Source organism: Emydura macquarii, unplaced genomic scaffold (assembly GCF_026122565.2).
Source record: "Emydura macquarii macquarii isolate MOO-44397 ecotype Brisbane River unplaced genomic scaffold, CSIRO-AGI_Emac_v2 contig_2205, whole genome shotgun sequence".
In the NCBI taxonomy this organism is placed as follows: Eukaryota; Metazoa; Chordata; order Testudines; family Chelidae; genus Emydura; species Emydura macquarii.
The window spans coordinates 21,522,630-21,581,653 of NW_027132342.1; the positions used below are offsets into that span (position 1 = coordinate 21,522,630).

Sequence of the window (59,024 nt, forward strand, 5' to 3'; positions counted from 1 at the left end):
CAGGATCTTTTTCAGAGGATAAGGCAACAAGCCACATTAATTGTGAATACAGAAATTTGGAATATAGTATTAATAAAAAAGTATCAACACTGTAACAACATCAATATTGCTCTTTACTTAGTGAAATTGTATCAATAATGTAAATATTAGGAAAACAGTATCAACATTGTAGCAATACTACACTTACAGAGATTCTTGTTAATAAAATATGCTTCATTGACACGTTTCAATTGGTACTTTCATTCACGTACACACTGACAGGCATACACAGACAGGGAGACAGACAAACATACATAGGGGTCTCACAGATGTTATAGTTACCAGCCTCTTGGTGCTCGTGGTAGTCACTGGCCAGGTGACTGTAGCACGAGGGTGAGGAGCAAGGTTCTGCCGATGAGCATCGGTATTCCTGGATGGTGTGGTGATGTAGACCTGAACCTCCAGCCTTCATTTTTCTGTTCCATTTTATAGGGAAAAGACCCCATGTAAGTCTATGGGTTTTTTCTCTGTCACGCTGCATCTGCATTTGGTGTGATCCTTAATCACACACGTTGCAAGCGTGATCAGATTTTGTTCTTTGAAGTGGGCTGACTCCAAAGTTATCAGGGTGGGCTCCTCTTCGGCCAGTTAAGTGGTAAAAGTTATTATCTTCGCTCCTTTCTTTCTCCCTCAAACATTTTAGGTGAGGCTGGTGTTTTCTTCCTCTGTTTTGACATCCCTTACTCAGACCAATTGTTTAATCACTCTCCCTGTCTACACCCACCTCAATTGCTCAGCCATTCACACTTCAATCACTCAGTGCCAACTCCTAGCTGAAGAATTCATATATTATTTTTAAAGCAAACATTATTTCATTTTTGCCAGTGTCTTTCACAATTAGGTAGGTATATTACATTTCACAGTGTGGCTTTTTATACTTAAAATACGATTTTTACAAATATGCTGAAAGTGGGTAAAATTCACAGATAAAATTGTCAGTGGAGTGGTTTTACAAACAATAATTATAGAAAGTAAAGACGGACTAATTATTATGCAGTAAATGGATATTTTAAAAAGGTTGAAGCGAATATTTAAAAGGGTGGAACAATAAGACTCAGCTGAGGTTTTAACTTTTGATTAAAGTTACAATGTGTCAGGCTGAAGTGCCTCTTGGTAGGAAAGGGGGTGGGTGTTTGTGGCTCTGTTCTTTCATGTATTTCATGAAAACAGGATTGGGCCAACAAGAGGGCATCTGCTGTTGACACAGTGCCATGTAAATGCTGTGGTACGTCAACGTAAGTACATCAACAGGAAATATGCAAGCAACATAACATAGATTGTGTCTCTCCCATCGAATGCAGGGTGTGTTGTATGGTAACTTTTATCTTTAGCAATCACTCTATCAGTCTCTGAAGAGCAAGTAAGCAGGTCTGTCTAGGCAGATTGTCTTTGCTGGGAAATACACAGTGAAGGCAGGGAACTGTTTAGCCTGGAAACGCTCCATTCTGAACAGGGAGTGACGTGTCTCCACCCAAAAGAGGCAACAGTTGGGGAACTGGAAGCTTGAGAGTGCAGGAAATGGAAAGGGTGATACATCAAGCCAGGTCTTTTCAGGTAGCAAACACAAATGCTGCATAGCCTGGTTGACCTATAGATCCAAAAATCCTGGACTCCCCACCCTTTTCAGGCCTTGGAGTACTCTATGGTTGCTGCTCCCTATGTCCCCCAAAATACTACGTGCCATCACGGGCTGCATCCTTACCCCTACCACTCCATGCTGGGGAACTGCAAGAAAAACAGCTTCACATAGACTGACCTGTGAGAATCACGTGTGATGTATGTATAGACACAATGGACTACATTTGTGCACTGAGAAGGAGAGAAATGTTTCTGCCTTTCCAGTTGCAAAGTCCCATTCCGTTAATTTATGATTCAAGTTTGTATTACATTGCTTTGGTTTTTGTTGTTGTTTTGTTTTGTTTTTGGTGGGGGAGATGGGGGGTTGCACATTGCTTTTCTGAAGTTTTTGCCACTCAATACATTTCTGGTTTTGAAGAATAAAATTGTCTGTATTAGTTCATAACACAGCTTAAAGAATGTACTCAAAGCACACAGTACTTGTAAATGTACACAAGCACAACATAACAGTTGCACTCAGGAAAACACACTTATATTTATAAATGAATAGCAATCACTACACAGATCCTAGCAGAACCCAAAGCCCCAGGCCCAGAGAACCAGCACAGAATACTACTGTGACTCACTGTTAAAATGCTCTTTTAAAGCCTCTCTCAACTGGACAGCTCCAAGTTGACCTTTTGTAATGGCCCTTGTGTCTGGCTGTTCAAAGTTAACAGGCAGCTGCTCAACCTCCAACCTCCGTCCAGGTGGCAGCATTTCCCCCTTTGGCTTACAGATACTATACAAGACACAATATGCAGCTTGGGATATTTTTCTCACTGATATCCAGTCTAGTGAGTAAACACTGTCAGCATCCCTTCAATCTACCAAAGCACATTCAACTGTCATTCTGCATATGCTGAGCTGAATCTTTTCTTGCTGCTGTTGAGGTAGACAGTGTACAGCTTCATAAACTGGGGGAGCAAGGGGTAAGTTGGGGTCCCTAGAATCACCATTGCCATTTCAATATTGCCAGTAGTAATCATCTGGATGGGAACAATTGTCCCTGCCTGAAGCTTTCTGAATAGTCCTGTGTTCCTAAAGATGCGCACCTCATGCACCTTTCCTGATCAGCCCACACTGACATAATTGCTAATCAATTATTCATTAAATAAGAAATAGGCCTTTACTCACTTCTCCACTGTCAATGTAGCTCTTATTCTGGTGTCCCTGCACTGGAGGGCTGGGATGAGCTCAGCACACAGACCCAGGAATGCAGCCTTTCACATGTGAACAGTCTATAACACTGCTCATTGTCCCAAATCTGCATTACGATGTGATCCCACCAGTCATTGATCATTTCTTGGGCCAAGAGCCGGGGCTTAAGTATCTGCAGCAGCTCTGTGAATGCCAATAACCACCTTGATTATTTTTCTGCTCTGTTTCACAGCAAATTGTCCTCCAAGCAATCAGGCTTGTGTGTCCTGTATCTGCAACATTCCTGAGACTAGTATACAACTATGCAGCCTCCACGCTTCTGTCAAAGATGCTGGACACCAAAAAGGGCCACACCAGCTTGCAGGATTTAGAAAAATAAACAAACAAATTATGAGGTATGGATGGTGTGACCCTTCCATGCCCAGGGTAGCCACCTGAAAATGCCAAAGTCAGGGCAGGCTGCAAAAGGAGAGCAGATTCTCCGAACACTGGTGGGTGATATTGAAGGCAGACTTCCCAACCAACCACAAACTGCTTCTGATTCCCCATACCGGTTATCAAGAAGCCAATATACAAATACACACAGCCCCCTTTACTGCAGTCTCCGGCTCCCAATCAGCCACTAGGTCCAGTAAAGAGACCAGTTATTTAAAACTCTATGCTCTTTACCCAAAAGGTTTCTCCTGACCCGAAAGGGTCAGCCATAGTACTGGATCAATATAAATTTAGATCTTACCCAAAATACTATGCTCCCAGCCAATCCTTTAGTAACTAAAACTAAAGGTTTATTATAAAAAGAAAGAAACAAACTATAAGAGAAATGTTAAAGAATTGAAGCAATCAGATACATACAAATGATTTGAAAGTCCATATATATCAGGTTTCTAGAAGAATTGTGGAGTTTGCAGGTTTGTATAGTCCTCTGGTATACATCCAGTACCTGGATGGGTCTCAGTCCTTTGTTTCACAGATTCAGTAGATGAGTTGATCCAGAGGTAGGTGATGACTGAAAGACTGAAATACAGACTCAAGACAAAATAGATCCCGGGCACCTGCCTTTTATGTGCTCTGGCCCTAAGCCATGCTGCTTGTGGAATTTCACAGGAACCAAAATGGAGTCCAGAGTTCAATGAGCAGGTCCTGGTGACTCATCAGGTATATCCCTGGCTTCTCTCCCTGGGCCCCTTGCACCTGTGAATATCTTAATGGGCCATTAAGCAGGCCATCCCTGCAGCCATCCTGTCTGGGGTGTTACCCAGACACAGCACAATTTGAAATACAGATATATCAACCATATCCATAACTTCCATTACAAATCTAACACATGAGCATAAACATTATCATCTTACTTAGCACATTATAGCCTTTCTAACAGTACCTGACATGGCATATCTCACATGAATTATTATGATTTTGAAATAGTGATGTCAAACAATATACTAAATGCTTCCACCCCACATCCCCAATCCAGCCAGCATGACACCCTAAACGTGAGACTGGTGTAGAAGGAAGTAATGAGAGCTCCTGAATACACCTCAAGGGCACCCTTATCCAGCCAGCATGACAGATGGTATTTTGGGAAGGGGAAAATTGCATTCTGAGAACTTGACCCCTGGCTCTAGAGATCCCTAGGAGAGTCATTTCTGTCTTGTAAGACACTGCAAAATTTTCCCATCCTACCAGATGACTGCACATTGCCCACCAGAATACCAATTCATGGTACACTGCACTTTGCATCAACACAAACACTCCTGGCGAGTACATGCAGTGCTGATGCAAGCAGCCAAGCACGCACACACACGAGTGATATGCTAACTTTGGCAACTGTATGCTGATATAACTTGCATCAAGCAAAGTTTGCAGCGTAGATATGGTCTACAAAAGTTAATTGTGATCAGATGGTTAACACAGTTAATATTTGGCCTGTTCTACCCTTAAAATTTAGATAAATGTAGCTACATCACTCAGGGATGTGAAAAATTCACATTCTTGAGTGCGGTAGCTATGTCACCCTTATTCATGCTGTAGATGCAGCGAGGTTGATGGAAAATTGTTTCTGTCAATTTAGCTACCATTGCTCATGGAGGTGGACTTCCTACAGCAGTGGGGGAAATCCTTCTGCTGCTGTAGGATTAGTCTACAGTACACCAAGTGGATACAGTGGCTGTTATAGGACCTGCAGTGTAGCCAAAGCCTTGACAAGAGGAAATGAACGCAAGCCAGAATAGGGCAAGAAGATCTTTGAGATTGGGTGGGAACATATCCTTCAATTAACGTAACTATCAGGATAAATTAAACACAAGCCCCCTTTTAAGACAAAGGGCTTCTGAACCTGCCAAGGAATTTGTGGACTAAGTGGGTGAAGTGGTGTGCTGAGTATTGTTTTGGGTAAGGGGTGTGTGGGGGGGAAAGAGAAAGTATACAGAAATTAAGGCCTAGTTCACACTTAAAATTTAGGCTGACATAACCACAGAACTCTGGGATGTGAAAAAATCCACACCTCTGAGTGCCGACTTAGCCACTCGTGTAGCTGCAGCTAAGTCACGGGAAGAATTTTCCCATCAACCTATCTATTGTCACTCAGGGAGGTGGTGTTTCTAAAGAGACCAAAAAAAAGCCCTTCCATAGCTGTAGTCTGTGTCTACACTATGGAATTATGACATCATAGATACTGCACCATAGTGATGCTGCTATAGTTCTCATAGCATAGACATCGCCTGAAAGACAGACAGACATCTGGAAGGAGCAGCTGAAAGCACTGTGTCTGACTCTAAAAGAAATATGGGGAGAGTTTTTTTGAGGTGGAGGTGCCAGCTGAAAGGAGTGTTGTCGGTGCTATGAGCAAAGAAGCTGTTTTCCTGCTAATTGATTCCTTCTGTGTTCTTGACATAGGAATTTGTACATTCTTTGTAAATAAACAAAACTGCATCAAAGAAGTACCTGAGTAACACCAATTTCTACTCCCAACTGGGACAATCTGCAAAGCTCAGACTAGCTGCTTGGATTGAAAAGGAGAAACAATATAGTTAGATGTATTCAAGTCAGTAGACCCGGATGAAATTCCCCCTCGAGTACTTATGGGACTAGTTGAAGCAATCTTGGAATCATTAGTGATTATTCGAGAACTCATAGAGGATGGGTGAGTGTCCAGAGGATTGGAAAAAGGCAAACATAGGACCAATTTTTTTAAAAAAGGAAAATAACGTGGGCCCAGGACCAGTCAGCCTGATTGAGATACCTGGGAAGATATTGGAACAAATTTTTAAACAATCTGTTTGTAAGAACCTAGAGATTAATAGGATGATAAATAACAGTCAATATGGATTTTCAAGAACAAATTATGCTAAACCAACCAAATCACTGTCTTTACCAGGGTAACTGGCTTACCTGGATTTCTCTTGATTTTAGTAAGTTTTTTAATACTGTCCCACATGACAAGCTCATAAGTAAGCTAAGGAAATGCAGTCTAGATTAAATTAGTATAAAGTGGAGGCACAAGTGGTTGAAAAAACATACTCAAAAAGTAGTTACAATGGCTGTCAAACTGGTGCACTTCCTGATGCACCTCTCTGTTCCTTTGCCTCTTTCCCAGCATTCAATCTTTAAATTCTTGGCTTTTAACCCTGCTCTTGGCCATTCAGCCTATTTTATCACTATGTTCATAATCAGTATAGTCATAGAACGTATCCTGCTTGCTCTTCTACTTTTTTCCTCTGATCCGGGTCAGGTGTTTAGTAAGCACCTCTTATGGCTACCATTGTATGGGCTGCTGATAAAAACAGCCAGATACATCATTAGATTTACAGTTTTAATGGAAAGGGAAAGATAAGCCTCAGAATTCCCTTACATTGTTCCCATAAAAATATTTAGTAAAAAATGGTAATTGTCACGTTAGCTGTGGAGCACCATGTTACAGCACCACTCTTCAGGATAAGCCATGGTGAATACAAACTACCATGGGGGTGGAGGGAACTGTTGCATGGGAAGTTTAGATGCTGGGTGGCCCTGCATATTGCCTACACTTTCACAGGCAGTGCTGATTTTGGCTGATATCTCACTCCTGAGGGTTACAAAGACCCAGAGAATGCAGCTGTTACTGGCATCCTGAAACTGCTGAGGCCCGTATGCTGCTAGCCTGTGTACTGCAACGGTACGGTGCCAGTGGAACTCATCACAGAGTGGCATGGGAATGTTGCCTCTCTCAGGGGAAGAAACAAGGCCAACATCCCTAGAAATGTTTGGGAGAGGATTGCAGAGTACCTCTGTGAAAGTTTCATAGAGATTGTTCCAGAGGATAAAAGGACATCACTGATCATATAAAGTACTCCACATGAGGAGAAATGTGGCACCTCCTGCTTAACCCAACAAGCCATAGAAAGGAAAAGCAAATGCAACTCCTGCCTCTTTCTTTTATTTCTGTCCAAGCCCAGGACAGTGATGTGTTTTATCTGTGTGATTTGGACTGCTACACTAATCATTTTGAATTCATTTCCTAACATGAGTTCCAGAGGGGTAGCCATGTTAGTCTGTATACAGCAAAAACAACGAGTTCTCTAGCACTTTAAAGACTAACAAGTTTAATTTCAGCAGGCATAAGCTTTCGTGGGCTTCAGCTCACTTCCTCAGATGCAGTTGGTAGAAATAATACAGCAAATATTGGCAACATATATAGGAGGCAACATATACATATCCAAAGGCATAGACAACAGTGGGGTAGGTCGATGAAAACCGGGTTCTTGAGGCCTAATGACAACCATTGAGTAGGAGGTAAGAATGGGTGATCAGAGCAAATTACTTCTTGTAATGAGATAGCTATTCAAATCCCTGTTTAAACCCAGTTTGAATATGTCAAGTTTGCAGATAATTTCTAACTCAGCAGTTTCTCTTTGAAGTCTGTTTTTGAAGGTTTTTTTGTAGAAGTACAGCAACTTTCAGATCAGAGACATAGTATCCTGGGAGATTGAAGTGTTCGCCGACTGGTTTATGGATGTTATTATTTTTTATGTCTGATTTGTGTCCATTTATCCTTTTGCAAAGTGATAGTCCAGTTTGGTCAATGTACATGGCAGAGGGGCATTGCTGGCACATGATGGCATATATAACCTTAGTGGATGTGCAGGTGAATGAGCCCTTTATGGTGTGATTGATGTGGTTAGGACCAGTGATGCTGTCACTAGAGTCGATGTGTGGGCAGAACTGGCAACGGGGTTTGTTGCAGGGATAGGTTCCTGGATTGGAATTCTTGTAGGGTATATGGTTGCTGATGAGTATTTGCTTCAGGTTGGGGGGCTGACTGTAAGCCAGGACGGGTCTGTTGCCCACTGCCTAAGCGAGAGACGGATCATCTGCTAGGATATGTTGTAGATCTTTAATGATGTGTTGGAGAGATTTTACTGGGGACTGTAGGTGATGACCAGTGGTGTTCTGTTGTTTTCTTTGTTGGGTCTATCCTGTAGTAGGTGACTTCTGGGTACCCGTCTGGCTCTGTCAATTTGTTTCTTCACTTCTCCAAGTGGGTATTGTAGTTTTAAGAATGTTTCATAGAGATCCTGTAGGTGTTTGTCTCTGTCTGAGGGATCGGAGCAAATCTGGTTGTATTTTAAGGCTTGGCTGTAGACAATGGATCGTGTAATGTGTCCAGGGTGAAAGCTGGAGGCATGAAGATACATATTGCGGTCAGTTTCCTAACATGCAGTAGTTGAATGAAGTGGCAATCAGAGATGCACTCCAAAACAATCACTTTAATTTTAACCCCAGTGCTGGTTTTGCAAGTAAAGTGAGAAATCAAAAGTTGCTGCCTTTGTTCTCTAAACACGCAGACAGGATGGATGCCATTTTACAATAAGGCAGAAGAATGGGGGTGTGAGGGATAGAGGAGAAGTTGTGGGAACTGAAAAGGAAACAAACATATTTATAAGGACTAATGAAGCTACACGCTTACCTGAGCTCCCTTCCCCTTCCTCAGTGGGTTCCTCTGTGCTCTCCTGGAGGAATTGGCTTGACACCAGAAGAGTTTTGAAGAGGTCCTGGCTTGCCACATGGTTTGTGTCCCCATCTGCTTTTCTCCACCCACGCTCAGAGTGCACTGCAGGGGTTGCCGTGCCCAGCTCTCACAGGTCAGATTTGGATTGCTAGTTGGGTCCCTGCTAAGTATGGCAGGCAGTTCACTTTAAAAGTGGCAGGTGTACAGGACAGCCTCAAATTTATTGTTGCCCTCCCTTGACTGCATATATGCCAACCCAAGTTCCTTGGCTTTCATCCAGCATGACTGCATTCCCCAGGTTTAGCATCCCCCTACACAATCTACACATAGATGTCAATATTCCTTTGGCGGCTCCTTAGCTGTGCTTGCACATCCTCTTCTCCCCACAATCCAAGGAGATCCATGACTTCTAATCTTCTCCAATCAGGAGCCTGTCTAGTAGCTCGCTGTCTGCACTGAGCTGGCATGACTGGATTCTCACAAAGATGGGCTAGCAATAGATATGCTTGCCAAGATGGGCAACAAGGAAAAGGCATTTCAAAAACAGGAAGCAACTACTGTCTTGTGGAGGGGTCAGAGTCCTTGAGGAACAGTTGCTGGAGGACTGTTAGACTCAATACAGGTAATTCAGAATCTACACTACCACATTGTTAATCATAATTTGTTAATTTATGGAACTATACTGTACAGGGAGGTGGTGATATTGTGTCAATGTACTAGTGCGCCTACATCAGTGGCAGACAAATTTAGGTGTGCAGACATGCAAAACTTAATTGAAACCAACTAATTTAGGAAGACATAGCATTATTGTGTAGACCAGGATCAGGTCTCGTTAATTCATTTCAAACAGGCTTAAATCAAGTCACTGGAGACCTTTAGTCATTGAAATACGAGCACAAATAACCCACTGGGGGTAAATGGATTATAATGTAGGTTTACTGATTAATACATTTATCTTCAACACACTCATTACTGGCAGGTTTCACTCCTTCTTCTTCAAGTGCTTGCTCATGTCCATTCCACGCTAGGTGTGTGTGCGTGCCAGATCCACCAGTGCCAGAGACCTTTCTCCCTCAGTGGTATCCACAGGAGCTGGCTCTGGCGCCCCCTGCAGTGGCACTCAAATGCATCGGTATTTAGGGCGCCACTGGCCCCCCTTCTCTCAGTTCCTTTTACCGCCTGCGACACTGCTAGAACGTCCTTGCCTTGGCAAGCAGCTCCTCAGTGGTTTTTCTCTCCTTCGTATTGTATATAGTCCTGTAGTTGAAGTTTACCAATTTTAGTAGTTTTTAATGAGTCTTAGCACTTTAAGGACTGTCTGTTTACCTGGGACAGCCAGGGGGTCGGGGCATGCCCCACTCCCCAGGCTTCAAGCCTTGAGAAGTCTGCAAGAAGCCGATGCCCATGAGCGACCCTCACCAGAATTGCCTCAAGTATCAGGGTGAGCAGCATATAAAAGACAAGTGCAGAATTTGTAGGAACTTCAAACCCCACACTAAGAAGGACCGCGATATCAGATTAAAGGCCCGTCTCACGGAATTGGCACTTAGACCAATGTCTGACCCAGGTCACTCAGACTGGAGCACAGCGGCAGCATCAAGAAGTGTGCTTCCGGCACTGGCGTCTGCACTAGCTTCATCCTGGCACCAAGTTCCCTGTTACTGGCTCCAAAGAAGCGGCATAGGAAGACCCACAGTGTCAGGGGGCATTCCCCGCCCCAACAGAGCAAGTCAGGGGTGAACAACAAGGCAAGACCCAAAGTGGGCCGCTCATGTTCCCCGCAGTCGGGAGCAATGGTGACCTCACCCCCTAGAGCTCCCAGCCCTCCCCATGCTCCCCCACCCACACCAGAAGATGGAAGGGGGTCCCAGCCCCTAGTAGTCCCGTCCACACCTGAGGCATTCCAGGCAGCTGCAGACCTACTGTCTCTCCCGATGCCTCCCACCCCCTGGGAGGACAGATCCAGTTGCTGAGATGCCATACAGGACTGGTCAGCCAGAGATAGCTCAAGGGGAAAACCCTTGGTCAGGGCCTCTGTTGTGTCGCCAGTGCCGCCATATGGCTCATCACTACAGCGCCTGCCGATGCATTGGCACCGGTCACCAACAGCACCGCAACCCTCATGGCGCAGTAGCAAGCTGAGCTCAGAGGACAGCTTACCAGCTCCACAGCACCACTCGGCAGAGCGACAGCACAGGACATCGGGTTCCCAGCATCGTTCCCCAATCTTGAGGTCCCACTCCAGGGATCAGGAGTATAGAACCCCACAGCACCAGCTTTCTGGAGAGTCACAGCCCCATTCACCGGTACCTCGGTACTGCTCCCTGGCATCAGAGCATCGCCCGCAGTGCATTAAGGAACCGGAAGTGAGGACGGCACTACCATGGTAATCCGCTTCAGAATTGGACCCAGAGGAAGGTCCTTCTCATGACACTCGTGGGAATTCAGCTGCAACAACATGGTTCTCTCCCACCGTTCCACCAGGTACCTGGCCGACCACTCAGTGGCCAGGATCGTGGCAATTTTGGAATTCGTGGGGGTTCCCTGCTGCTCCTGCATCTCAGCACTGGTTGGTCTCTGGGGCATCAGAGCGTCATTCTGTCATAACAACGTGACCTTCCCCAGATTCTGATGATGACTTATCCCAGACAGAAGGGAAACCAAGGTCCTTGATAGAAGAGGCACAAGCCACGGAGGAGCAGCTGCATACTCCCCCACTACCAACATCCTCCTCCTTATCTCCAGATGAGGCTGTGATGGGCCTATCTAGCACAGTGCCACAAGATGACTTCAGTGCCCACCAGGAGCTCCTGAAATGGGTGACAACCAACCTGGGTCTAGAGGTAGAGGAAATGAAAGACCCTATCGACTTGATGATTGACATCTTGATGGCAGCCACCCCCTCGAGGGTGGCGCTCCCTGTCCATGAAGGGGTCATAAAGCTGGTGAAGGCCCTGTGGCAAAATCCATCCTTTCTGCCCCCAACCTCTAAGCTGGCAGAGAAAAAGTATTATGTCCTGGCGAAGGGGTTTGAATACTTATACTCCCGTCCTTCTCCCGGACTGTTGGTAGTGTTCACTGCTCCTTTCCTTCTTCCTGCCTGCGTGGTTAGCCATAACATCAGACAAGTGGGTCCTAAGTACCATCACGACAGGATATACCCTCCAATTTACTTCTATCCCTTCTTCTCATCCCCCTTCCCTATCCCTCTTCAGTGACCCCTCTCATGAGCAACTCCTCTCCCAGGAGGTACAAGCTTTGGTGCGAATAGGGGCCATGGAGGAAGTTCCCTGGCACCAGAAGGAAAAAGGGTTCTACTCATGCTTACTTTCTTGTCCCAAAAGCCCAGGGAGGCGAGAGACTCATACTGGACTTGAGGCACCTCAACAAGTACCTCAAGAAAGTTAAATTCCATATAGTCTCCCTGGCCTCCATCATCCCCTCCCTGGATCCGGGAGACTGGTACGCTGCTCTCGACCTAAAGGATGCATACTTCCATATTTCTATCTTCCCAGGCCACAGATATTTCCTGAGGTTTGTGGTGGGAAACAGCCACTACCAGTTTGCAGCCTTCCCCTTTGGGCTTTCAATCGCCCCAGGAGTATTTACAAAGTGTATGGTGGTAGTGACAGTTTACCTCCAACATCAGGGAATCCAGATTTTCCCATATCTCAACAACTGGCTCATCAAGGGTTGGTCAGATAGTCAGGTCTGGCACGACATCACGGTGTTACTGGTGTCCTACAGAGATCTGGGTCTGTTAGTGAACGAACAAAAGTCCACATTAGTCCCTGTGCAGAGAACAGAATTCATCAGACGGCTCCTCAATGCCACAAAGGCCAGAGCATTCCTACCCAAGGCCAGATTTCAGGCCTTATGAGACCTGGTTTGACAAGTCACAGCCCATCCCTTCGCCATGAGGTGGGTGTGCCTCCGGCTACTGGGTCACATGGCAGCATGGACGTATGTGATACGGCATGCTTGGCTCTGCCTCAGACCTCTTCAAACATGGCTGGCATGGGTCTACTTCCCAGCAAGACACGACATAGACATGGTCCCCGCACTTCCACCAGGGGTACTTACCTCCCTAGCTTGGTGGACAGTTCCGTGGAACGTAACTGAAGTGGTCCCATTCGCAGCACCTTGCTCCTCACTTACGTTAGTATTGGACACTTCAGACCTGGGTTGGGGGGCTTACCTTGGCCATTGCAGAACTCAGGGCCTGTGGTCTGCGAAGAATCTCTCTCTGAACATAAACATCAGGGAACACAGAGCAATTCGCCTTGCCTGTGAGGTGTTCCTTCCCCAGATGGCGGGAAAGGTAGTACACGTGCTGATGGACAGCACAGTGGTTTTGTACTACATCAGCAAGCAAAGAGGGGCACGTTCTTCTGCTCTGTGCTAGGAGGCGCTCACCCTGTGGAGTTTCTGCATAGAGAATGCAATCACCCTGGAGGCCGCTCACCTACCAGGGGCCAAGAACTCCCTTGCAGATCACCTCAGCAAGTCTTTCTTTTCTCACCATGAATGGTGTCTACATCCAGACATGGCGAGGGCTATCTTCCAAAGGTGGGGAACTCCCCAAAGTGGACCTGTTTGCGACCAGGCGGAACAAAAAGTATCAGCCGTTCTGTTCCCTGAGGGCGCGAGACAGTGACTCCCTATCCAGCACCTTCCTTCTGCAATGGTCGGTAGTGCTTTTCTCCCGATTCCTCTCATACATTGAATTCTGATAAAGATCAAAGCGGACAAGGTGCACGTCATAATGATCACTCCAGCATGGCCACGTCAGCACTGGTTCGGCATGCTCATGAGCCTGTTGGTGACCTCTCCCTGCATGCTCCTGGCCCATCCGGACTTAATCTCTCAGGACCACAGTTGGCTGCTGCACCCGAAACTATTCTCCCTGCACCTGACGGCATGGATGCTGCGTGGTGAAGCTGAGAGGAATGATCTTGTTCCACCTGAATTCAGAGGGTCCTGCTGGAGAACAGGAAGCCTTCTACTAGGGTCACTTACTTGGCAAAATGGAGGTGGTTCTCCACCTAGGTGCAGGAATGTGAGCTCTCTCCGTCTCAGGCCCCGTTGCCAACTGTCCTGGACTACTTACTTGACCTGAAATAGCAAGGCTTGGCGTTGTCATCTGTCAAGGTGCACTTAGCAGCGATTTTGGCTTTCCACGAGAGGGTTCAAGGCAGCCCGGTCTTCTCCCCCGAGATGACAACTAGATTCTTAAAGGGCCTAGAAAAGCTCTTACCGCATGTTAGAGACTCAGTCCCTCCGTGGGACCTTAACTTGGTCCTCTACAAACTTACGGGGCCGCCCTTCAAACCCATGGCCTCCTGCTCCCTCCTTCACTTGTCCTGGAAGGTCGTGTTTCTGGTGACGATTACCTCAGCGAGACGAGTCTCAGAGATCAAGTCTCCCCGCTGATGGAGTTCTGGCAAGAAGGAACTGAGAGGGAGGGGGAGCCGGCGATGCCCTATATACTGGTGCATTTGAGCGCCACTGCAAGGGGTGCCAGAGCCAGCACCTGTGGATGCTACTGAAGGAGAAAGTTCTCCGGCACCAATGCATGTGGCATGCACACACACCTATTGTGGAATGGACATGAGCAATACATCTCGAAGAACAGTTATAGAAGATTAGTAACCATCTTTTTCAGGGTGACGAACCAGAAGAGAAAAGTCTGAGTATCTGATAGTTAAGAATTCAGAGTGGATGGATTTGGAGAGACTCAGGACAGGAAGGCCTGTTGAGGTCATCCTGCAAGGAATAACTAAGATGGTGGAAGTCTGGGTGAGACCTTTAATGCTTGTTGGCTGGCTGCTGGAGTCAAGGCTCTAAGCCATAGCATTAAGCATTAAGGTATCCAAGTTATAAGGTGGATGGTTACAGAACCTCTTATTAGTCTTGGTGATCCCTGAAATGTCACAACAACTTCTCTCACTTTAGCCTGGGGATTCAATCACATGCACCTACTATTATTTCTAAAGAATATTTTAGAATCCTATCCACAGAATAACCTATGTGTCTATTGCAGGGGGGGAAGACCTCTTATGTTTCCTAAATAAACCCTGGAGGTTCAGAATAGTAAATATTTTCTAATTACGTTTTGAAGACTGGTCAAATATTATGTTTTGCCTTTTTATTAATTATTATTGTTATTATATTTAATTCAAAATTGGGCTTCTTCACAGTTGTTTAGTAGCTGATTGTAGCCTAGTTTTCACCCAATATAATCACAAATCAGAGCTAACCACCACTGTAGAATTGAAAGAAAAACAGTGTCCTCAATTGTTTGTGACTCTAAGGTAAATCATGAATAAATAAGACCCCACCTCCTACCCCTCGAATTTGGCATTGTCTTTGATAAGAATCTTTGGATTGGTTCTGAAATTATTTCAAAGCCCCCATCACTTTTTAAAGAACAAAACAGTGAATCATCTTGTAGTAGTGTTGCAGAACAGATTAAAAATCTCATTCAATTCTTGCTGCAATACAGATATGACTAAATCACATTGTTAACATTGATTTTCCTCACTACAGAAGCCATTTTCACATAATATTATATTAATGCTAAAGAAAAATAAGCATTGATTGATCAGAGTTTGATCTTTAATTCTCTATACAGTTTAGTTTTTTACTGAAACAGTGCTTCTGATTTTTTATGAGTTTTAACAGATTGTGATAAAACAAACAGATGCCCTAATAGTTCTTCTATTTGAAAGTAAAGTATTGAACACTACAATTTTTAAAAATGACTATTGCTTTTAATGAACAGAAGTGACTTTCTTGGAATAAAATTAATTTAAAGAGCAATAAAGTGCATTTGAAATGTACAAAATAATAATGACATCTTGTTTATCATCTGTTGAAATACCTAGAAAGGTACAATATCACAGCTACTTTTATATACATTCCTGGAATATAAACATCCCTCCTGAGGTATTTTATCAGCTCTCTGTTGTTTTCTATAAGGGATTATTTCAACTGGATTAAGTGTTTTTGAGGATAAAAGACTTGGTTAAGAGAGCCAATTCTTAATCCATATTCAAAGCACAGGGACTAGTTTGTGTTACTTTCTTCTCTTTGAAATCATTTTACACTGACAACATTACTTCAAATAACTAGCTTTATACCTTAATTTGGAGAAAACCTTCTAAAGAATAAGATTTAATTGTAGATGTGATTTTATTGATAGTGATTTGGTTTTAATTTACACCGAAAAATAAAAGTTTCCCTCTTCAGAGGTCTCTCCGGCTCCAGGTCGCAGGGTTTATCGGCATTTTTTTATCTCGTCTTTAGTCTCTCCTACGGAAAAATCTACTGAATGAAAATAGCCTGTCTCCCCTTCACCCATCTATGAAATAGGGTGATTTGATTATAGATATTTTGCAGAAAATACCTTTTTCTATCTCCGAAGAAACACAGAGAGGAGAGAAGAGTCTTCTTCGGCTTGCAGCTGGGCGGACTCTTTAATGCGCCAATCACAGAGCAGCTCCTCTCTATAAATACCGGGCATCTAACCTTCCCCTTCCCCATTGTTGCTGTAGGTTTTCTTTCTTTCTCTGATTTTTATAAAACGTTTGTCAATATGTCGGAAACTGCGCCTGTTGCAGCCCCTGCTGTCTCCGCTGCTCCTTCTGGGGCTAAAGCTTCCACGAAAAAGCCGAAGAAGGCAGCAGGAGGCGCCAAAGGTCGTAAAGCTTCGGGACCCAGCGTGACCGAGCTGATCACCAAGGCGGTGTCCGCTTCCAAGGAGCGCAAAGGGCTCTCTTTGGCCGCTCTGAAGAAGGTTCTGGCCGCGGGAGGTTACGATGTGGAGAAGAGCAACAGCCGCATCAAGTTGGGGCTCAAGAGCCTGGTGAGCAAAGGCACCTTGGTGCAGACCAAAGGCACCGGCGCGTCGGGCTCCTTCAAACTTAACAAGAAGCCGGGCGAGATCAAGGAAAAGGCGCCGAAGAAAAAGCCAGCGGCAAAGCCTAAGAAACCAGCTGCTAAGAAGCCCGTCAGCGCCGCCAAGAAGCCCAAAAAGGCTGCGGTCGCGAAAAAGAGCCCGAAAAAAGCCAAGAAGCCAGCGGCCTCCGCGGCCAAAAAAGCGGCCAAGAGCCCGAAAAAGGCGAAAGCCGCCAAGCCCAAAAAGGCAGCCAAGAGCCCGGCTAAAGCCAAAGCGGTGAAGCCCAAGGCGGCCAAGCCCAAGCCAACGAAACCTAAAGCGACGAAGGCTAAGAAGGCAGCGCCCAAGAAGAAGTAAAAGGACGAGGGGATCTTGTGCAGAGAAATACAACGGCTCTTTTAAGAGCCACCCACTCTTTTCCAAGAAGAGCTGAAACACTAAGTTCACTTCAGTAACCTCGTGCTGCTTCTCGTCACGAGCAAAACTTTCCTTCAAGTTTCAAGGCTCATTTTAAAGCCCTTGAAAAGAGGGAGAAAAAATAATTAGGTTTTTACATTTTTTTATTTTTTGTTAAAGTTTGCGGGAAGACGCAACATGGTATAAAATTCTTTACAGTCCGTGACGCTGCTTAATTGTGGTGGGAGGGGGGGTGCGTGTTAAAAACAATCTGGATGCAGCGTCGACCCAAATCGAAATCACTAGCAGTCATGTTTCCTCCCCTGCCTACCCAGCAAAAATAAATACATACATAAATAAATCGGGAATGGCGGGCATGGTTATTGTGGCAAAGGGGGGGAGTAGAGGAAGATGGTTATTCGTCGCACATCAGATTCGGACCAAATTTACCCTCTTGGAGTAGGAGAGTGTGAGGGGACACCTAGGAAGGGCAAACTGCATGCATTAGTTAGAGACAAAACATACTTTTCTGCCTAGCTGGTGGGATCAGGATTAAAGAAACCCATTGGTGGGTTTGAAAAGCCCGCGCTGTGCAAGGATTGGCCTGTGGCAATTCGCCCCGCTTTGCTTATGAGGTACTGAGGGTGTCGGTGTTAAATCCACAGGCAAAAGGGTGAGTTGTGGCTGAAGTCTTGTCAATTTACTGATTGCAAACAGCCTCCCTCGGGGATTTTTATTTTCTTCAAATCAGATTCGTCAGCCCCTTGGAAACTTTTATTCTCTGAAACCAGAGAACGAATAACCTGGCGGGAGGGGAAGGAGGCATTTGTCATTTTGCTCTCCCTTTTCTTTGATTAACACCCGTTCTGTTCATACTGTCCTCCATCCCCCCCTCCCGAGCTGTGCTTTCAGTCTTTTACCCAATACCCTAGAAATCACGTCCTTTGTGATGATCCCCAGAAAGTCCTTCACCAGGACATGTTAGGAATTCCCGAATGGTTGGGACATTTAGATTTAGAGTAGACCTCTGCCAGTTGGGTCAACTGAGAGCAAGGATAGAAATTGTTATCCGTTATGTGGACCAGCTTTTGGAGAAGAATGAAACACATTTGTTCCAGAAGGGTTTACCGATATTTTCTAACAACAATAGAACATTGAGATTCAGGACTTCTGGGTTTTATTCCTGACTTTGGAGGGGAGTGTTTTCTAATCGCTACAGACTCTTCTGCCCCCTTTCCACCCCCAGTGTGACCCTTTCTATGCAGACCTTTGCAATTTGTCCATGTCCTAGTCCTCCCCCTTCATTATCTCCTGTCTGTCTCCTTCTTCACCAAGCTCCTCATTCTTCTGTGTTCCAGGTAGGCTATATGCTTCTTCCTGCTGCCTGGGTGCCAAAAGTAGGGGCATTTAAACTACAGAAGAGACAGACTCCGTGCTTTAATTTCTGGTGCCTGAAACCACAGTGAGCCCCTGTAGATGCCAGGAGTGTTTGCAAGGGAAGTTTCTGCTCCACTGTCTGAGGAGATACAATAACAGCGTAGCTAATCTTCAGGCGATTTAGGTGCCAGACTAAAATTCTCTGCTGACCATGTGTGAACTGTGAGTTTTCAGAAGCTTATAACTTGGCCAAGTTGGGATAGGTTTTAATGGTGATAACAAAAAGCATATCCCTGACACTTTTGTGGCCAGTCTGCTTAATTTCAATTATGTGCCTTAAAGCATGGAAGAGCTTAAGTGTCTCAATACAAGTTGTGAGAATGTTTTAACGTGGGCAGCAGTACAATGTATTTTCCCATAACTTTGATCCATGGCTGATTTTTTTTCCCTTTGTGTTAATTATATTGACTTCAGAGAGATTTCACTGGTGTAAACTATTTATGTTGTGATGTGCATTGGATACACTCTAGCACCATGCTTTTGTTTCCCAAAAGCAAAAAAACTAAATTAAACTGAACTGAACTTAAAAAACAAACAAAGAAGAAAGCTGCCTGGGACAGACACCCAACATGGAAAATTTTGGAAAGAGTGACTGAAGTTTCTCAAAAATATAAGCAACTGAAAACAGGGTTTTACAACGGAGAGTTAGGCAAAAGTGGTGGGCAACTTTAACCAGAGACAGTGCTAGCAGCCCCTAATATCTTTGGGGTGGAGGGAAAAACATATGGTCATAGGAATTACTATACTGCATCAGATAATGACCCACCTACTCGAGGATTATGCCCCTCCTCCCCCAATCCCCATGTTTGCCAGAATCAGAGAAAGTGGTAAGAAATACCTCAATGGTCAGTTATGGGATAATTTTACACCTTCAGTAACAAAGCTGCTTTGTAGTAGTAGTAGTAGTAGTAAAAACAGAAATAAACACACACACGCACACAAAACATTTCAATTCTGACCTTTCTTTGGCGGTGGGGGTAGTTTCCTGCAGACTGAGTCCTCCTCAGTCTCAGACTACATGGCCTACTCTGAATACAGCAGCACATACTACTTGCTGCTCATAGGCCCTTACAAGGTCCCATCCCAAAGATGCCTCGCTAAAGGATATTCCTTTCCCAGAGCCAGCGATGCCACCCAGGATTCCCTTAGGTGTTAAGGCGATGGGAATGGTGAAATATAACATTAATAACTAATGATGCCAATCGTGATTAATAAACACGTTTCCCATTCGTTGGTTAAGGTACATAGCAAACATATCTTTGTACAACCGAATTTCTGCGGGCAAGTTGCAGTCCTCTCTGCCTGTACTGGGAAACATAGCCTGGTATCCAGAGTACAAGTAGTCCTCCTGTGGGACTGACGGACGTGAACAAAAGGTATCTATTTAAAAATGATTAGCGGTAGCAAATAGGAGAAGTACACAGAACGTTGTATCGTTTAAAAACCGTTCAGCTTAAAAGAGAATGTCCGCGACAGAGAAGCAGAGGATAGGGAATGAGAAAAGGCGACGCGTTTTTCCACGGCGGATAAGTATCGGGTTTTTTTTAAGTATCGGCCCCCGTTTTCATAGAAGCAATTCAGAATCTGACCCCTTCCCAACCTAAAACAACGGCTTCTGCCTCTGAGGTAGAGGAATGAGTTCCTTTCGCGGGAACGGGAAAGCAGGCTGGTTTTGTGAGCGATTTCGTTGGAATTAGTAGTCACACTATTGCATGCACTGTGAAAGGAACAGTAAGAATGAGCAGAGCACCAAATGAACACGTTTAATGAACGGAAGAAACGAATTCTGGTGAAATAAATGCGCGCTTCTCACATTAAAGCTCCCGTGTGCAAGCGTTGGAAAACGTCTGGGAGAAGGCAGGCGAAAGACGAGGCGTCAGGAAACCTGATTGGTCGGATTTCGATGCGGTCTGTGAATCCTTGAAAATCAGTTGAGTGTTTACAAAAGAAAATGGCCACAAATAAGAAGAGCTCTTGCCGGAAGACCCTCCCGCAAGGCAGTTAACAAGCTGGGGGGGGGGGAGGATACAGTATGAAAGTGGCTTTTGTTTTACACAGTTCACAGAGACGGGCGATAGTGCCAGAAACCGTGAGGTCGCGTTGCCACCCCGATTACTGCAAGCATGACTTTTCCATGGATTCAAGGCCAGAAGGGATCATTGCGATCGTCTCGTCTTGACTGTGTGTCTTACTATTACAAATGAGGGGTTTATCATCGATCGAATCTAACTCGTCTTTGTTATCTTCCTTCTTTTATTCAAGTCTAATTAGAGCAGCGCACCAACAATGGCGAGTGGGGGAGGGGAATGGAGCAGGGTCAATGACCCGCCTCTTCTCTTCTAAATCACGCGCGGCTACTGCAGGAGAGGAGGGGTGGAAAAGGCGGCCAAGGCTCCGCCTCTTTCCGTGACAGTTCTCAAACAGGTCGGCCTCCAGAATATATAGAGAGAGCGTCAGTTTCTTTCGCTCTTTATCTGTTGTCTGTTTTGTGAGTTTGTAGTAGGTGGATTCTAAGGTTCTAGCAGTATGTCTGGCCGAGGCAAAGGCGGTAAGGGTTTGGGAAAGGGGGGTGCTAAGCGCCATCGCAAAGTGCTTCGCGATAACATCCAGGGTATTACGAAGCCGGCTATCCGTCGCTTGGCTCGTCGTGGGGGTGTCAAGCGCATTTCTGGGCTGATCTATGAAGAAACTCGTGGTGTGTTGAAAGTGTTTCTGGAAAACGTGATCCGTGATGCTGTCACTTACACTGAGCATGCTAAGCGGAAGACCGTGACGGCTATGGACGTGGTCTATGCTCTGAAACGCCAAGGTCGCACTCTGTACGGCTTCGGGGGCTAAATTCCCATCCCGCTTTGAAGTTGAAACATCGTCGAAACCACAAAGGCTCTTTTAAGAGCCACCCACACTTTCACAATGAGAGCTCAATTGCTACTGGGGGTCTTCTCTCAAACGAAGAGAATTCTACGTGGGCTGGTGTAAATAAAGCACTCGGTATCTGCTTTATGGTATTTCGTTTTGTTTTTTTTGCTCGGCCGAGTTGTGGAGCGCATGGACAAAACTAATGCTCTTTCCCTGTGGGGTGGCTGGGTAAACCCTGTGCTAAAAAGGTCATGGAAGATCTTCCCCTTCCCCCGCCCGCCGTCTGTTTCCTAAGCGCCGAGACCGGCACAACAGTGTGGCTTTCCCAGGAGGGGAAGCCAAGCCCCCTTATTCCCGTCCTGATGCTCTGAAAAAGTCATGAGAAGCAAAGAGGGGGCGGGCAGCGAGCAGCTGGCTTAACATGCAATAAAGTCCGCCCTGAATGAAAACACTAGCGGCTGTTTTGTTTTTCCCCTGGGGGAGAGCGGTGTCTTTCCCGTCTCTTTGTTCCTTAAAGTCAATATGCCCTTTTTCATATTAAGTGAGAAGCTAGAGAGGGCAGGACCCGTTGTCAATAGCAAACCGCTTTTAGGTAGTCCAGCGGGCCACTAGTTCGGAGTTTTGCTCTCCTCTGAAGCTTAGGGCAGGAGTGAAGGGAAGTAAAAAGAGGGGTTCTTCAGAAGGAGGCAGCCCGAGTCCTCAGTGCGAGAGGGGAATTACTTGTAGGATAGGGATGGGGCCGGGTCACCTTCCGAAAGGCTACCCGTTAGCACGCCACGCAGAACGAGAACGAAGAGAAAGTTCCATGGAGTCGACACATTCTGTGGTTTCAGTGTCACCCGCCGGGGATTGGTGCTCACGGAGGTTGTTCATATGTTCAACACAGCGATGGTGAAGCGGGAATAACGTTCGGCATCGGAAGAGATTTGCCCCGTTAGGCAGTGAAATAGTGAGAGGCCGGCCGAGCCACCGATTTAAACGAGAGAGAGAGAACCGAAAGAAAACTAGAAGGCGGGGGGGGGGAGCGGCCGGTGGAGTCTCTGAGCGAGAGGGAGCCGCACGAAACGGACAATGGGGAGAGCGCGGGTTTCAGTGATTTGACCGTTGAAAGCCGCCCGCTTTTAGCCGCAGTCTGCATGAGCGAGAATGGGGGTGGGGAAGGGCGGGTCGGATTTCTCTCTTCACGGCGCGGGCTTTTCAAATGTTCAAATTATCCAATGATATTGGTTCAATTTCATCAACCAATCGGAAAGGAGCGTTTGGCTATAAATGCCGTGGGAGCCAGCCGCTTCGCTTTACTGCCCTCTTTTTTACTGCGACTGCGAGGAAGCTTGTGAGTTAGGGCTACTACTGAAAATGGCCAGGACCAAGCAGACCGCCCGTAAATCCACTGGTGGCAAAGCCCCGCGTAAGCAGCTGGCTACTAAAGCCGCCCGGAAGAGCGCGCCTGCTACCGGGGGAGTAAAGAAGCCTCATCGTTACCGACCCGGCACCGTGGCCTTGCGAGAGATCCGCCGCTACCAGAAATCCACCGAGCTGCTTATCCGCAAGCTGCCCTTCCAGCGCCTGGTCCGCGAAATCGCCCAAGATTTCAAGACTGACTTGCGCTTCCAGAGCTCGGCAGTTATGGCCCTGCAGGAGGCGAGCGAAGCCTATTTGGTGGGGCTCTTTGAGGACACCAACCTGTGCGCCATCCACGCCAAAAGAGTCACTATCATGCCAAAGGATATCCAGTTAGCCCGGCGTATCCGCGGCGAGAGAGCTTAAGAGCTTGCGCCTGGCCGCTTTTGACAACCAGCAGACCGCTCCAAACGATCCAAAGGCTCTTTTAAGAGCCACTACAAACCCACTCGAAGGTGCTGTTACACGCTCTTAATTTTTTCCACCCTCGAACGTGATGATTGCGGATTATGCTAATATAATAAAACTCGTTTCGAAGAAATAATATGTAAAATAGCAATGCGATTCTCATCCCTGTAGTATACTTAGTTTAATTCTACGCCTTCCCGAAATAATAGGGCTTGCTGCTCTTTCTGGCTCGGTCACGTTTATATCTCCCTTAATCTTCTTCTTTCTACCGATTATGGAGCGTGCACCGATATGTCTCACATCATGCCCTTTGTGGCAGGACCGGGTGTATCTCGGGTGCTTGGAATACTGAGAGCACTTTCCGGATCGGGTCCCCCACTCGAGGTACGTAGGTGGTCTACCGTGAGGCAGTAATATAAGTGTCCATGTGGCTTTTATATCACAGGTTTAGGTGGTGTGCTTTTTGGTACCTGCCTAATTTAACAGCAACGCAGCGGTGGTTTCGTTTATAGCACTGGTGCGGCGAAGAGGATTTAGGAGCGTAATATTTTAGTTTAGGCACCTAGATTGCTTCTTGGTTCTGGGGCTTTCTAAATTATCCTTTTCTTATGAATTAAGGAGTGGGGTAAAAGCTCGAGGAAAGGGTTGGTAGAGCTGAATGTAGGACATGTTCAAAAGTCTCGTAACACCTCCCTCCCTCCCAAATAATAAGAATTTTTTATTACTAATTTATAAGTGATAAACGTACGTCTACCAGGTTCTACCTTACAAATACAACTTTTCAATAGAGGAAAATATACCAGAAGATACAACGGGTTCCCTCTCCCTGGTATTGATGGAATGTAAAAATTGACTTACAAGCAATCAAAAGGAAACAGATCCAAACCATCTTTTTTCTGTTTTTTAAAAAATAACTATCCCTCTTTCCCTTCCCGACTAAACCATAAGACACAGTAGTAAAATGTTCAAAGGGATGTTGCTTACAGGTATAGCGCACCCCTTTACTTATTCCAATTACTAGAAAGAAAAGAAATGGAGAGCGTGTAACAGCACCTTCGAGTGGATTTGTAGTGGCTCTTAAAAGAGCCTTTGGATCGTTTGGAGCGGTCTGCTGGTTGTCAAAAGCGGCCAGGCGCAAGCTCTTAAGCTCTCTCGCCGCGGATACGCCGGGCTAACTGGATGTCCTTGGGCATGATGGTGACTCTCTTGGCGTGAATGGCGCACAGGTTGGTGTCCTCAAAGAGCCCCACCAAATAGGCTTCGCTCGCCTCCTGCAGGGCCATAACTGCCGAGCTCTGGAAGCGCAAGTCAGTCTTGAAATCTTGGGCGATTTCGCGGACCAGGCGCTGGAAGGGCAGCTTGCGGATAAGCAGCTCGGTGGATTTCTGGTAGCGGCGGATCTCTCGCAAGGCCACGGTGCCGGGTCGGTAACGATGAGGCTTCTTTACTCCCCCAGTAGCAGGCGCGCTCTTCCGGGCGGCTTTAGTAGCCAGCTGCTTACGCGGGGCTTTGCCACCAGTGGATTTACGGGCGGTCTGTTTGGTCCTGGCCATTTTCAGTAGTAGCCCTAACTCACAAGCTTCCTCGCAGTCGCAGTAAAAAAGAGGGCAGTAAAGCGAAGCGGCTGGCTCCCACGGCATTTATAGCCAAACGCTCCTTTCCGATTGGTTGATGAAATTGAACCAATATCATTGGATAATTTGAACATTTGAAAAGCCCGCGCCGTGAAGAGAGAAATCCGACCCGCCCTTCCCCACCCCCATTCTCGCTCATGCAGACTGCGGCTAAAAGCGGGCGGCTTTCAACGGTCAAATCACTGAAACCCGCGCTCTCCCCATTGTCCGTTTCGTGCGGCTCCCTCTCGCTCAGAGACTCCCCCGGCCGCGCCCCCCCCCCCCCCCCCGCCTTCTAGTTTTCTTTCGGTTCTCTCTCTCTCGTTTAAATCGGTGGCTCGGCCGGCCTCTCACTATTTCACTGCCTAACGGGGCAAATCTCTTCCGATGCCGAACGTTATTCCCGCTTCACCATCGCTGTGTTGAACATATGAACAACCTCCGTGAGCACCAATCCCCGGCGGGTGACACTGAAACCACAGAATGTGTCGACTCCATGGAACTTTCTCTTCGTTCTCGTTCTACGTGGCGTGCTAACGGGTAGCCTTTCGGAAGGTGACCCGGCCCCATCCCTATCCTACAAGTAATTCCCCTCTCGCACTGAGGACTCGGGCTGCCTCCTTCTGAAGAACCCCTCTTTTTACTTCCCTTCAGTCCTGCCCTAAGCTTCAGAGGAGAGCAAAACTCCGAACTAGTGGCCCGCTGGACTACCTAAAAGCGGTTTGCTATTGACAACGGGTCCTGCCCTCTCTAGCTTCTCACTTAATATGAAAAAGGGCATATTGACTTTAAGGAACAAAGAGACGGGAAAGACACCGCTCTCCCCCAGGGGAAAAACTAAACAGCCGCTAGTGTTTTCATTCAGGGCGGACTTTATTGCATTTTAAGCCAGCTGCTCGCTGCCCGCCCCCTCTTTACTTCTCATGACTTTTTCAGAGCATCAGGACGGGAATAAGGGGGCTTGGCTTCCCCTCCAGGGAAAGCCACAGTTGTGCCGGTCTTGGCGCTTAGCAAACAGACGGCGGGCGGGGGAAGGGGAAGATCTTCCATGACCTTTTTAGCACAGGGTTTACCAAGCCACCCCACAGGGAAAGAGCATTAGTTTTTCCATGCGCTCCACAACTCGGCCGAGCAAAAAAAAACAAAATGCCATAAAGCAGATACCGAGTGCTTTATTTACACCAGCCCACGTAGAATTCTCTTCGTTTGAGAGAAAACCCCCAGTAGCAATTGAGCTCTCATTGTGAAAGTGTGGGTGGCTCTTAAAAGAGCCTTTGTGGTTTCGACGATGTTTCAACTTCAAAGCGGGATGAGACTTTAGCCCCCGAAGCCGTACAGAGTGCGACCTTGGCGTTTCAAAGCATAGACCACGTCCATAGCCGTCACGGTCTTCCGCTTAGCATGCTCAGTGTAAGTGACAGCATCACGGATCACGTTTTCCAGAAACACTTTTAACACACCACGAGTTTCTTCATAGATCAGCCCAGAAATGCGCTTGACACCCCCACGACGAGCCAAGCGACGGATAGCCGGCTTTGTGATACCCTGGATGTTATCGCGAAGCACTTTGCGATGGCGCTTAGCACCCCCTTTCCCAAACCCTTACCGCCTTTGCCTCGGCCAGACATACTGCTAGAACCTTGGAATGCGCCTACTACAAACTCACAAAACAAACAAGAGATAAAGAGCGAAAGAAACTGACGCTCTCTCTATATACTCTGGAGGCCGACCTGTTTGAGAACTGTCACGGAAAGGGGCGGAGCCGTGGCCGCCTTTTCCACCCCCTCCTCTCCTGCAGTAGCCGCGCGTGATTTAGAAGAGAAGAGGCGGGTCATTGACCCTGCTCCATTCCCCTCCCCCACTCGCCATTGTTGGTGCGCTGCTCTAATTAGACTTGAATAAAAGAAGGAAGATAACAAAGACGAGTTAGATTCGATCGATGATAAACCCCTCATTTGTAATAGTAAGACACACAGTCAAGACGAGACGATCGCAATGATCCCTTCTGGCCTTGAATCCATGGAAAAGTCATGCTTGCAGTAATCGGGGTGGCAACGCGACCTCACGGTTTCTGGCACTATCGCCCGTCTCTGTGAACTGTGTAAAACAAAAGCCACTTTCATACTGTATTCCCCCCCCCCCCCAGCTTGTTAACTGCCTTGCTCTTCTTCTTATTTGTGGCCATTTTCTTTTGTAAACACTCAACTGATTTTCAAGGATTCACAGACCGCATCGAAATCCGACCAATCAGGTTTCCTGACGCCTCGTCTTTCGCCTGCCTTCTCCCAGACGTTTTCCAACGCTTGCACACGGGAGCTTTAATGTGAGAAGCGCGCATTTATTTCACCAGAATTCGTTTCTTCCGTTCATTAAACGTGTTCATTTGGTGCTCTGCTCATTCTTACTGTTCCTTTCACAGTGCATGCAATAGTGTGACTACTAATTCCAACGAAATCGCTCACAAAACCAGCCTGCTTTCCCGTTCCCGCGAAAGGAACTCATTCCTCTACCTCAGAGGCAGAAGCCGTTGTTTTAGGTTGGGAAGGGGTCAGATTCTGAATTGCTTCTATGAAAACGGGGGCCGATACTTAAAAAAAACCCGATACTTATCCGCCGTGGAAAAACGCGTCGCCTTTTCTCATTCCCTATCCTCTGCTTCTCTGTCGCGGACATTCTCTTTTAAGCTGAACGGTTTTTAAACGATACAACGTTCTGTGTACTTCTCCTATTTGCTACCGCTAATCATTTTTAAATAGATACCCTTTGTTCATGTCCGTCAGTCCCACAGGAGGACTACTTGTACTCTGGATACCAGGCTATGTTTCCCAGTACAGGCAGAGAGGACTGCAACTTGCCCGCAGAAATTCGGTTGTACAAAGATATGTTTGCTATGTACCTTAACCAACGAATGGGAAACGTGTTTATTAATCACGATTGGCATCATTAGTTATTAGTGTTATATTTCACCATTCGCATCGCCTTAACACCTAAGGGAATCCTGGGTGGCATCGCTGGCTCTGGGAAAGGAATATCCTTTAGCGAGGCATCTTTGGGATGGGACCTTGTAAGGGCCTATGAGCAGCAAGTAGTATGTGCTGCTGTATTCAGAGTAGGCCATGTAGTCTGAGACTGAGGAGGACTCAGTCTGCAGGAAACTACCCCCACCGCCAAAGAAAGGTCAGAATTGAGATGTTTTGTGTGTGTGTGTGTTTATTTCTGTTTTTACTACTACTACTACTAGAGCAGCTTTGTTACTGAAAGTGTAAAATTATCCCATAACTGACCATTGAGGTATTTCTTACCACTTTCTCTGATTCTGGCAAACATGGGGATTGGGGGAGGAGGGGCATAATCCTGGAGTAGGTGGGTCATTATCTGATGCAGTATAGTAATTCCTATGACCATATGTTTTTCCCTCCACCCCAAAGATATTAGGGGCTGCTAGCACTGTCTCTGGTTAAAGTTGCCCACCACTTTTGCCTAACTCTCCATTGTAAAACCCTGTTTTCAGTTGCTTATATTTTTGAGAAACTTCAGTCACTCTTTCCAAAATTTTCCATGTTGGGTGTCTGTCCCAGGCAGCTTTCTTCTTTGTTTGTTTTTTAAGTTCAGTTTAATTTAGTTTTTTGCTTTTGGGAAACAAAAGCATGGTGCTAGAGTGTATCCAATGCACATCACAACATAAATAGTTTACACCAGTGAAATCTCTCTGAAGTCAATATAATTAACACAAAGGGAAAAAAATCAGCCATGGATCAAAGTTATGGGAAAATACATTGTACTGCTGCCCACGTTAAAACATTCTCACAACTTGTATTGAGACACTTCAGCTCTTCCATGCTTTAAGGCACATAATTGAAATTAAGCAGACTGGCCACAAAAGTGTCAGGGATATGCTTTTTGTTATCACCATTAAAACCTATCCCAACTTGGCCAAGTTATAAGCTTCTGAAAACTCACAGTTCACACATGGTCAGCAGAGAATTTTAGTCTGGCACCTAAATCGCCTGAAGATTAGCTACGCTGTTATTGTATCTCCTCAGACAGTGGAGCAGAAGCTTCCCTTGCAAACACTCCTGGCATCTACCGGGGCTCACTGTGGTTTCAGGCACCAGAAATTAAAGCACGGAGTCTGTCTCTTCTGTAGTTTAAATGCCCCTACTTTTGGCACCCAGGCAGCAGGAAGAAGCATATAGCCTACCTGGAACACAGAAGAATGAGGAGCTTGGTGAAGAAGGAGACAGACAGGAGATAATGAAGGGGAAATAAACCAAAATTGGTAAAACGTCCATGGTGGTAGAGTGTACCGAATGCACATCGCAACATTCAAAGTTTACGAAATAGGACATTACGATTGGAAGCTCTGTTTTTCATGGGTTAAGGAACGGAATCTTAGTTAATTGGATAGAGAAGGCAGACCAGGAGCTTCTGTTCTCTCTGTCTCATGAAACAGGAAAAATTCGATTTTTGGTGAAATTGAGAGGTTACAAATTCAAAATGGATGAAAGGATATAGAGATATATATTCTAACTCAGCACCTGATCAGACTATGGAAAGTGTTGAAACGGGATATAATTGTGGCCAGGAATTAAGGAAGAGTTCGAGAATGAACATTTTTATCAATAAGAAAAATTTCCAAAGTTATGCTATTTAGGGGGGAGGGGAAAAAAGGAAGGGCTATAAAAACGTTGTACTTCGGATTTTTAACTGATCTCTAAATCTTAGCGATTTGAGGGAGATCTTCCTGTGAAGCTGACCATTGTGAGATCCCTTGAATGGCTACTTCTAAAAATGGGTTCCTATTATTTTATTTATATTTAGTCACTTTGAATATAGTTTTAATATTTATTTTTTGTTTATCTCTTTAAAATATTTATATCAATTATGAAATGATAGAAATGTGAGTTGCCCCCTTAAAAATAGGATGGAGTGGGAGGATCTTTTACAAAACTTTGAGCAATGTGTGCTTCTGTGCTCAGAAATCACCATGTAGCTTGAGACTGGAAGGATTCACTCTGCAGGAAGCTGGTTTTTCACACCACTTAGTACTTTATAGCACTGAATATATTTAGAGCAGAGCTCTCATTGACTTTTTGTGCATCTCTGAGGGCTCAGAATTTCTGTAAGTCAAGCCCCAGGTGTCTTATGTAAGGCTCTAATCCAAAGGACAAGCACAATGTTAGTTTCCACCTGTGAAAAATGTTACCATCCTTAAGTGACTTGCCCAGATACACTTAGGCAATCTGTGGCAGAGACAGATATATACACTAATTCCCCGGGGAGGCATTCAAAAGCCTTAATCCTGAGACCATCTTTTCTCTTCCTGAAAGTCACTTTTTCATTCACTATACACATTTCAATTTAAGTCCTACACAGATGATCCTACACTACACAACCCAGACTCATTAGTTAAGTGCTCTCCACTTTGTTTAGAGAGTAAGGCAGAGGTCCTAGGGCAAAAAATAGTATGCAATCATTACATAAAATGGCCACAGATTTTGTCAGCCCACTAACCCGACTACCCTTAAACCTGCTATTATAAATTGGTCTTTTCCTTTCTTCTGTTAAAATAGGTGTTTATATCTGCAGTTAAAATGGCTAAAATGAACAACTAATCAAAGCAGGATTAGCCATCGCTAAACCAAGGTATGTTTGTACAGTCACATTCATCTGTGTTTTGTATTATCTATATAGATAATATAAAACACTTAACTATGACCATACAAACATACCTGACTTAAGATATTTTAATTACTCTGCTACAAGGCCTTGTACCTCCATTAAGGCCTTGTATTCTAGTAATTAAAAATCCAGCACACCTTTAATTACTATTTTTAAAGAATGTATAATGCCAAGAGAAATTTTTAATTTCATTGTATCAATTTTTGTTATGATTTTGTATTTAAGCAAAAAAAAAGTTGAGTTTTCCTATAGAGACCAGAATATGTTTGATACCCTATGGACTGGGGTTTTATCTCCCCTCAGCCACAAGCACGCCTGAAGGAGCAGCAGGGTCTGGCTAAATAATTTATGAACTACTCCCAGTGAAACCCTCATTCATCCAGTGATCCGTTAGATCATTGTTTCCCATATGCATCTTGTGCCTCAAATTACAGTCCATGAACCAAAGATCTTACATTCTAAAATATTTCTTACATTTCGGTTTTATTTAACTTTTATTTATTTAATAGTACAATTTAAATAGACACCATTTATGCCTGGAGTGAAAGAGAAGAGGACAACCATCAAAACATGAACTTCTCTGGTAGATGTAACTGGTATAAATTAATAAATAACAAATTTTGTGGAGGTTATCACAGTTCAGGGTAGTTGCATCTGTATTTCCCTGTTGTGGTGCAGTAAGGGCACCCACTCCAAGCTCCCAGATCCTCAGCCGTCACTTTCACCAGAGAGATGTGTCTTTCTCCCCCTCCAGACCAGGAATTTTCCATGCTGTACAGTTTCATGTCTAATGTGAATATCCCAGTAAGGCAATCTGTGCTTTGCTTTCTTTTCAGAGGCTACAAAAAGTGCAATTGCCCATAGTTATAAGTTACCACACAGCCCTTTCTAACCAATCCCATTTATTTGGAAGGTGAAAGCATTACAGAAAAAAGATATTAAAGACAATAAAAGAATCTACATATAGCCTAATAAGTTTACCAGAAATCACCATCCAATGCCAGAAAGGTCTCTGGTACTTGATTCTTCCTTTAAACCCCACCAAGGGGTTTGTCATCTGTAGTCACAAATTCATAACAGCTTCAACTCAGAACAAGCCCACTCAAGAAAAAGTTAATCTTTCCTTTATACAGGTTCGGCCTTTGATCTTACAGATAATCAGTAGATAATGGTTCTCTTCTTAGAGTGTAGCTTCAAAGGAGTTTTGCATAATTAGAGGGGAATAAATTTGCATTCACCTTCCTCTACAGAGTCTCACATAACTGCCTTCTCACAGCTGCCTTCTGAGACCACAGATCCAGGCTCTCGGGGCAAGCTGCTAAGAAACCATCACCGCCTCTTGCCTGCATTGGTGAGGATAATTGCTTTTGCAGCTAAAATATATTGGACTTTTGGTTTGGGGGCTCATTTTATATGTTTATAAGTATAGTAATTAAAGTCTTTCTGTCATTATCAAACGAGAGTCGTGTCAATTCCTGAGCACACTAATAGCAGATCCCATAAGCCTACACTTTCATTTTTGTAAATCATGTGCTTGGTGATCATTGTGGCCCTCAAGAACCAAAGTCTTTGTGGTGGAATCAAACCCAGGTAATAACCTAGGATATAATTTTCGGCTGCAATTTGGTTTCTGAAGCCAACCACTGCTTTCACTCTTGTGTCCATCTCTTTCTATTACTGCTTTCTACTGTTAGATAGTCCCCAAAGCATATGTATCAGGTTCTTTTTTCTTTGTCACAGCACCAACAAACATCAGAGGATAAAATCTTTTAACTTGTGCAACCTCCGTGGCATCCAATACATTTTGAATAATGCAGAGCCCAAAATCTTTCACAAAGATGGATTTCCTCTTCATTAACAAAGTATACATAGTGGACAGGGGCCCGGAGAATTTATGAAACATTTCTAAGGGTCCAAGTAGTTCTGGGGCCACTGGCAGTCCAAGGGAATCAGGACCAGATTCATAAATTAGCAAGTGTCTTAGTTGTAGGCACTGCTTCTCCACTGAGAGTGAGAATCATAATGTTGTTTTAGCATTAGAAAGGGACAAAGCCCTCATCATTGGTTAATTGGGAAATTTATATGATCCTCTTGCTTAGCCAATACTTCCAAAATATAGGTTCGTTCCCACTTTGCAAGTCTGGGTTGCCCCAAATAGATAATTTTGCATGACGGCTTGGATGAAATTGGTACCTGTTAGCTAGAGTAGCCCAGACCCCTCATTGAGCCGCCATTGTAGACACCTTACTTTTCTCCATCAGCTGAAAATAGAAATTGAGGAGATCAACAGTGGGAATTTGGTGCATTAATGCACATACAATTTCCACCCACATGGGTATAAGCATGTTAGCGTGTTGAAACCAGTTTCACATCTGTGACATAATAAAAGCAGAACAGCAATTTTGTAGGTCAGGGAGCGAACCTCTCCTCTCCTCATATATTGGGATCTGGAGTTTTGAAAATTATAGTCATAGGCATAGACTGTGTCCACACGGGAAGATACTAATGTCTTTCTAAAATAAAATGGAGGGATAGACACAGGTAGGCCACTTAGAATATAGACATGCATAGGCAGAATATTCATTTTTATTATATTAACCCTTCCCCACAGGCTCAGAGACAGAGGATACCAGCCATATGTATCATTACATATTTGGGAGAGCACAGGATCTAAGGTTATCTTCATTAGTTTGTTAATATTTCTTGGTACTTTTGTACCTCAGTACTTCATTGTATCCATTTGCTTATGGAAATTCCACTGAGAGAAAGTTCTATCACATGACAACTGCGAGACTTCCAAGAGTTCTGATTTTTCCCAGTTTACTTTATAACTAGATATTGATCTAAACTTTTGAATTAGTAATTAGGGGGCTGGAATAATGGTTTGTGGCTTGGATACAAAAGGGGTATTATGATAACTGGGCTTACAATGAAGGGAAATTTGTAAGCTCAACTCTAAAGAGTGAGTGTAAGTTTATGAGATGTCACAATAACCTATAACAATAAATGTTGATAGGAAAAGGTAAAAAAACAAGACAGAAAGACCTAACTAGCCCAAACAAAAAGGCCCAGTGATATAACTCAAGGACTGTGTTAATTTCATGCCTACTAAAGAAGAAAAATGTGAGAATGGACCAAAATTGGAGTGCTGCACATTAGGCTTATTTGGTTGACAAAATAAGACCATTCTGCCCATCACTCCATTTTGGGATCCTTAAAGAAAGAGACTTTGGGGAGAAAAAAATTGCTATTGGAGCGAGCTTGACTATCCTGGCTGCCATCTTAATCATCTCCTGGGACTCCAAGACATCATCATCTCGACATTGAAAGATCTCCTCACCAGATCAGGCCAGAGAGAGGAAGCCAGATGACACCACCAACTCCACCAGCTTCAGCTGAATCCCGAACATCTTCTGGGATGTGAGACTTTGTCTCATGCACAAACATACACATACACATGCAGACAGTGTATCCTTCCCCTTCCCCGCCTTATTTTTTCTCTTTTCTCTCTCTCTCCTTTTGCCTTCTGTCTAATAATAGTCTGACTTAGTTGGCTTTAGGATAAATATGAAATTAAAGAATTAGGGTTAATTTAAGTTTGGTTAAGGAAACATATATGTGTTGTAAAGAAAGGCCCTGAGTAGCAAGAAGGCCTTGAAAATAATGTTATAATCCCAGAGGAATAAAGTAGGGAGGTTGTCTGGTTCAAAGAATAACTAATGAGATAAGGGCAAGTTCCTAAAAAGAAGGCCTCTGACCAACAGGGGTGACTGCAGCTGGTTTTAAATAAAAGAAAGGGAATTTGTCTTAAAATGAACCAACATGGCCTTTCCCAACCCGCACCCCATTGTTAAACCTATGTGACCCCAGATGCAATGGAAAACCTGTTGGGCAGCAAGGAGGAGGCCAGGAAAGGCCATGGGGAGAAAAGAGATTGTAAATCTTATCTGGATTTAGTCTGGAAATAAGGGTGAACAGGGGCTGCAGAAGGTGGGGGGACACAGAACATGCCCCTTCCAAAGCAGTGAATTATTTGTTCCTGTGCACGCTCCTGCATATATTCCATCTAAAGTAATACAACAGGGCACCATCTGCATATAACATCAACATGGAACCAAGATATATGCCTTGGATACCTCGATGAGACTGTACAAATGTTGCCAGGAGCTCAAGAGCCAAATCAAAAATTAATAGAGACAACAGTCATCCTTGCCTAGTTCCCATGAAGAAGCTGAAAATATTCAAGGTCACTTTGCTGGTTGTGATGTTAATGGCTGGGTAATAGTATAACATTTGGATCCATGGGTACAAATATACATTTTTGTAGAGTATAAAACATGCTTACCCTCTCAAAAGCTTTTTCTGCATTTCAGGCTAAACCAGCTTGTAGTTCAAGGTCAGCATATTTCACTGCTATTATATGATTAACTTTGTCAAAGGTTATTAGAGCCAAGATGACCTCTGACAAACCCAATTGATTTGTATGTATTACAGAGCCCCAAACCTTCTCTAGTCTTGTTGCCAGAACTTTTGCCAGTATTTTGACACCATTGTTAACAATGGAAATTGGCCTACAGTGGAATACAATGTGGCATCTCACCATCTCTTCCTGGTTTAGGAATAACTAACATTAGGGCTTCTCTCATTCCCTTAGGTAATGTAATATTTTTGAAAAATTGATCCAAATCATCTGTGGAGGGGATTGCACAGATCTTTGTAAAAATTAAAGGACTCTTTATTAATGTCTTTGGGTATGTAATTTACGATGTTTATCGCAGTAGGCTGCAATTCTACACACAGAAGCTTTTTGTCCTAGTTGATATGCCAGCAAGTTGCCTGTTTTTTCACCCATTTCCAGAAATACTGCTGAGTCAAAACAGGGTGAGGTTAGCCCGTGCCAAGTGCAGCTCATTGAGTTCATATCTATAATTGATCAGGGATTACAACAAATCTAGAGATGGTGCTGTGGTGTAAGTCAAATCAAGCTCTTTAACTTTTTTTTTTCAAGGGCCATCACATTTTCTTCATATTCCCTCTTCTTGGTAGTCATGAAACCAATAATTCTATGCTACAAATAGGTCTTTCTTGAGCCTCTCCCACAACCTGCTGCTAGAAGATGTTGAAGGTTCATTTGTTTCCAAGAACACGCCAATTCCTTTCTCAATATATATATTTTTTTTAAATGAGGGAACCTAATAAAAGTGAAGAATTAAATCTCTGTCTATGTGGCAGTTTCTTACCCAGTTCTGTTGCTACAGGAAGAAGACTAAGGGCATGATCAGAGACAGCAATTGTATCAATAGAGGAATCAATTAGATAATTAAGCAAGGCCCTGGAGAGCAAAAAGAAATTTCTATGGAAATAGAATCCACGTACTGGGGAAAAGTATGAATAGTCCCTACCCTTTGGATGTATGTGCTACCAGATATCACATAGTCTCAGATCTTTAATGTACAATTCCATGGCCATTCTAGTTTTGTTTGGCTTATGATCCTATGGGCAAGATTTATCCACTTAAAGGGCTTAATTAAAATCCCCAATAATCACAGTAGGGATATGGGGTGCTTGATATATAGAAGTTAAAAAAGTATGAAATGGTTCAGGGTCATCAAGGTTAGGTCTATGCATATTAGCAATTACTAGATCCATTTCTGGTGACTTTAAAGATTAAAAATCTGTGCTGATCATCTGAAATTGACTGAGACACTGTTATTGCCAGCACATTAAGGAAGAGAATGACTACCCATCTGGATCTGGATGAGACGTAGCAAAACATTGCTTTTCCTACCTAGCCACATTCTAATTTAGCAGCCTCATCTGTAGTCAAGTGTGTCTCCTGCAAAAGCACTGTATCAATCTGTGTTAACTGAACATATTACTGACAGGGGAGAAATCTAACTGCTCCCACAAACTGTAAAGCTCTGTACCAAAGAACATAATCAACAGTTTAATTCAGCTAGTGACTCTTCTGTATAAATTTCATATTTCATAATACTCCATATTCATATATTCAGAGTCTGAGCTTATGCCAGATGTTAGGGTCGGGAAAGGGATGGAAGAATTGGAGGGGAGGACTCAAGTGGACAGGGGCAAGACAACAGGGGGCAAGAGATTGGGGAAGTAGAGGAGGGAGTAAAAGAAGTGGGGGTGGAGAGCAGACATGGGGAAGAGGAAGGCAGGAGAAGCAAGGAAAGCGACATGCAGGGGTAGGGTGGGAGGGAGAAAGAAGAAGATCATAGACAGTGTAGAAATCACTGGTTCATGTAGCTTGACAACCTGTGTTGATCCTCTCCTCTGTTCCATTGGCCCATAGGAAATATAGCTACATGGGTCAGCTCCTGTGCACCTTTCCACAACACCTTGCAGGGAGAAGAGCCATCTCTTGCACTTCCAGCACTTGAGGACCCCCTGCAGAGAGACATGGTGACACAGAAGGGTCTCCCATTGGCATCAGTTTTAAAAATTGGCACTGGAGCCCTCGAGTTCCTACAGAGCAACAGGGAGTTGCACAGCCCCCTGATGAACTCTTTGGTGTACTTCTATTCAGAGCTAACATGTGGACCTCGCATAATCAAACAATTGGTTCACATTGATCTACCCAGCCAGGGATTTTGCCAATTGTTTCATTAATTCTCCAACACAAATACAGAAGCAAAGGCAATTCATGTGGCTAATACACAAGTTTAAATAAATACTTTCAATCATTTCACCTTTATGAGCTCAGTTTGGGTTGAAGTGTTCCCCTCCCTGCTGGAGCACTTCACATTCATCCATTTGATGGGAATTGATATTCATATCCCAAAGCTAATAAATATAAGCTTGGGTCCAAGACCAGAAGAGATAACCCAAATAAGTAAGTTAGTCAGTCATAGTTATGGATAAGTTCATGTATGCAAGTAGGGCAGACATAACAATTGGGAAGTAAACTTGCAAAACAGAACAGACATTCAGTTCACTACTAGCTATTTAAAAATCTTCCTGCTTCTCATGGCTTTTGTAATAAATGAACTTCCTCACCAGCCTTGACATGGAACTGAGCTGGAAGCATCATAAAATAGTTGATCCCTTGCTTTTTAGCAAGCCCCAAACTCTTCTAAAGGCTGATCTCTATTCAACCACATCTTTGAAAAATCTTGAAAAAATATTTTGTGGCCTTTCCCAAAACAGTTCCCCCTCCCTCCCCCCCCATGAGTTACCAACATTTTTTTTTTCTTTTACAGTAAATCAAAGACATTTAATAATCAAAACACAAGGTTTGTCATTTGAGGCCATCTTAGGTTCTAGGGACATATGTGTGCTTTCTAAATAAAATTTAAAATAATCTCATAGGATGAGCACTTCTGTAAGGAGCCAGGGAACACATTTTAGCCTTTCTCTGCTATTACAGGTACTCCTATAATTCTCAAATGATTGTGGCAAGATTTCCCCTCAAAGTCTGCCCACTTTAGATTTAAAAGAAGGTAAGTCAGTTAGGCCTGGTCTACACTGGTGGCTTAATTCAAATTGAAGTCCCTTAATTCAAATTTATTACTCCCGCCTCTACACGTGCACATTTGTTAATTCGAATTAAGGAGCCTTTAAAATTGAATTAATAAAACCACCTCTGCAAGTGGATTAGTGCCTGAAGCGCATCAGTTAATTCACATTCGTGTGAGTGTGGATGCAATGTGACTTAATTCAAAGTAATTGGCCTCCGGAATGCATCCCATGATGCCCCATTTCAGTACCCTCCCCCAAAGCAGCCCCGGGAAGATTTGAATCTTCATTTCCTGCGGTGAATGGGTTTAAAATCCAAGCTGTGACCACCCCCCCACACACACACACACACAACAAGCCCTTTGCAGTTTGTCCCTTTAAGGGTTTGAAATATTTCACCACCACCCTCCTCATGTGGTGAATGCATTTTAAATGCCAGCAGTGAGTGGAAATTCTTTGCTACATTGTTTCAGTGGCCAATCATGGAAATTGATACTTTCTTAAGAGTTTATTCACAGTGCTACATGTGGATACATTATATCATGCTTTGCATCAGTGAAATGGAAACATTTGTATCACTGTATTAATATACTAACTGACTCCAATATTTATCTTACATTCTACAGACACCTGTAGAATCAAAATCAAAGACAAGCAATATACAGAGGATGGTAGGGGGAGCATAAAAGGCAAACAGCATACAGGTGGGGGGGTTCATTTGGTGAAGGGAAAAATTAAAGGCAAGCAACATATAGGGGTTGGGGGGGAGTGTAAAAGGCAAACAGCATACAGTTCTAAAGTAATACAGGATAAGCTGCAATGTATTTGTCACGGTTAAAATGAGAGCATAGTTCAGCTGGCTCCATGTGCCTGCAGCAATGGCGATCGGGGGAGTAAAAAAAAACAGCATGAAAATCCTTTTCCTGTTTGTTTGGGGGTGGGGGAAGAAGTTGGGGGAAGCAGCACTGCATCCTGGGATGATGACACTCGTCACAACAGCCTCTGTGGTTAGTTGCACTGTGGGATAGCTTCCCACCTTGCACTGCTTTCTAATTCGAATTAAGGCTGACCAGTGTGGATGCAAGAAACCAGCACAAACACCGTAGTGTGGACAGTCTGCAGCGCTTTCTATAAATCGCTTTCTGAAATTTGAATTAAGCTAATTCAAATTAGTGCTGCAGTGTAGACATAGCCTAATTAGTCTTCTCTGCACCTGGGCAGAAAGCCTCTTTATTTGATCTTCTACCTATGATATCCTCCCTGCTACTTCATTCACTCATCCTGTCAGTGCTTGCAGAGAGGAGTTAATTGAGGTAACAGTCAGTTGTAATGTGGCCTTGATTTCTTCTGGCTACTTGCAGAGCCCACAGTAGAAAAATATTTGCTGACATTCCAGAATTTTGGGGTACTTGTTTCTTTGGGGGGAAGTCAGTTAAGGACCCTGGACTCTAGATGGAAATGGATATTAGTGGGTAGCTCTGGAGATCCAGGGATCTGTTCCCCAGGCCACATGGTGCCCACATGGCTGTGTTCTAAACAATTCCAAAAATGTGAACCTGAGGTGCTTATTATATTATATGCTCTTTCATATAACGCTCTGTCAGTTTTTTTGTTTCCTCTTACCTCATTTCTATCTGTCTTGCTCTTTTCTGCTTCATAGGTATCCAGCTCTGCAAGCAACAACTTACATATCCATGTCACATTATGTTGGAACAAGAGGAGGTAACAGGGGATGGATCACTTGATGATTACCTGTTCAGTTCATTCTCTCTGAAGCACCTGGCATTGGCCACTGTTGGAAGACAAGATATTGGGCTAGATGGACCATTGGTCTGACCCAGTATGGCCATTCTTAGGTTCTATAAGTGACAAGCTGAAATGATGCCTTAGCAGCTGAATTCCAGTGAAAGTTTCTTATGACCTGGACTGTCCATTAATGTTGCATGTTGTGTGGTGTGTCTGTGTCCCTTCAGCAACTAAACTGCATATAGAAGAGAAAGAATTTGCCCCCAATGCCCCCCCCCCCCCCCAGCTCCTGTTGTTTTGTTTGTGTCTTTGCCTAGGTGTATCTTGAAACAACAATGACAAATCTGAGAAAATGGAAAACAGAGTTTCTTCCCTTCTAAAAAATACCTCTATACAAAATAAATAAATAAATAAAATAGACTGAATTACATTTAAAAAGTACTAAAACAAAAATGTGTATAAATTGCAACTTTTCTCGTCATCTCAAGACAGTCTGCAGCAGGGGCTAACTTCACATCTCTCAAAATAAAATAGCAAGACTTGGACACACTATAATGCCTAGAACATGGTGCTCCAATTCAGGCTGGAGCCTTTAGGTGCTACTAGAATATAACAACAATAATAGTGGCAGGGAGAGATGTGGGGCTTGAGTTGGGAGCATTCTGATGGGAAGAGTCATGGTGCTGGGAGAAGCCACAGCTCTGATACCCTCCTTCCCCACACTGTGGAAAGTTGGGATCTAGCAGAATGTATATGGTTTATAGATGTGTGGAGAAAGGCCTCTGTTAATTTAAAATTGCATGATATGAGATATTGTTTCAGGAGAAGTGTGTTGAAGCAAAATTGTATAATGAGTAAGTTGTTGAATGAAGACCAAAAAAACCCAAAAAACAACAACCCGCAAAACCTATAAGCTGCTGGATGCACAGAGAAATGAAAGCTTGGACTCCTGGATGGAAAATCTACCTAGATTGACCATTTAGAAATGTGTAGGGGTTGAATTTGAAAGCTCATGATTTGGTTCCTGTGAGTAGAAGGAGCAGAATCACAGAGGGGGTCGGAGAGCTAGGCCTTGTTTACAGTAGAAAGTGTTGTCGATGCAAATTATAGTGATGATTAAAAAGCGCTGTAATTACAATGCTTGTGCCTGTCCACACAGCACTCATTGTGTCGCCAAAGTGCGTCCACAGTTGGTGCTCTAGCATCGACATTGACAGCAGTGCACTGTTGGCAGCTATTCTACTGTGCAACTTGCCAACTTCTGCCACTAGGAGTTGTGCGAAGGCAGAGAGGATCACAGTGCATCATGGGTGTGGGCTCAACATCCCTGTAGCAAGACACTGTGTCCTTCCTCTGAGCCTGAGCTTGAGGAACAGCTGCAACACCCTTCCTGGGGAGATCGAAGCCCTGCAAACCAAATACCCCAGGAGCAGAGAGGTGGGGCCTGGACAGGAAGGGGAAGTATATTAGGCCGGCCTAGCAGAGCAGCCAGGGGGAAGCTGCTGCCAGAGAAGGATGTGCCTTTCCTGAAGCTGCGACCTAGGCCTGACCCAGGCCCTGTGGCAGCACAGATCGACCGAAGCCTCAAGGCCTGCCCGGGAGGCTAGGCCCTACTGACTCGATAGGGCCGCTGGGCCTTCATGCCTGGGAAGGGCTGCCAGGCTCCACTAACTGGGAAGAACTATCAGAGGCAGCTGACTGGGAGAAACCCCCCTGAGGTTGGCCCTGACCTAGGGGAGCTGCCCATTGGCGGGGACCCACTTGAGCTGCCTGAGCCCGATGTGCCAGAGGACCCACTGGCACCTTGTGACCTGGAGGAGCTGCCATCCGCTGACGGCCCTGAAGAGTTCCAGACCTGCCACCGGCCAATGATGAGGGGCTAGTAGGACTCCCACTTGCCATCTACCCCAAAGAGTCGGAGAAGGATGCCTGGTTTCAGGTATCCGGGATCAAGGTGGGAGGAAGTAGCCCAGGGGCAACTGACTACAGTCAGGCTGAGCTTACGCTCGAACCAGTCTCACCGTGTTGTGGCTGGAGCCCTGCTGACAGAGTGGCAGAGTTTCTTTGCCACTGATAGGGCCCTGGGCTGGGATGCAGTGAGTCAGGTGGGTCTGTGTCCCCCTCCCACCTTCCCTAGCCACCCTGGGAGTGCTTGTCCCCTCAGATCTATTGTTGCCAAGGATACTGAGCCGGGAAGCTACAGACTACCTTGCCAGCCCCACCTACTGAAGGGCCGGGGGGCTACAGACTCCTTTGGCCTGTCCCCGTCCTGCTTGAGGACCGGGAGTTACAGACTGCTTTGGCCAACCCTGCCTGGGGCCGGGGGGCCATAAACTACTTGTCAGCTCTGCCCCGCCTAGGGGCTAAAGACTCACCAAACATTATATTTTTCCCACTGTAGACCAAGATGCTGTGGCCTTGCTTGGAGCCTGGGCCTGGGGAACAGCTTCAATGCCCCTGCTGGGCCGGGCACACACCTACAATCCCAAGAAGCAGTGATTTCCGTCTTGGCATCCAATTGTGTTTTGCAGCATTTTTCAATGGTCTCAGTTTCCTTCATGCCCACCATCTCTGTCTGAAAGGATGGATCCTGCACTGCTTTCCACTGTTGTTGTCAGTGTTCTGAACACATCGCAGCTGGTCATGCAGTATATCATGAGTTCCCAATCAGAACTGAAATCCAAGGTGCCTGAACTGCTGTGTGCCATGCAAACAAACAATGTCAGATTACTGTTTCCATTCACGGAGCATCTGCACACAGTACACTGCCATTTTTGAGTGCATGAAACAAGCACTGAGTGGTTGGGATAAACATCATTATATAAATCTAGGATGAGGAGCAGTGGCTGCAGAACTTTTGAATGAGCAAAGCCACTTTCATGGAACTCTGTGCGAAGTTCATCCCTGCCCTGCAGTGCAAGGACACCAGAATGAGAGCTGCCTTCTTGGTGGAGAAGTGTGTGGTGATTGCTGTGTGGAAGCTGTCAACTCCAGACTGCTACCAGTCAGTCACTATTCAGTTTGGAGTAAGGAAATCCACTGTTGGAGCTGTGTTATTGCAAGTCTGAATGACCATTCATCGCATTCTTCTACGAAGGACTGTGAGTCTTGGAAGTGTGCATGAAATAGTGGATGGCTTTGTAACGATGGGATTCTCTAACTGTGGCAGGGCAATAGATGGCATGTATATCCCAATTTTGATCCTGGACCATCTCACGATAGAGTACATCAGTAAAAAGGAATACTTCTCTATGGTACTACAGGTGCTTGTGGATCACCATGGGTATTTCACTGACATCAACGTGGGTTGGTCAAGAAAGGTGCATGATGCACACATCTTCAGGATCTCGGGGCTGTACAGAAAGCTGCAAGCAGGGTCTTTCTTTCCAGACCAAAAGATTCCAATGGGGAATTTTGAAATGCCCAAAGTGATCCTGAGAGACCCAGACTATCCCTTAATGCCATGGCTCATGAAGACTTATATGGGCAACCTGGATAGCAGCAAGGAACATTTCAATAACAGTCTGAGCAGGTGCCCAATGACCGTTGAATGTGTGTTTGGCAGATTAAAAGCTTTCTGGTAATGTTTTTATGGCAGGTTAGACCTAAATGAGGAAAATATGCCCATGATTATAGCCACCTGCTATGTGCTCCATAATATTTGTGAAGCTAAGGGTGAAAAGTTTCCCCCTGGGTGGAGTGCAGAGGTGGATCACCTTGCAGCTGAATATGAACAACCAGATGTCAGAGCTATTAGAGGGTCACAATGGTGGGTTATTCAAATCAGGGAGGCCTTGAGGAACTATTTTGACAATGAGCATCAGTAAAGTGTCTATGTAAACAGCACTGTGCCATGCTATGACTAGTATCCAGCTTGCACTGTGTATCAATGTGAGGTGCAAATACCATGTGCAAGAGACAAATAATGTTTGCTTGGTCTTCACAGAAATTGTTTTTATTAAATAACAATTATTCACAACAAACACAAAAACCTGGGCTGGAGGGGAGAAAGCAGTTGGGGCAGTGTGAACTATTACAGTTGGATGTAAGCCCAGCTATTGTTCTGGTAGCTGTCTGAAGGGGTGAAGTGAAGGGGGTACCAAGACCGGCTGGGAGTTTGGTAGGAATATGTGTGTGGAGTCTGGGGAGGGCATGGAAAGCAGTTGGCTGCAATGAATTCAGTCTGCAGCATTATGAATAACTTTAGCACCTCTGTTTGCTCCTCCATGGCTTTTATCATAAGCTCATGACCTGCTATCACTTGCTCCCATTTTCCCTCATCTCCTGCCTATCAATTTTCTAATTTTCAGACACAGAGTGTCTCCATACACTTTTTTCTTCTATTGTTTCTGCCTCAGGGGCCTGGAGGAGTTCTTGGAACATCTCGTCTTTGCTTCTCCATGGTTGTATTCTTATCAACTGAAGGAGCTTGGCAGCTGTGTGTGTGTGTGTGTTGCCTTCAAGCCTTCAAGCACACATCTGTAAAAGCACAATAAACAATGAATAAAAGCATTATTGTGAGTGCAATAATAGCATTGATGCATTACTATAAAATATTCTCACTGTCCCCTGGCAAGTGCAGAGCTCAACGATCAGCCAGGGTATACTGAGTTGTGCCCAGGGATGTGTGTGTGTGTGTGTGTGTGTGGGGGGGGGTGGGGGGGGAGGACGACTCAAATTGGGAAATAGTTTGTTTGGGGTATTGATGCAGGTAGATAGGGACAAAACTTCAAATTGTGCCACCATTTTCCACAGGCGGGGGCCATAGAAGTTGATATCTCACTCCTGAGAGTAAGCAGGTAAGCTAAGGTGCATCTCCTCCAAGCAAGCAGCTTCAAACTTGGTCCCTATGCTGCTCACCTGTGTGCCGCTCTGAGCCCTGCAGAAGTGATTGCGATTGGTGCAGGAAGGTTTCCTACAATGGGGGAAGAAACAAAGCAGCTCTGCCGAGGAATCTCTGGGAGAGGATTGGCGATACCTCCAAGAAAGTTTCCTAGAGATCTCTCTATAGGTGGAGGATTCCCATGAAATCTCGGTGTGCATTAACATACTTTTCCAATGCACTGCCTAGCTTAGGAGTTCTCAAACTGGGAGTCATGACCCTTAGGGGGTCATGAGGTTATTTGGGAGAGTCCTGAGCTACCAGCCCTGTGAATGATGGTAAGGATGGCATGGAATGGAAGGGTCATCACAGTCTGAAATATTTTCAAAGGGAGTCCTAGCAAAAAAAATATTTGAGAACCCCTGCTGAACAGGGCAATGGGAAGTACATGCAAACAATGCAGCTACTCTTGTGCATTTCTACCCCTTCAACCAGCTGTATAATCCAGCAAAGCAAAGGACAGCTGTATCTCATGTAACCGAGCAGCATCAGCTCAAAAAAAATCACTTCCTTGAGCTCCTCTCTCCAGCATGCTGCACACCAGAACTAGAAGGCTGGGACTGGCTCAAACCCTCTGGGTCGAGAAAAGGTCTCGACTCCCCATGTCACCAAACTACCCAGTCCTCTGCTCTGCATTGTCCTCCAATTCGACCTCCTCGTCCACGACTTATTCATCAGGATTGAGTCTGTTGTCCCCTGCCCCTGGACCCGTGGAGGTATCCGTGGTTCTCTTGGCGGTGGAGGTGGGGTCGCTGCTGAGGATGGCTTCCAGCTCCTTATAGAAGTGGCAGGTCTTTGGCTGTATACCAGAGAGACAGTTTGACTCACTAGCATTCTGGTACCCCTGCCGCAGCTCCTTGATTTTTGCATGGCACTGCAGTGTGTTCTCTTCATAGCCCTTCTCTGCCATTAAACAAGAAATTTGACTGTATGTATCGGTTGTATTGGGTGAGCAGAGCTGGGACTGCATAGTCTCCTCTACCCAAATGCCGATCGGATCCAAAAACTCCGGTGTGCTCCAAGCAGGAGAGTGTTTGGTGCATGGAGCCACCATGGTCACCTGGGAAGATGCAATGTGAGCTCTCCATGCCAACCAAGCAGGAAGTAGAATTTCAAAAATTCTTGGGACTTTAAACAGGGAGGGGGCGGATGGCTGCAGGGCAGTGAAGATCAAACTGATGGCCAGAGTGGTCAGGATGAGTATTGTGGGAAGCTTCCTGAAAGCCATTTACGATGCCATAACCGAGCATGGTGTATACACTGATGCTTTGTCACTAAAAGTTTGGCACAAAAAGCTTTACACCTTTCGTCGAGGTGGTTTTATTTTGTCGCAAAATCAAGGGAAATGGGTCGACTGGGGGGGGGGGGGAGAGGGGACGGTGAGAATGTAGTGTATACACCACCACTGTTTTGGCGCAAAAAACTGACTTTGATAGACAAAAGCCTCTAGTGTAGACCAGGCCTTAGACTGTGATCCAGAAATGAAGTACTGCTGAGCTCTTATAAGACAAGCCTTTCCCTCTGGCAGTAAGAAGTACTGTAGAATGGATACTGAATGCCTGTGTCATCCCGCAACATTTTAATAAGGCATGCAATTCTACATTTGCATGTAAGACGTGACCTCACACTTATGGTGTGTGTATGGTCACACAATATATGTGTTCTACAAAATGGCATCCTCCATGAGTATTTGGGTATCAAATGGAATTGTCCCATTGGCATAGATGGTCAGGAAGTCAAAGTCAGGACTTTCCTGGGCAAATAATGCAAGTGTTGCATACGTTGACTGCATGCCAGTGCTGGAATCTGTTGCTCTGTTTATTTTGTGTTTACCCTGGTTAAATAACAATTTAGTGGTTTTTCAAACCTAGAAATTGAAGGCATAGTCAATAAGTAGGTTTTGAAGAGATCTACAGGGCCCTCGAAACAGAGTTAAGAAAAGCAGCCAGACTTGCCTGATATTTATGGACAAATGTCCTGTGGGGAAACTGAATGGATGTGAAGAAGTGGGGAATATTTTTAATGGGCTTCCTAATGATTTGCGGGAATACTATGTATGTTTTTCTGTTTTCCCTATGTGCTGCATGTCTAACGAGGTGGAGGGAGATGGTCTTTGTTGTTGCAGAAGACCAGGTGTGACCCCCATGTAGCTGCTGGGACCCTGGATGATGGCCTAGAGATTGGGTACCCTAACAACTGGTGACCACCGCATCTTGGAAATCAGACAGTTCTGGCCAGTGGGAAGACAAAAGGCTGAGGAGAGAGGATCCTGAGGACCTGACCAGCTGATTTCAGCCAGTTGGGGACAAAGGACAGAAGAGAGAGGACCCAGATGACTTTTTTGCCAGGGACTGAAGACAAAGGATGAAGGATGAGCTGTTGGGGAAGGTGCTATAGGAGCACTGACTGGAAGGAGGGTTTTTTCTGGACTGGGAACAGAGAGAAATCTTAGCCACGTGGATGGAGGATAGACCCAGATGGATGATGCTTAGGGTTTCTAGGCCTGAGGGCTCTGAGAACTTCCTGTGCTGTGTTCAGACGTTGAATAAACCCTTCTGTTTTATGCTGGCTGAGAGTCACTGTAGTCTAGAAATCGGGGTTGTATTGCACCCGCTGGGTGTGGAGGTCCCGGGGACCCAGAACGAGTGGACTCCCTGGGAGGACCCATGGAAAGAGACAGGCATGAAGAAGGCTCAGTGATATGATCCAGGGAGGCAGTGGGGCCAAAGAGCCTAACCCCAGTGAAAGAGTGCAACCTTCATGAAAGGCTATCACACAGAAGGGGGTTACTCCCAGGGACTGTACAGAGCCGAGGAGCATGGGGCCTGTGAATCCATGGTAAGAGGTACCAGGGCCACATTAGTGATCAGAGACACCAATGTTGAACAAAGTGTACACTTAGGAAGGGAAGTCCAGGAAGCAACCAGAACTTTCGTAAGGAGGGGCCCAGGCAGAGGACCCTTCTCTAGTAGGGCACCTGTAATGGGGTGGAGTAGACAGTGGAGTCACAGGGTGCCCCAGAGACATGGTTCTGCACAAGGCTCACAGAGGGCAGAGTCAAACACAAGCAGGTTTGCAGGGCTTCAGCCAGGAAAGGAAGCACTGGCACATGCTGAGCCAGAGCCCCTGATGCTAGGTCATGGCACAGCCAGGAGAGTGCACAGAGAGGTACCGTGCAGGCCCATGGGACCCCAGAATACCTGTTTAACATAGAAAACCCTGGCTTCTGGGCTGCAACCCCTCTTCCCACTGCTGCCCCTGTGGGTTGTTTGGGACTCTAGCATGTGGCAGAGTCATTCTGGTTGCCGGAGCAGAGTTGTATCACCTAGGGGATTTATGAATGGATACATATATAGAGAGGGAGATGCAGCAGGGCAAAGGGGGTTAACAGTATGTATGGGGGCTCTCATACGCATAGCAAGGAGCAGCATGAAGTTTACTTATGTTGAGCGAAGCATAAATAGTGCTTCCCAGGATAAACTGATCACTGTATGGACTAAATACAATTTAATACATTTCAATTAATCTTTGCACATATTCTTTTGGTATTTTTTCTCAGAGCAAAAAAGGAGAGGGCAAACACTGAAATACAAATCAAAATGTTATGCTATTTAAATACTTTTTAAAATACAATACTTTGGACAATCTTGGCCTAGAGTTGGATGCCTTGCAGAATTTTCTCTTTATAGCAAAACTGAGTGAACTAGACTGATAATACCAGGTCACTGGCATACATTGCAATATTTTAGATCCATTGGGTCCTGCTGAACCTTTCAGTTGGCTGAAATCTTAAAATTGTCCAGAAGGCTGAAAGGTGGCAGGATCTTATTTTAAACAGAAATGGCATGTAATATGGGGGTGGGGGGTGGAGGAGAGAAGATGAGTGAGAGAGCGGAAACACAACAGAACAGAAACTATTATTTTCCTGTTACCAACAATATCCAATATAGACCTTCCTTTTTCCTCACACATTCTTACTCCTTTATGGAGATCCCTTACACATAAAGTAACCAAGCCTTCTCCTAACAGAACCTGTATCCTGCAACTCATACAATATTTCCAAGACAACTTCCTTCATCACAAACACCTGATATTGAAAGAGGAAAAAACCCAGAAACAAACGAACAAAAAATAGCCATAGCATAGTCCAGTCAGTTCAGAATATGACAGGTGTGAATCCTAAATCTCCACATATGTTCCAACTTTCAAGCAAGTGAAGGGAAATTAATGGCAATAGGAGTAAACAATGGCCTGTGTCTATGCCCAAGCATCACAAAAAACACTTGTGCTGTCAGGATGCAAGAACAATAAAATTGCAGCTCGTATTAAGGAGTGGCCCTTCTCCCTCTATTCTTTTCTGTGGCTATATCTCTCCAATACACAAATTAGGGAGGCGAGGGAATGAAAAATCACTTTTTTCCCCCCTTGTTTGTTTTTGTTTCTGTTTGTGTGTTTTTGCTTATTCATTGTTTAGTTGTTTTTTATAATCTTTTCCATTTGGCTGCTGGGAATGAAATTAAAGGTGTAAACAAGTTTGAAAAATGCACACTGGGCAGAAGTAGATCAGTATTGCTAGCTGTTCCCTGTGTAGAGGGCTTGAGCTACTAACAAAGCTCCATTGCTGGGCCGCAGGGGCCCTTGAGAACTAATTCCATATAAATTATCTATTCCAGATTCTTCAGTTTACTTCAGATAGACCTAAATCAAGTCATTGGAGAACTTTGTCCTCAGAATTCTGAGCACAAGTAACCAGCAGTGGGAAATGGATTATATCTATCTAATCTATCTATCTATCTATATTTTCAATTAATAATTTTAATATATTTGCCTCCAACATCCTTAATCCCCTTCATCTATATCTCATTTGTTTTGCTTCAGTTCTACAATCACTCCTCTAAAACACATCTTTACAGGTTCTTTTCTGGGTGACATTTGCCTTGATCATTCATTACAGAGCTCACATTTACCCCAGTCGGTGATCATTTTTTTTAGATGCAAATAAAAAACAATAAGAGCATGATTACATATGAAACACAGAAGTTGAAGGTTTTACTATTTATTTTTACAGCTTCCTCTTACTCTTTCTATCAATGTCCTCTTACAGAAAAATGATTTTGTTGCTTATACATTTTTTTAAAAATAACAAAGGTGCTTTTTTAGGAAGTGACTAAAATAGATAAATTACTTTTCTTACTTTAAACTGGCATTTCTTTAGGGTATCTCTATTATTTCTAACTGTTTTAGAGCCCTATCCATAGCATAATGTGTATGTGGTGGGGAGAACCTTACCTTTCTAAAATAATCAATGCAGATTCTGCATAGTAGACATTTGCTTGTCACCAGTTACAGTCTGGTCAAATATTATTCTGTATCTAAGTTTGTTTACTGTACTATCATATTTTCAATAATGAAACAGGCTTCTTCCCAGTATTTTTGGAGCTGTTTGTGGCCTACATCTCCCTGATTAAAACCAATATAATCAAAAGCAACTTCTGACTACTGTTACAGAACAGAAAGATAGGTTACAATTCTTCACATTTTGTTGTGCCTGTTCCGTAGGATAGAGATAATTCAGCCATTGTTTTTTGAATTTGTAATTAGCTCTGCCAAGAGTCTTTGAACTGAATTAGAGGTTCTATTATTTCTTGAGAAAAATGAATGACCAAACAAACACAAAACTAAATCATGTTGAATTACTGCTCCAGAAAAGATGAGTTGTCTCAGGGAATTTTTTTTTCTCCTGAAAAGGGTGGCATATGTGACATGAAGACAAAATATAATACAGATACAATACATATAAAATTAGATAACTTGCAACATTAATTATTCAGTTTATAGATGCTAGTTTTGCATACTAATAAATGTACATAGAAAAATGGACTTTTATGTTTAATTGCTATTATTATTGCTATAAAATTGTTTCTGGCTTGCTATAAATCTTAATGAATTATGATATAAAAGCACACACAACTTTCCTTTTTTTCAGACTAAAATACTGCATATTTCACTAGTTACTAATTTTGCTAGTGTATTTCATGAAAAGAAGTTATTTATTTAAATTTAATTTTATTTTATTTCATTAGGAACAATTACTTCAGAGAGCATCAAAATGACCTTCTTTCTTCTCTATTTGAACACCTACAGAGACACAATGAGACAATTATTTCCATATACATTTCTGGAGAATAAGCAACCTTCTACAGTCTTTAATTAGATCCCTGTGGCATTTCATGAGTGACTATTTTAGCAGAATTTAGTATTTTTAAGAGATAAAGGATTTGGTTAAGGGAGCCAGTTCTTAATCCATACTCACAGCTCAGGGATGATCTTGTGTTACTTCCTTCTTTTCAAAATCAATTTATATTGACAACATACATTCAAATAACTAGCTTTATAGACTGAGTTGGAGAAAACCCTCTAAAGAACAATATTTCATTTTAGTTGTGATTTTATTATCAACGGTAAAGTTTTAATTTTCTGCGAAAAACAAAACTTTCCCTCTTCAGAGGTCTCTCCAGCTCTAAGTCTCAGTGTTTATTGGCTCTTCTTTACCTCATCTTGAGTCTCTCCCACAAGAAATTCACCTGAATGAAAATACCCTCTTTCTCCTTCACCCAGCTAAGAAATAGGATAATTTGGTGATAGATATTAAGCAAAAAATACACTTTTTTAACTGCGAAGAAACACAAACAGAAAGGAGAGAAGAACCCTTTCTGGCTTGCAGCTGGGCGGGCTCTTTAACGTACCAATCACAGAGCAACTCTTCTCTATAAATTCAGGCATCTCGTTCCAGGGTCCAGCCCTATTATTTTTGGTTTGTAGAAAACGTTTGTCAGCATGTCGGAAACTGCGCCTGTTGCAGCTCCTGCTGTCTCCGCTCCTGGAGGAAAAACCTCTACTAAGAAACCGAAAAAGGCACCAGCGAGCTCAAAAGCTCGCAAGCCTTCAGGTCCCAGCGTGACCGAGCTGATCAGCAATGCGGTGTCTGTTTCCAAGGAGCGCAAAGGGCTCTCTTTGGCCGCTCTGAAGAAGGTTTTGGCCGCGGGAGGCTACGATGTGGAGAAGAACAACAGCCGCATCAAGCTGGGGCTCAAGAGTCTGGTGAGCAAAGGGATTTTGGTCCAGACCAAAGGCACCGGCGCGTCGGGCTCCTTCAAACTGAATAAGAAGCCTGGTGAGATTAAGGAAAAGGCACCGAAGAAAAAGCCAGCGGCAAAGCCTAAGAAACCAGTTGCCAAGAAGGCCGCCAGCGCCGCCAAGAAGCCCAAAAAGGCTGCGGTCGCGAAAAAGAGCCCGAAAAAAGCCAAGAAGCCAGCGGCTGCCGCAGTCAAGAAAGCAGCCAAGAGCCCGAAAAAGGCGAAAGCCGCCAAGCCCAAGAAGGCAGCCAAGAGCCCGGCTAAGGCGGTGAAACCCAAAGCTGCCAAACCCAAGGCGACAAAGGCCAAAACAGCGAAGGCTAAAAGGGCCGCGCCCAAAAAGTAAAGTACAAAGTGAAGAGGACATTTCTTGAACCCAACGGCTCTTTTAAGAGCCACCCACTGGTTTCAGAAAAAGAGCCCAATCGCTCGCTATACTCTCCTCTCCCTCCCTCCCTCCCTCCCCTTTAACTGGGATTTTGGCGTTGCCTGGATGAAAAATGCGAGATGCTCGAAACCATTGGCAGGTTTGTGAAAGCCCCGAGTCCTCGCTTTGTCCGTGCGGGCCCGGTGAATATGTTACAAGGCGGAAATACGCGCTCGCGCCGCCTCCTGCCCATCGGGATGGTTCCTCGGGCAGTTTGAATGGAAAGGATAGTAGAGAGTTGTGGGGTTGTAGCGCCGGGTAACTATCAGTGAAACCCCAGTACCGTCGCCCTCTTCTGGGTACTTAAGTCAGCTGCCTCCGGGCGGGCTGGGGTGCTCTGCTCCCAGTAGATATCTGGCTGAATTCTAGCCATTTTTTACAGCGAGCCATACTACCCCCGCCCACCCGATATGCCAAAAAAAAAAAAAAAAAAAGGCGACGGTGAGAGAACTCTACACTTTCTCGGTCCTGGTTTGCCGTCTACTCTGATTGGCTGACAGTATATCTAGCTAAATCTTACTGGATAATTTCAAAGTTTTGAAAATCCCGCGCGTTCTCAGAGGCGAGTTCAGTGCCTTCCGGCCTTCCCTTCTCTCTCTATCACCAAAACTGTCCTCCTGTCCTCACCAACAACTCGATCCTTAAAACGTTCGCTCCCTGAAGGATCCCGGTTTTCCTATTTCCAACCTCATCCGCCTAAAGCATCCGTCTTTCAAACACTTTCCTCTAATTTATTAGACAAGGTAGGTGAGATATCTTGTCTTGGACCAACTTCTCTTGGTGAGAGAGCGAAGCTTTCAAGCTTACACTCTGTAAGAAGATATCTCAATATAAGATATCTCACTCACCTCTCTCTAGTATCCTGGGACCGACAGGGCTTCAAGAAGAAATGTACGGCCCTAGAACCAAGACGCTTTTCAGGTTTACTGTACTGAATTAAAAAAAAATGTTCTGCTTATCTTGATGCAGATCTAGCCCACTAAGAGGTATTTCCTGTGCCACGGAATAGTTCATTAAACTTTTTGAGTTAACTTGAGAATGTGTGATTTAACCAGTTACTACATCCTTGATTATTTAATTTCGAGAAAGTCTTGTCAGGCAAACAGTTAATCTACACAGACGTGACAGGAAAAAAACTAGTAAGGAGTGTTTATATGGATACTGAATAGCACACCCTCAGCTGGTAGGTAAGTAACAGAAAACAAAGGGAATATATATTACATACTTTACTTTAATCTTGTAAGAGTATTTCTATATAGTACATTTCAATGTTATCTTTTGTACTTAATGTGGGTTTTGATTCAATAGGGCAAATACATTTTTAAACTGGAAAGTGATGGCAATACAACAATGCCAGTATCAACCTGTAATACAGAAACTAAAAATGCGAAATGAAGTGCGGGTGTAAAAATGACAGTGTATGGTTTAGTGCTAAAGCTCTTTTACCGAATAGGTGGGCGGCTCTGAAAAGAGCCTTTGGGTTACAGATGTTCGCATTCTTTCAATGGATCTTTACTTCGAGCTGGTGTACTTGGTAACAGCCTTTGTCCCCTCGGACACAGCGTGTTTGGCCAACTCTCCCGGCAGCAGCAGGCGCACTGCGGTCTGGATCTCCCGGGAAGTGATGGTCGAGCGCTTGTTGTAATGAGCCAAGCGAGACGCTTCTCCGGCGATGCGTTCGAAGATATCATTGACAAAGGAGTTCATGATGCCCATGGCCTTAGAGGAGATACCGGTGTCCGGGTGAACCTGCTTCAGCACTTTGTAAACGTAGATAGAGTAACTCTCCTTCCTGGTCTTTCTCCGCTTTTTATCGCCTTTCTTCTGGGTCTTGGTCACAGCCTTCTTAGAGCCTTTCTTGGGAGCGGGAGCAGATTTCGCTGGCTCCGGCATTTTAATAGCTAAATGCACTCTCCAAGCTCACTAACGACGATGAAGGAAGTCAGAAGAAAAAAAAGGCTGTTCCGCCTCTATTTATAGGTTTGTTATGCAAATGAGTAGCCTGTGTTTCCTACTTCGCTATTGGAACTTATATGAGGCATATAAGAAACGCGTTTATGCTGCAATTGGTCAATCTGAGATCGTCGTCTTCATTGGTTGCTCAGAAAGTGACATTTTTCAACCAATCACGAATCGCTAACCCTTCCAGGAAAAGGGATAAAAGGGCAAGAATCGTTGCGTCATCATGCTTTTTCTGTTTGTGTTTCTGCGGTAGCTGCTGGGTGTGCTAATAGCGAACAAGACTTATAATGTCGGGCCGAGGAAAGCAGGGAGGCAAAGTGAGGGCTAAGGCAAAGTCTCGTTCCTCTCGGGCTGGCTTGCAGTTCCCAGTGGGCCGTGTTCATCGGCTTCTTCGGAAAGGTAACTATGCTGAGCGAGTTGGAGCTGGAGCTCCTGTGTACATGGCCGCAGTGCTAGAATATCTGACCGCTGAGATTCTCGAGTTGGCCGGGAACGCTGCTCGGGATAACAAGAAAACCAGAATCATCCCCCGCCATCTACAGCTCGCCATCCGTAATGATGAGGAGCTCAACAAGCTGCTTGGAAAAGTCACTATTGCTCAAGGGGGTGTCCTGCCCAACATCCAGGCTGTGCTGCTGCCTAAGAAAACCGAGAGTCATAAAGCTAAGAGCAAGTAAAACTGATCCAGAAGAAATGAGAGATCCCATTGTCTTTAAAATTTAAAAAAACCCAAAGGCTCTTTTCAGAGCCACCCACAATATCAGAAAAGAGCTAAATTATGTTCATTCGTATACATTTAACATGTAAGTACATCATGTGTTTTTGGGTTTTTTTATTCTGTAATGAATTTCTAGATGTTGGCAAGAAAAACTTGTGTATAATCCTCCCATTTTTGAAGAATGAACGTTTAATTTAAGATTGTGGTAGATAAACACGTAATATATGGAAACTAAAGGTAAATAGTAAAACCACTCCTACTATACCCTGTTCTTAACATACCTCCCCGCTCCTTTTATTCTGGTCGTTTTGCCTGTCTCACAAATGTATTACTTTGAAGGTCACTCTAAAAAAGGACCCCTGAAGACGTGAATTTAAAGGATTAGCTGAAACACAAATACAGCGAGATTGTTGTAGAATTGAAGGGTTCAGAGACTATCAAACTAACGCGTTATTCAGATAAAAGCTGAAAACGGCATCCATATAGCTCCTTCTCTCGGGTTCTCTGCGCTCCGTTTTAGGGGAATAAAGCTCTCCTGCGATTTGATTTAGTTTTCTTTGGAAATGAACTAAGGAAAGCCCGAGGGGCGCTGTATTGAGGGGCTAGTTCGCTTTAGATCCGGGAATGGGACGAAGTGTAGAATTTCAAGAAATCTCCCTAGAGAAAATGAGTGGTCGCCATCGGCGCTGCTCAATCGCTGCACTGGGCGGGCTTTTCAAACCCGCCAGCCGTTTTCATTTCGTTTCCAGTCAGCTTTGTTTTGACTTCCTTCTTTCCCCGAGTCCCTCTTCTACTCCCCAAATCAACAGCGGCGCTTCTCTGCTCTCGTTCGCTCCTCCCACCTTCTGTACTGAAGAGATCGCCGCGCCCCGAAGGGCGCTGCCTGGTCCGCGGAACTGAGTCAAGAGGTTCGCAGAGATTTCAGAGACTCTCCTGGAGCGTATCGAAAGCTAAAGGACTGCCAGGAGCGCTGTTGTCTCGGTGTGGTAGAGTGGGCTCGAGGTTGACATGATGAGGTGCCCTGGTTATGTTCAAGACAGTGGCCGCGATAGGTGAGGTCATAGTTTATGGGGCGCGCAGAGTCCCTGAGCCAATACATCGGTATTGCCTGCGTCGTCTTCCTGCCTGGACCGCAGCTGTAGCCCCGAAGGATCCAAGTGTCTCCCTCTGCCCGAACGAGCCAAAACGCCAGTTATGGGGGAACCGTTCAAGGGCCTGTAACTCCATTTCAAGCCCCCATCCCCACACGATCCATTTTATAGCTTATTTCGATAACCTCTGATGCACCTTACCGCATCGACTCTCTATAAGACTGATTGTTGTTCACCCCTCCTTAACTCCTGCTCCAGAGAGTTAGAAAGCTTGGAAGTGGAACTCTTGAGGCTGTGCAGGTAGTTTTTAGCTGTGTTGTTGGGGGAGGAGTGGGGAGCTGTTCCTACCACCCCCTTGAAGCCATCACCCCTTTATATCTCAGACTCCATATACATTTGTTCATCCTCCCAAAATGTAGCCTTGATGTGAAATACTAACTACCTGCTGCCATGCAACAGCTCTCCTTCCAGCCAGAGGTAAAACATCTTTCCTTTGAGTCCCATTAAAATGGGAGTGCTCCTTATTCAGTTCTAGGCCATAAGTTTAATAGATTCAGGTCTTAACAAATGGAAACTCTATCATCACACAGAGAACTTGTGGCGAGGAGTGTTGTGGATTTAATAAGGTTTCTGTGATATTTATTTAAATAACCATTATTTCTCTTGTTTTGACACCACAATAATAGTAACTTATGTTAGGGGTATTTTTTTCTGTAACTTAGTTTTACTTGTACACCACATTTCTGTAAGCTAATTATCTTCTTTTGTGTGTGTTCAAACATGTCTACTTGTGTTCATTGTATATTTATAGTTTTCTAAAGGGAACAATTCTGGCTTTATTTTTTTAAAGTTGTATTAAATGTCTGTTTTAAGACAAAACAACCAAAACACACAGAGAAAAGATCAGAAGATAGGAAAATGCAGCTTTTCTCTCATGCTTCCATTTTAGTTACAACAAAGTGTTGCCCAGCTACATTTGTTCTGGTTGACTGAGATCAACTCTTATTACAAGGGGAGGGTGCAGAGAGAATAGTTAGGAGGCAGAAATTATTCATCCCTAACTCTTAAACTGTTTCAATAAACCTCTTTGTTGGCTGTTGTTATGCCTTTGCCTGCTCGATTTAAGAGCCCTCTATTATAAAATAAATTAAAGCAAACAAACAAAAACTCTCCAGGTATGTGCTTAGAGATTGTGATCAAGTCACCCTTAATCCTCTCTCTTGGATAAGCAAAACAGAATGAGTTTCTTAAGTCTCTTTGTAAGGTAGGTTTTACAGGCCTCAATTCATTCTTAGTTTTCTGAACCCTTTCCAAATGTTTCAACATCCTTTTTGAAGTATGGACACTAGAACTAGACACAACATTACTTTAATGGCATCACCAAATCCACACAAAGTAGTAATATCATCATCTTATTCCACTAACATCCCCCTAATTATACATCTAAGGTTTGTGCTTGCCCTCTTAACAATAGCATTACACTCAGAGCTCCTGTTAAATTGACTACCTACCATGAACCTTGATTCTTTTTCAGTCTCTGCTTTCCAGGACACTGTCAATCAGTCTGTAAGTGTGTCCTACATTCTTTGCTCCTAGGTGTAGGACCTTGCATTTAGGTTTATTCAAATATATGATGATGTGCTGATGACTATGATGGTGATGCTAGTAATGCCCACTGCCATACATAAGCAAGCTGACAAGTACTCCAAGAAAAACAGTGTTTAAAAAAAGGGATAGCAACCTCTTCTCAATTAAAACAAGTACGTAATGATCGGTACATGCCTGTTACTTTAATCTTTATGAACATCCTGGTCTGTTATGCTAACAATTCTCTTATCTCAGCAGGAACCTTAACATGAGCAGCTTGGTGGACTTCTGGGAGTGTTGAATCTCTGGCAGGTGGAAATCGCCAAGCAGGTAGCAAAGAGAAGCCTTCTTTGTTTAGGTGGCATGAAGACTTTTAGCAGCCTTATGTGTATTAAACTCTCATTGTTTCCATTTCAGTTACCTTAGTTCCTCTTGTGCCATCAGGCAGACCAGTTCCTCCACTGATTATGAACATTAACTAGTTTTGGTACTTCTCCCAGATGATGGCAGCATATTGAATATCCTTTGTTAGTGTCTTCTGCCTGTGTTTCCTTGGCCTTCCTCTTTCTTTTTCCTTCCTTGGGTACCCAGTTCCATACTTGCTTTACACGTTTCCCATTTTCCATACTGTGTATATCTCCCAACCACCTTCTTTCTTTGATTACATTATATAACATGTCCTGCTCTGTCAACCTCCCTACGCTCGCATTTTTTATATTGTCTTTCCATGAAATGTGTATGGTCTTCCTCAGCCATCTGTGATGGGCAGCCTTCAATCTCTTTTTGTTAGCCACTGTCATTGGCCAAGTCTCTGCTCTGTACAGTACTGCGCTCAGTACAACACAGGGTATAGTCTGACCTTCAGTTTAGCATGTAAGCCTCTGTTTGACCAGATATTGTGCATCCTTCCAAAGGTGCTTTTTGCTTTTTCTAATCTCATATGAATATCTTTGTAGCAGCCACCTTCAAATGTCATCACACTCCCCAGATAGCAAAACTCTTCTACTTGAATGATTTCTCTTCCATTCATGTACACCATTGCATCTGTTAAGATTATGAAGGTAGGAAACTGGACACATGTGCAAAGGTGTATGTGGATGGATTACAGTAATCACTAACAGAAAAAAAAAAAAAAACCTCAGAGTACACAAAGGACAAGTGTACAAGGGTGTAAATGGTGGAATATTTGGTCAATCAGATTGCATGGGAAAGCAAAACCAGAGAAGATTTATTTTTGGACACAAAGGAAGACATGAAGAGTGAGGGACTATCCTCAAAAGTTTAGATTTAAGAAGGGGAAAAAGTCAAAAGCATTTCTGAACATATTGACTTAAACACCTGTTCGTGCTCCCACTTCACAGTACAAAATAATGATACAGGACAACAACAGATCATGAACTGTTCCCCACTTTCTAGATCTTTCACATGTATTATACTCTTGCATGGAATCAGGATAAATTAAATTGAAATACACAAGATGTACATTTCATGTCCCTTAAGCAG

At 44.3% G+C, this 59,024-nt stretch overlaps 7 protein-coding genes and 1 pseudogene across 7 annotated transcripts; 5 read left to right on the forward strand and 3 right to left on the reverse strand.

The window, feature by feature from the left end:
* Nucleotides 1-16,362: 16,362 nt before the first annotated feature.
* LOC137160812 (histone H1-like) lies at nucleotides 16,363-17,109 on the forward strand. The gene has a single exon (XM_067559677.1). It carries the CDS (start codon nucleotides 16,398-16,400, stop codon nucleotides 17,055-17,057), a length of 660 nt encoding a protein of 219 aa, XP_067415778.1. The 5' UTR covers nucleotides 16,363-16,397; the 3' UTR covers nucleotides 17,058-17,109.
* A 3,902-nt stretch (nucleotides 17,110-21,011) lies between these two features.
* Nucleotides 21,012-21,433, forward strand: LOC137160503 (histone H4). The gene has a single exon (XM_067559070.1). The coding sequence runs from the start codon at nucleotides 21,060-21,062 to the stop codon at nucleotides 21,369-21,371; it is 312 nt and encodes a 103-aa protein (XP_067415171.1). The 5' UTR covers nucleotides 21,012-21,059; the 3' UTR covers nucleotides 21,372-21,433.
* Nucleotides 21,434-22,706: 1,273 nt separating this feature from the next.
* On the forward strand, nucleotides 22,707-23,237 carry LOC137160814 (histone H3). Its single transcript, XM_067559680.1, has one exon. It carries the CDS (start codon nucleotides 22,749-22,751, stop codon nucleotides 23,157-23,159), a length of 411 nt encoding a protein of 136 aa, XP_067415781.1. The 5' UTR covers nucleotides 22,707-22,748; the 3' UTR covers nucleotides 23,160-23,237.
* Nucleotides 23,238-24,265: 1,028 nt separating this feature from the next.
* On the reverse strand, nucleotides 24,266-24,786 carry LOC137160813 (histone H3). The gene has a single exon (XM_067559679.1). The coding sequence runs from the start codon at nucleotides 24,752-24,754 to the stop codon at nucleotides 24,344-24,346; it is 411 nt and encodes a 136-aa protein (XP_067415780.1). The 5' UTR covers nucleotides 24,755-24,786; the 3' UTR covers nucleotides 24,266-24,343.
* Nucleotides 24,787-26,069: 1,283 nt separating this feature from the next.
* On the reverse strand, nucleotides 26,070-26,442 carry LOC137160504 (histone H4-like; annotated as a pseudogene).
* A 24,983-nt stretch (nucleotides 26,443-51,425) lies between these two features.
* Nucleotides 51,426-52,136, forward strand: LOC137160505 (histone H1-like). Its single transcript, XM_067559071.1, has one exon. It carries the CDS (start codon nucleotides 51,438-51,440, stop codon nucleotides 52,080-52,082), a length of 645 nt encoding a protein of 214 aa, XP_067415172.1. The 5' UTR covers nucleotides 51,426-51,437; the 3' UTR covers nucleotides 52,083-52,136.
* A 1,483-nt stretch (nucleotides 52,137-53,619) lies between these two features.
* Nucleotides 53,620-54,099, reverse strand: LOC137160506 (histone H2B 8). The gene has a single exon (XM_067559072.1). It carries the CDS (start codon nucleotides 54,054-54,056, stop codon nucleotides 53,676-53,678), a length of 381 nt encoding a protein of 126 aa, XP_067415173.1. The 5' UTR covers nucleotides 54,057-54,099; the 3' UTR covers nucleotides 53,620-53,675.
* A 272-nt stretch (nucleotides 54,100-54,371) lies between these two features.
* LOC137160815 (histone H2A.J) lies at nucleotides 54,372-54,877 on the forward strand. Its single transcript, XM_067559681.1, has one exon. It carries the CDS (start codon nucleotides 54,413-54,415, stop codon nucleotides 54,800-54,802), a length of 390 nt encoding a protein of 129 aa, XP_067415782.1. The 5' UTR covers nucleotides 54,372-54,412; the 3' UTR covers nucleotides 54,803-54,877.
* The last annotated feature ends 4,147 nt before the right edge of the window (nucleotides 54,878-59,024 follow it).

What these genes read in the sequence shown, in the direction of transcription:
- LOC137160812 (XM_067559677.1), top strand. Translation starts at nt 16,398, where the DNA reads ATGTCGGAAACTGCGCCTGTTGCAGCCCCTGCTGTCTCCGCTGCTCCT.
- LOC137160503 (XM_067559070.1), top strand. Translation starts at nt 21,060, where the DNA reads ATGTCTGGCCGAGGCAAAGGCGGTAAGGGTTTGGGAAAGGGGGGTGCT.
- LOC137160814 (XM_067559680.1), top strand. Translation starts at nt 22,749, where the DNA reads ATGGCCAGGACCAAGCAGACCGCCCGTAAATCCACTGGTGGCAAAGCC.
- LOC137160813 (XM_067559679.1), bottom strand. Translation starts at nt 24,754, where the DNA reads ATGGCCAGGACCAAACAGACCGCCCGTAAATCCACTGGTGGCAAAGCC.
- LOC137160505 (XM_067559071.1), top strand. Translation starts at nt 51,438, where the DNA reads ATGTCGGAAACTGCGCCTGTTGCAGCTCCTGCTGTCTCCGCTCCTGGA.
- LOC137160506 (XM_067559072.1), bottom strand. Translation starts at nt 54,056, where the DNA reads ATGCCGGAGCCAGCGAAATCTGCTCCCGCTCCCAAGAAAGGCTCTAAG.
- LOC137160815 (XM_067559681.1), top strand. Translation starts at nt 54,413, where the DNA reads ATGTCGGGCCGAGGAAAGCAGGGAGGCAAAGTGAGGGCTAAGGCAAAG.